This window comes from Babylonia areolata, chromosome 3 (assembly GCF_041734735.1).
Source record: "Babylonia areolata isolate BAREFJ2019XMU chromosome 3, ASM4173473v1, whole genome shotgun sequence".
Taxonomy (NCBI): Eukaryota; Metazoa; Mollusca; class Gastropoda; order Neogastropoda; family Buccinidae; genus Babylonia; species Babylonia areolata.
The window spans coordinates 18284544-18356632 of NC_134878.1; the positions used below are offsets into that span (position 1 = coordinate 18284544).

Below are 72089 nucleotides of genomic sequence, written 5' to 3' on the forward strand. Positions count from 1 at the left end.
TAATTTATGTAGATATTTATCACAAAGTAATACAATTTTCCTCCTTTTTTTATCGATGTAACAATATTTACAAATTACAGCTTTGAACTTTGCGATGTTTAAAGAAAGAAGAGGGATACACTCAGGTTTGATCCGTGACTGCTGACAATTCGACATTGGGTAATCAGGCTGATCTGTTGTTGACTAATTACCGAAAGAAACAATAGCTGTTGTCTAGAAGTGATTCTGTAATAGACATCACCGAAAGATTTGCCTTCAATTGTTCAAACTTAATCCGGCCGGCCATTTTAACGTCAGAACAGAAAATCCACTGGGCGATCAAATTCCTGTCGCTTGAGTCGAAGTGGAAACTACCAGAATATGTATTGAAAAGAAATAATCAATGTCATTGGTTTTTCATTGCGAACATTACATTTACAAAACATTACCTTTGGTTGTTTCTGTTGAATCCACCACAGAATGCTAACGCTTGTGACACTTGGTTTCAGTTCCATTCTGTGAAGCGCTTACTCGTCAGCCATGTTAGTTTGATCACGTGACCCAAGCACCTGACAACATCATTCCACAAGACGCCTTCGACCTAGCAACGCCAAACACTCTTCCTTTTCTGTGTCAGTGACGCAAACTGAAGATTAGGTTACAAGAGGTGGACTTATGTTGTAAGCTTTCAGGCCACTTGGAAGAGAAAATGAAATGCGTTTAAATAACAAAAATTGGGACTGACTGCTGCACAGAGACTGAAAGAAAGGCCTGAGGAACAATATATGTTCATCTTGGGACAAGAATATGATTGGCTCAGTTTACAGAGAGAGAGAGAGAGAGAGAGAGAGAGACCTATCTGTCAGGAAATTTATTACTCCGTTTGAATCGCTCCGTCGTGCAGTACACGGAGTCGAACGCAGACGATATCATATACTGGTCTGTAATTTCCTGGTTCAGCTTCATATTTTTTACGCCGGTTTGAAATTACCATTATTTCAGCATGCTTGCAGGCATATAGTACTGGTTTCCAATAACTTACCAAATAAAAATGCGCATAACGGAAGTGCTGATCGAGTTTCTTACTGTATGATTTTTTTTTTTCCCCGTGGAGAAGAAAAGGCCGGGGGACTGAGATTTAGGCTTTAGACGCGGTTCTAGTTAGTCCTGTTCGGCCCAATGTTCAGTTTATATCACAGATTGACATAGGCTAATACATGTGGGCCAAAAGCAATGGTTTCTCCGTCCATTGCTGTGGGAAGTAATTTACAGCTTAGTCTTTTGTGAAGGTCTATGACTCTCAAACCGGGAGGCAAGTTTGCACTTGCAGGCTCTTCAGTCGTGCTGCAGCTTTTGGGGGCAAAAGTTGGCCTTTGGGAACCATCCCAACTTGAACGCCGACTGTCCTAAAACCCTCTTGGCTGAGAGCAGGGATGTAACTTGGGCAAAACACTCTCCATTATAATCAAATTCTTGCCCAGATTGTTGGGACAGCAGTCACCTCCTCTGCTGTTCTGATGGTCATAGTCGGACACGATCGACTGACTCATAAATCATACAGTTAGTCCTGCGCAATACATACGATTCTTTTTTGTTCTTTTTATTCCAAATATTTGTTCAGTTTCCTTTTCAAGAGAAAACAGTCATTTCCATGATCAGGGATGACTGGACTACTTATATGCTATCTATATGTACTGTGTCCATCCTTAATTTATTGTATCTGTAGTGTTTCATGTGTTTGGCTGTGTATGGAAATTTGTTCTTTTCTTGATCATATGCTGATTGTTTGCCTTGCATATTTGTGTATTTTGTTCTGTAGCTTTTCTCCTCGTGTTTTCTGAAATCGTCTTTCGGCACACATGCATTTCTTCGCCTTATTTGGTGTTTGTATATATATATATATATATATATATATATATATATATATATATATATAATCATACATACCTCTTTCTCTCTCTCTCTCTCTCTCTCTCTCTCTCTCTCTATATATATATATATATATATATATATATATATATATATATATATATATATATATACATATATATATATATTGGTACATTTTTAGCAAAGCCTAGTCCGATTATGTTAATGATCATTTGTAACTGCACTCCTGAAATAGACTGATAACCCTCAGGTATGAACCAAGTCATTGACCAAAAAAAATATAACGCAGCTGACTAATTATAATCCATCTTGTCTAACGAGAAGTTTTGTTTCTATTAGATTTCGGTAACACATCAGGTCAGTTTGGGCCTGGGAAGATGAAAAAGAACAGACAACGCCTGCTGGCGCTTTGCTGCCATCGTGGCCTCTGTGTCAGCAACACATTCTTCAACAGCCCCAACAAAGAGTCTCCTGGAGACACCCACGATCCAACCACTGGCTCCAGCTTGGCCTGATCCGTGTCAAGCGCTCTAATTATCCAGTGTCAAGCTTACACGCAGCTTTCAGAGTGTGGATTGTGACACTGACTACTCCTTGGTCTGCAGCAAGGTAAAACTGCGAGCTAACATGTTGCACCGCTCGAAAAAGAAGGGCAGATCTCGCATCGACACCTGCAGGACATCCCTACCGGAGTAATGAAATGCTGAAAGGGCACCTTCATCACTGAGCTACATGAAATCCTGTGCCTCTGCTGGAGAGGTTAAGTTCCACAAAACATGAGAGACGCCAATATAGTCACCTTGTACGAAAACAAACGCGACAGGAGTGGTTGCAACAACAATCGCGGGATTTCCCTCCTCAGCATATTCGGAAAGTTATTTACTTGAGCCGCAGTGAAGAGGCTTCAAGTTCTTGAAGAAATAGTCTTCCCAGAATCATAGTGCGGATTCTGTGCCAACATGGTCTTCTCCCTCAGCCTGGACAGCTGCAGGAGAATTGCAGGGAACAAAGACAGCCCTTCTGCATTGCCTTCAGGGATCTTACAAAGGCCTTTGACCTCGTCATAAGGAACGGCTTATTCAGATTCCTCTCCAAGATTGGAAGCTCACCCTGGCAAGTACGGCAGCGACACTTGGACTCTGCTTGTCAGACAGGAACGACAGCTCAACACCTTCCACACGCGCTGCCTCCGACCCAGCCTGAACATCTCTTGGCAGGACAAAGTCTCCACTGAATAACACTGTCCTTGAGAGCTGGAGCTGGGATCGCCAGCATGCACACCCTCCTGAAGCAAGGACGCATGCGCTGGCTCGGACACATCTTACGAATGGACGACGGCTGAAGACCCAGGAACCCCCTGTACGGAGCGCCGGCTCAGAGAAAGCGCTCCGCAGGCAAACCCCCCAAACACTACAAACTGATATGTCTGCAAAAGAATTCTGAAGACCCAAGGTATCAACCCAGACATGTGGGCAGCTGTAGCCTCCGAGGGATCATCCTGGAGGCAGGCAGTGCAGAAAGGCCTCCCCAGGTTCGAAGAGACACTTGTCTCAAGTTACAGACAGAGGCGAAAAGGCAAAGAAGGAATGCACACAATCTGACAGACCAGCTTCAAACATCATCTGCGAAAAGTGTGCGAGAGACTGCTATTCTCGAATAGACCTTTCAAGCCACAACCGATGCTGTGCCAGAAACGTATGTCACCCAGAGCACGGGTTCATAGTCTCTCGATACTGATGGATGCCTGCTACCACGATTATTTCACACCACTCATTAAGATACATGGCAGAATCGGTCAGGCATTGAGCTTCTGATTCAGTGTTCACCCGTACAGGAATGAGAGTTCGAGGCCTCGTCTCAGCATGTAACCTTTAATCATTTTATTCACTGAAAACAGCTGGGTTGTTTTGTCAGTGGTGATGTGGACACAATGGTTTACTTCAGTGTTCCTAGGTGTCACTACGCACAAAAAACAAAAAAACAAAAAAAAAAACAAAAAAAAAACAAAACCACCAACGTTTGCGGTAATCTGATATGGGGACTAGATCGTTTTCATGGAAACGAAGAGTGACCCCAAAGTAAGGAATTAACTTTGCAGGAAATGCAACAATTGTTGAAGGAATCACAGCCATCTGGAAAAGGTTGCTATTTTTCCGCCTTCAGATTCGTAAACCTGTTTGCTTGTGGTCAACCCTCTTCATGTAGAAGACCAAACTGTGCGAGTTGAATAACCCGAGTGTGAAGTCTGGGTTTGTTAACCTTAATTGACTACCGGCCTGACGAGAAAAAAGTAAACGTAAACCCTGGCTTCAAACCCTCGAGAGCTGACGGATGTGCTGGGCATCGGCCGTGGACGTCCGAGCATCCAACAACCATGCCCCGCCTTGCGTGATTGATCACACTGTCTTGATTGTAATAACAGATCAGATCAATAAAAAAACACTTTGTGCATTGAATCTTTTCGCCAAGCCCATTTTCAAGCAACAATGATCGTTATGCTCGACGACCCCTGCCGTGCTGCGAGCCAGTCGCACATGATCTCTTTACCACACATCGTGAGTAAACCCAGTCGGCCATCGTATGCAACGTGATAAAGGAACGCGGGAGGCTGCGACAGCCGGGTTACGAACCTATATACATGAACTAGAATCAGTGTATAATGAACTGTTGAATTCGTGAATCAATATCTTCAGATACAGGCAACAACAGCTGAGGTGACATGAGTTATGAAATTGCAGGTTTGAAAGCGGACGTGACTGACTGCGCTGTTTTAGTGCACGGAATGTGTGCGTTGTTGTTGCTGACTCTATGACTGTTTTTATGAATTGTTGACTGGACGTCCAGTGGCGCGATTTTGTCTTGCAAGCGCCCCCGAGGAACTGATCGAGCCTCTCAAGATTTGTTGGCAGAGGTATATTGGGGAATGCGAGTTGATGTCAAGTACACTCTTTCGCAAAAAAAGAACACACACACACAAAAAAAACAAAACAAAAAAAAACAAACAAAAAAACACAATAACAATAACAACAACAACAACAAAAAGAGCTTGATGGTTCAGTTTCTGAGAACATGATTGACTTTTTATCTTGACGGAACCCATGTTTGTCATTGTTGGGACAGTTATTCACTAACATATTTACAAGCACTGTGATTGTAATCATAAACATAATTATAACCTGTTTTCTTTTCTAAAGTACAGGTACAGTCTGATTATAATTATTGTTTCCAGTTGTATTTTGTTTGTTTTATTTCCGGATGTCAGTCGGTGGAGGTGGGATTCAGTGGACTTTCTGGTGCACAAATGTTATCAGCATCACTTTGAAACGCCTGAATAGTTCTGAATTATTTTGTAAAGGCCGGATACATGTTAGACTTTTTCATCAGCTTCGACATTCTCATGCAATCCCCATTTCTGTCAGCCAGGTGGATTATATTAATAGCTGTCTACGTTCTCTCTTGTGCTCAAATTCGATTTTTAAAAAAATCATTAAATCCATCCATCCATCCATACATCAATCAATATGTCTGTCTGTGTGTCTATCTGTATATGTATGTATGTATAGATAGATAGATAGATAGATAGAGAGACAGATGTATGTATATATATATATATATATATATATATATATATATATATCCTTCACAGGTTGATGGCCGACAGTCGATATTTTCGTTTACATGTCGGGAAATAGTGAAAAGAGTGCTTTGGGAAGGGAAAAAAAAAGAACAAGAGAGAGAGAGACTGACAGACAGACAGGGAGACCAGAAATAAAGAGAAGATTGGATGGACATAAAGATAAATACATAAAAAAAGGGGAGAAGGGGAGAAAGAGAAACAGAGACAGATGGGGTAAAGAGGCGGGGGGGGGGGGGGGGGGGGGGGGCGTCTAAATTTTGAATCACGAGGAAAACATGGAGAGAGGGGAGAGGGTTGGGAAGTATTGGAAGTTTGTCATTGTCAACTAAACACAGTTGTCTGCATGTAATAATATGCATACATTAGAGACATAATTATACATATAATCCATATTATGTTTATATACACACATATATCTATATATGATATTTATGTGTGTGTGTGTGTGTGTGTGTGTGTGTGTGTGTGTGTGTATGGCTGACTGCGCAGTACACATCTCCATAACGTGTCAGATGACAAATTAAGTATTCAGGTGGGGTGGCGTTGGAGGGGGGGGGATGACTGGAGGAGGAGGGGGTGAGGAGTCATGTTACTTGATAAAGGCGTCAACTGGTCATTTGTGTTTGAGTGAGAGAGAGAGAGAGAGAGTGTGTGTGTGTGTGCCGTGTGTGTGTGTGTGTGTGTGTGTGTGTGTGTGTGTGTGTGTGTGTGTGTGTGAGCGTGAGAGCCGGAGAGATATGGAGATATGGTGGAGAGAGAGAGTGGATTGAGGACTGATGAGAATGAATGAATGAACGAATCTTTGATTTCCAACGGTGGAGATATTAGCACGTTGGCTGACTTACGTAGCTGCCGTTCTTCTAAGAGACACACAAACATATACACATGTAAATGCTGTTACACTCAATACATGTATACATGTACAAGAATAACGCAGCGTCGAACTGAGAGACACAACATTGCTCATATCTTTACGAAACGGCGAAACGAGTAACACACTACACTACACTACACTACACACACACACGCGCGCGCGCGCGCGCGAAAAGAAAGGAGGAAAAGAGAGAGAAAGTGAGAAGGTGGAAGAGAGAACGGAGAACGGAGAAGTGGTACAGAGAGAGAGAGAGGAGCGGAGAGCTGGAGGGAGGGGAGGGGGCAGAGAGAAAGAGGAAAAATGAAATAAACTGAAGGATATATATATATATATATATATATACACACACACACATCCATATATACATACATCTCTCTCTATATATATATATATACGTGTGTGTGTGTGTGTGTGTGTGTGTGTGTGTGTAAGAGAGAGAGAGAGAGAGAGAGAGAGAGAGAGAGAGAGAGAGGAGTGGTAGAGAGGAGAGAAAGAAAGAGACAGACAGACGGACAGAATCAAAATCTGTAATATCTGTTCCTTTTGTGCACGGATACAAATTGTTTTATTCGGCACTATGTAATAAATGAAGAGACCAGATGTTTCCGTTTCCGACCAAGTTCTAAGCGCTTCAGTTACAAAATCGGGGTCATTTGCACAATGGTCTGCCTTCCTGGGTAGAGCCGACTGACGGCTGCCATTGGGCCGGCGCTCATCACTCGTTTCCTGTGTCATTCGATCAGATTTCAGGCACGCACGCATACACTCTCAAATATACAAGTAACTTTTTACGCGTATGACTGTTTTGTTTATTTACCCTGCCATGTAAGCAGCCATACTCCGTTTTCGGGGGTGTGCATGCTGGGTATGTTCTTGTTTCCATAACCCACCGAACGCTGACATGGATTACAGGATCTTTAACATGCGTATTTGATTTTCCGCGTACGAATACACACTAATGGGGTTCAGGCACTAGCAGGTCTGCACACATGTTGACCTGGGATATCGTTAAAATATCCACCCTTTACCCACCAGGCGCCGTTACCGAGATTCGAACCTGGGACCCTAAGATTGAAAGTCAGTCCAACGCTTTAACCACTCGGCTATTGCGCCACTAAACACTACTAGCTGCTGACCACTGATGATCACTGACCACCGCTGACCACTTAACACATCTCAGTGGCCACTACTCAGTGCTGACCACTGACATCCGCTGACCACTGATCACTTCTGGCCACTGACCAAGGACCACAGCTGACCAATATTGACCACTGACCATCACTGACCACTGCTGAACATTATGGCTACTGACCACAGTGACGAATATTACTGATGGCCACTGACCACTGCCCACCACTGCTGACCACTGACACTATTGACCGCCGCTTACCACTAGTGATTGCCGACCACCGCTGACTGCTGCTGACCACTACTGACCACTAGTCACCTCTGACCACCGATGACTACCGCCGTGACCACTGACCATTACTGACCACCGCTGACCGCCACGGTCTTCTACTGACCGCCATTGACACTGACCACTGATGACCACTGTTTACCACTACTGACCACTGCCGCGGCTGACCACTACTACTGACTGTCTGCTGACCACCGCATCTGACCACTACTGACCACTACTGACTCGGGCCACCACTGACCGCTGGTCACCGCCGGCTGCCGGTCTACTGACTAGTACACGGCTGAGACCGCTAACCACTTCTGACCACTGACTATACTACTCCATTAGTGACCACTACTGACCACTGGTCACCACTAAAAATTATGGCTACTGACCACTACTGATCACTGACCACTACTGACCATTGACCATGGCTGACCCTAGAGAAAAAACACTTTGGAGAACATATACCTGGGGGAATGTAGACCTGGGGAACATGCTCCCGAGCTTTTCGGCACGCCAATAAAATTATACAGAATTCCCTCTGACGGTTCCCCGACCCGCGCTGATTTTTCGTCGGCAACACAAATTGTCGCCAGCAACAATTCAGCGGAGGCGTCAGACAATTCAGCGGTTAACACAGCTAGCACGGATTGAGTGAAGAGAGTGACACTGACGACGGTTGCCTTCTGACAACACGGAGACAATTCACCGAGTTCTGGCAATAAAGTTTCTTGACAGAATGTGAGAATATTAGGCTACTATTTATTCAGTATCGTTATATCCACGAACTGGCAGAAGTATAACCTCCCGCATTCTTTGCTCAGTTTCCTGACTGATCAGGCACCGGATGCATTATTATGAGAGAGAGAGAGAGCCTGAGAGAGAGAGAGAGAGAGAGAGAGAGAGAGAGATTATTAGGAGAGAGAGAGAGAGAGAGAGAGAGAGAGAGAGAGAATACACAATCCGACAGTTCTAATGACAATTAAGGGGGTGCACGTTTTTCTGTCCGGCCAAAGTATCAGAGATAACAACACAAAAGTAAATAAATGCATGAAAAGAGATGCGGCATGAGAGAGAGAGAGAGAGAGAGAGCATATAATTAAATTGTTTCATGAAAACAATACCGATCGAAGAGGCACAGAGAGCGAAATGAAAAAGGGGGCATGACAATCCGTGAAAGTACCGGCCAGTTCGAATCATTAGCACGTTTGTGACACAACATTGTAGTCGGCCTTGTGATCGTTTGTTTTGTCCAAAGGTTTGCCGTGAGATATGCTGGTCAGTTCGTGCCGTGATCGGAAAAATGAGGACTAAGATCACGTGGTTTGCTTTGACCCCTACCACAAGGCCAGTTCAGGTTCAGTTCAGGTCGCGCCATTGCATTCGCGGCATTTGATTGGTTGATTGCTTGCCTCCACCTCATAATAATGAGCTGAGTGTCTGCGCATGAGATTTGATTCATTCACCGGCAGGCACAGAGACTGTTGCCAAGCCCGTTCTGTGCTGGACTAATTGTTTATCCTTTTTTGTTTAGGTAAGATGATTTTTGTTTTGAATCATGCATGCAGTGTTGTGAACCAGTCTTACCTTAACGCAATTAAGTCTACAAAAGAGGAAGCATCGAAGGAAACCAAGGTAACAGTCGAGATGGTCAGTCCTCAGTATCGGTTCAGTCAAATCGATTCTGAGTTGCATGAGTTGACTGAAAGGACTTGACACTATGAGTATGAACCCTTGTTGCCTGTTTTGGACAAGCTGGGATGTGATTTTTATTCAATAATTTGTTGGCACTTTACATATTTTTTTTTGTTTTTGTTTTTTTTGAACGCTTTTGCAGACGACCATGCGGCGTCCGTTGGGAAAGAAGGTACTTGTATCTAGATCCCATCTCCCCATTACCCCCCCCCCCCCAACCCCCCTTCCCTCGCCCTCATCAATTTCAGCGCAGACAAAATATTGAAATTTCAAGAATTTTATGTCTATTGTTTGAACGCTTACCGTTACATACGTAGTTTTAACATCATCATATATCATGGTATTAACCTTTCAACAATTTAACTAAGTGCTGTGTATTATTTTAATTTCTGGTAGATGTTTAACACGCTGGTTAGCAGTCAATGAACCATGAATGTGAGATACCAGCAGCTGAAATATCTATAAAAAAAAAAAATAAAAAAAGGAAAACTAACAAGAAAACGTCTGTGTTAAAAAGAAAATGTCTAGCTTACAAGTTACATGCACACAGCACAGTCATGGATTATTACTCAAAATTCTGGTAGTCTACTCATTTTCAGCCTATCATTCACTCAGTTTCTTGGCAACAGTTGTAGAAATGTGACCAACAAACTGTTGCGTTTGGTTTAGTTTTTTTTTTTTCAAGAGAAATATAAATCTCACACATTGAGACACATAGTGACATACGCATGCACACGCATGGTTTAAATGTGCTATGCCTGCTTGGTTACACTCACTCACCTCATGTTCACTTTCATACATCAAACAGGTTAACAGTGACCCAGTTGGCACACAGTGCAGGGTGAAGGGGGTAAGTACTCACAGGGGGATGGCAGTAGTAATAGAGGGTGACTCATCGGAAGAAACCATTGTGGACTCCGGAGTACCCCAGGGAACATGTCTGGGCCCTCTCCTCTTCCTGTGTCACATTAACGATCTGCCAAACAGCATCAAGTCACTGGTCCGTCTGTTCGCTGCCGACTGCCTCTTATACTGCGAAATAAACACCTTTCAAGACCACCTACAACTTCAAAACGACCTCTGTCTGTTTGAAACCTGGGCCTCTGACTGGGGCATGAAATTCAACCCAAAGAAATGCTATATCCTCAGCATCCAACAGTTCCTCCAACTACAACTACTCCCTCTGTAATACCCCGCTCCAACATGTTTCCTCCAACCCATACCTCAGCATCATCTTTTCCAATGACCTGAAGTGGGGCACCCACATAGCCAACATCTCGAAGAAAGCAAACAACACCCTAGGCTTTCTCCGCAGAAACTTGTGCTTCTTTCCTCAACACTGCAAGAAAAATGCATATCTAGCCCTCATCCGCCCACTCCTAGAGTATGGATGCATCATCTGGTCCCCATACCTACAGCAAGATATAAACCAACTAGAAAAAATCCAACGCCTCTCAGCTAGGTTTATTACACCACAAGAACCCCTGGTGCCATCACCAATATATTATCAACCCTGCAGCTGCCAATGCTACAGCAACGTAGAAGTGATCTACGCCTAACTTTTCTGTACAAGGTGGTTGAGGGGTTGGTACTGGCCATACCGCCTACTGGTTTCCTGACTCCACACAAAGGACGTCACATCAAACCTCGCGACTTTAGAGAATACGATGCAACAAGTGCCATCTCCAATCACATCAGGAACAATTCAAGATCCTTTGTAGTAGGCAGATCTCAGACTGAGCAATTCAGAAACTTTCTTTATTAGCACTGTTCTGTGACTGGAACCATCTGGACGAGGCAATGGTGACAGCAACATCTGTCGAGAGCTTCAAAGCATGGCTCTCAGGACACCACAAGTGCTAGGCTGCGCACTCCCCCCACCGTTACGTTTATGTCATAAGTGGCTATAGCAACGTACCCTACAGATACAGAGATACTGTTCAGATGTTTGCCAGCAGGCTCCTTTTGATAAATGCCAGTGATTTCAAAATTTGCATAGGGGTCCAATGATCCTTGCAATGCATGAAATTGTTCCATCCCCTTTATTATTCTCTATGTACTGTAACGATAACATGTCATACGATAGTCAAACGTAATTCTTTTGTTTTTGAAGGCTTTCTCCAACTGGTTGCACCAGGAAAAGTTTGTCTGCTCATTCTTTTCAACGTTTTGTCGACGTTTGAAATAGCAGGGGTGCCTGTGGGTAAATGTGAACAGGCAAGTCTAATTGGGAACAATGGCTTTGGGTACAAGTAGACAAAACAGAACCAGATCTTTAACTCATTACAACATTCGACAACATTTCATTGGAACATCGCACCTGACTGTTGTACTGTTGGTTTTGATCACACTGCACACAAACACAGACATTTAAACACACACACCCCACACCGTATACAACACACCCTTTTGCGAGTGCTCAGTAACTGTGAAGCATCGTTCGCAAATAGACTTGCATCAAAATATATGGTCTGATAGCAAACGACAGTACTTTGCAGTTTTCTGTCAAAACTGATGTTCTGATCTGCCATCAGTATGCGTAAATTCTCCCAGCACTGGCAATGTGCATTCAACATATGTGATCAAATCAACCATTCTAAACTGTGTCAAAGTTCAAGACCTTAACCCCTAGGCTGCCTGCATGACGAGATAACTCGTCATGGCAAGCATGTATGCTTCGCTGCCTGCATGACGAGATAACTCGTCATCGAAATATTCTGACTTTTCCCTGGTTTGCATTTACTTCCTTGGCAAAAATAGTGGTAGCTTTAGCCTGGGGAATCTCTCTAGATTCTATTCATAGCTAGAAACCCCATCTACGTCATGAAGCAGTCCTTTATTTGAACGTTTTGGTTGGGTCACTGTCCAAGTGTTTGCCTGACTTCTCTCCTCGCTCGCTCAACAAAATGTCGGACTGACGCCGTGCTCAAGACATGCGATCGTGACGAACAAAATCAACCAAGATTTCTTTCTTTAGCTGATGCTCAGAAAGAATTGAAGCGTAAATTCGAAGGAGAAGATAGTGATGAACATTTATAGGACGATCTGACAGAAAATAAAGGGAGCAATCAAGAGAGTGGCCAAGATGTGACTGTCAGTGAGTGACGCCGGCTGTACAGATGTCAGCAGTCGACAGATGACCGAATTAGCAGCAGAGCGATATTCTTGGCATGCAGCCAACGCGGTCTGATGAGAACTGAATCAAGTGACTGTGTGAGAGGGGTGATGAGGACGGGGGGTGGAGACTGAGGGGGCGTGGCCTCACATCCATCTTATCACTTGGAGAAGTCACAATGTATTGTGTATCTATCTCTTAAAAATATATATATATATATATTGTGGTTGTTCTAGTATGATTTTGGGTTTGCAGATATCCATTTGTCCAGAAAATATGATGTTTTTGTGCAAATTACCTGACTAATGTTTGTAATGAACAAGTTGAAAATGTGACAAAAAACAAAACACTGATTTCAAAACAACAGCATGTCACAAAAAATATATAAAATGGGAAAACAGCATGTGTTTTGTATTCTTTATTCATTTACCTTTCAGAAAATATATACTTTTATGGGTCTTTCTCCAATAACAAAGAGCACAGAATTTTTGGAAAATTTATACCCGTTTTTTGTGAAAAAACCCTGGCAAATAGATTTCACTTAAATCTTATTTTCCTGGCAGCGAAAGGGTTAACTTGCTTCCCTTGATTTTTGGGATTTTTGGAGCAAGTTTGTAATCTTGGTGGGTAGTGGTGCATGAAGAGAAGAAAGAGCGCGGAAATAGTCAGAAATAGCTGATGTTTGACTGGTTCTTGGAAATGGATATATATTCATTAAGTTATTAGAAAAAGGTCGAAGCAGACGTTGAATTGTGAAATGCAACTGTTAAAAACGTTTCGAAGTGGGGTGGTATATGAATCGTTCGCATTTACACGCTGTTCGCAGTTACCCATAGCTACCCTACTTGCTTTTGAAAAAAAATCTGTCCTTTTTACTGTTGCAGTGTAACAAATTGTTTGCCATTGGCGAAGAGGAAAACCACCATCCCTTTCTATGTTAACTTCAGGTTTAATATCTTGCCAGCTTCAGGTGATATGGCCAGAAAGGATAACCATCCTGGAAGAGGGGAGGGTATTGGGACTGGGAGCAACCTGTCTGATATATGGCATAGACACAAACGGAATAGCAACATTAAGAATAAGATGGGCAGCTATAATGTCAAATTTTATGTTTGGTGCATGTGATTCAAACTGTCAAGATTTTGACTGTAGGCTTGGCACTCTCTTATTGAACTAACCAGGCACAAGTTGCTGCAGTTCTTGTATGTCTTGATATTACCCAGATATATTTTATGAAACTGAGCTTCTTAGTTTGTTGTATGTTCGGTCAGGAACATCCTGTGGACAATGAAAAAACAAAAACAAAACAAAACTGGCTGTGTGCTTCAAAATGGTGAAAATAATGATATTGGAGATGGTGGCTTGGAAGGGGTGATGGGGTGGGGAATGTCATATTCATCTCAGTTTTTCTATTGGAGTAAACACTGTGAAGATACTTTTTGTCATCTTTATTTCATATCATTCCCAGTCTTAATTTCATCTGTCACAAAGCTTGATATTTCTTCTTCTTTGTGATTGATCAGCAGTTGAACATTTTAAAGGTCACTATGTATGCACATGCACACACACGCACCCCCCTAACCCCAACCCTTGCCCCCACACACTAATTAAAAAGACAAAAACCCTGCTCTGGAGATCTGAAGGTAGGTTATTTAAAATTTTTGTAAGATTCAGCAGAACTTGTGAAATGTCAATAATTTTAAAGAAAATGCATCATAGATGACGTGTTTCCTTTTCAGTCACACCTGTCACTGTTGCAGGAATCAGACGCTAATCACTGAAAAAGCACAGATGGCCAGCATTCTGAAAGACCTTGTACGTCAGTACGACGAAGCCAAACCTCATGCTGGTAAGTTCAGAGATAAATATTTTATTTCCCCACAATATCAGGCTGGTAATTTTTTTTAATGTGTCCATGGGTGGATGACTGAAAGCAGGACTGCAAACAAGTTTCCCGGACGTAAGTCTTGCTACCAACTGACACACTACTGGGGTGCAGGGTAAGAGCATCTGTCCAACAAACCAGAGTTAGGCACACATGATTCTAGAGAACTTTTATGTTTCATGGTGGTCAGGAACTTTCAGGTAAGTTGATATATACTGAAGTCGTACATGCATTGTGAACTTTGTGCTCACTTGTATTGTTTTTGTAGGCAGATAGCTGCATGCATCATAACTTGCTATTTTAAACCAGAACAGTATTGTACTCTGTAGACCATAAAATGTATGCTGGTATTTGTCAATTTTGTGCTGCTTGTGTGTGAACATGCATGCATCCAGATATGAAAGTTGAATAGAGCTGAGCATTTTGATGTTATATGATCCTTGACAGCTGACAACTGTTTTAAGGCATTCACTGGTATGCACATCTGTATTCCTGGAGCACAACAAATGGTCATGAAAAATCACATGCATTGTCAAATGTCAGACAGGCTTATTGGTCCTCACTGATGAGGATAGCCTCATCAAGGATTACATGTCTTCCCTTTTGTTTATTGGCTGCGTCAGTGAAGAGCCTCCAGTGCCCATGACAAAATAAATCAGTAGCCATGGGCTGAGCATGGCTGCTTATTGATGAAGTTTTCAATCTGCATTTTCTTTCCCATCCCTGATAACAGTATGCTGAGTAGTTATGTAAAACTAAAAGCCCTCAAACTAGAAATATGCACAAATGTTTGGTCTATCAGTTCTTGTTAAGTTTTTTTCCCCCACAGTGTTAGCTTCTTTATGCTTACAGGAAAAAAAGAAAATGGTTTGTGCTTTCCCTTTGACTTGGACTTGAGTTTTGTCCAGTTTCAGCAAACTGAAAATTTGTATACTATAAAAAACAACAACAAAAAAACAACAACAACAAACAACAACAACAACAACAAAACACACACTTATTTGCTAAACTATTTTTTGTGTGTGTTTATAACTATAAGGAATACAACTGTATATATGCTGTCTTCGGAAAAATGAAACAATTGCAAAACTCAGCTGTGAGAAAAAGAAATGTTTGTAATGACACTAGAAAAATGTTTACTTGAATGGTAGAAATAGACTGACAAGCAGTCAATTGGTCTATAATCAATAGTATACTATTGGAATACCTAGAGCTCTTTTTGTTGTAGTTTCCACGCTTCCTAGAAATTCTGTGCTAGGAATTTTTCTGTTGCAGTCTTTGTTTCTGGCTTCTTTCGATCTCAGTCGGCCTTTTTCTGCTGTGCTGGTCCATTCACCTGTAGAAAAAATGTTGTTAAGAGATATTTTTATCTTTTTTATAGAAAATCTGGAATATTTTCTGTCTTTTAATGGACTTGATAACTGGGCACTCACATTTTGTTGTATTCTTTTTTGCACCTAAGACATTAAACCACTGAAATTTTTACCTTACACTTTCTCTATTATGAGTAACCAAACTCCTGGTTTTTCCCACCAAACTGAAACTGAATAGTGTACAAACTACAATAAAGATACATAGAGAAAGGTGATTTCTAACTGGTGCAGACTGTTTCTCCAACACATTGGTTTTCTTAGCCTCAGCTCTCAAGTCATGCATTTACTGCAAATTCAATTTAAACCTGTTCAGTGCCAGAGAATTGTTAAAAGAAAAGAAAGACAAAAAGCTCTCTTGCCAGGGAGTCTTGAAGATTCTGTGGTAGTAATTAAAAGAAAAAATCTAACATGAAGAAATTGGGGATACAGAAAGAAAATGCTTTTGTGATGGATAATGATTGTGGATTCTGAATTTTGGCTTTTTTCTCCAATGATTTTGATTGTAGATCTATGACTATTCAGGGAATTAAAAATTAAGTTAATTTTTGTGAATCAAAGTCTTATTTCTCCTCCAAGAATGACACCCAAAAAGAAAACAAATAATGCTGGAAGTATTGTTCTTATTGTCAGATTATGCTTGTTGAAGAAAATAAAATGGGTTTTAGGTTTATAACAATCAGTTTGTAGACAGAGAAGTGATTAAGTGTCCCAACAATGACAGACGTTGGTTCAGTCAAGACAATGTCAATTATGTTCTTAGAAACTAAGCAGTAAAGCTTTCCTTGAGCTGATAAAGTGTTCTGCATCCAGTGTGCTTCCTCTACAAAGAAGTCAGCCAACTGATCAGTGACAAAAAGAATGAAAAAATATATACATATCTCCATTCCATTGTCTTTCAGCCCTGGGTTTCATGAAAAATGTGGATTATTGGCTGTTGTCATTACCGGCAGTTAACAAGTATCACTCAGAAAAATCCAAAATTTGGGGGGTGACTTAAATTTTAAAAATTTATTTATGAGTCAGTCATGACTAGCAGCAGTATATAAATATTCTGACTGACAATCAGAGATGCCAACTGTTGCAATTTCACCATATTTTGATACACTCGATCACAGTTTGTTCTGATGTTACGCCAATGTCAAAGTTGTTCCGACAGGTTCATTTTTGACTGCATAGCATTGCCACATGCTTTCCTATCATAACATTACCCAGAGGCTCTAGACTTATTGACCACGAGGCCAGGCCAGTCACTTCTAATCTTGGACTCAACGTGATGCTGCTGAGCTAATTGCGTGCATATTTACATTGAAACAGCACTGAGTGGACCAGTCAGCTTAATTGTTTGCCCAATCAAGAGAGGACGTGGCTGAATCAAGTTGCGTCTTGGTCAAACAGCATATGTGCTTTTTTGCCGATGTGGCTTGGAGTTCAAGTGTTACTACCAAATTCAAAATGTCCTACCAAATTTCCTGATTGTTCCCACAAACACTTGACCGGGGTTGACATCTCTGGACAGTTGAATGTTGTATATTTCTGACTAATCAGGATACAGCAAAGTGGAGCAATTCTTCCTAAGGGGCAGGTAATCTATGAATTATCTGCGGAGAACATACAACAGTTGATACAAAAATGAAAACAAAACTTTACTAATTTCAGGAGTGTGTGTTTTGTGAATGTGGAATGCATGCACATTGTTTCTGAGGTCAAGCAGAATGAAAAATAATGACTTTAGAATATATGCAAGAAATAAGATTTTTTGCATGAGTTATCTGTCCTCAAAACAGAAAATTGCAAAATGTAAGGTTATTCATTAAGAAAAAAAATCATATGAATAATTACGAGTGATGACAAATCAGGAATATAATAGTGTATATATTCTGACAGATAAGTGAATGGTGTGTATTTCTGACCAATCAGTTGAAGCAAAGAGGAGCATTTCTGCCAAAGGGTATATAAAGATAATAAATTATCCATGGAAACCTAGAAATTGATACAGAATTAAAACCAACAAAGGAGGAAGGCACTCAAGACTTACTTGTCATATACTTTATCCAGTAAAAAAAAGAAAGAAAAAAAAAGTAAAGGAAAAGGTAAAATCTGTTCTGCATTTAATAGTATAAAGATTTGGGTGGTGGAAGTATTGTTACTGTTAGCAGATTTGGTTTGAATACATAAATGTGTGCACATGTACAATACTGGAAACGCCCATTAAGTTAATCGGGTCCTCAGCTACATCTTTTGTTATCACTTCCTTTGCATGTGTTTGTGGAATTTTTCATTTCAGTGAGTCTGGCGACATATTTGTTCATGAATCATCAAAATAATGTACTGTTCATCACCAGTTATGTTTGCCTGATTTTTTAGATAATTTATTTTGTCTGTGGTTGTGGCAAAAAATGGTGCCAAAAAGTGGGATATGGCTTGGGTTGTAGCTTTTGCAACAACTTTACTAAATCAGAACAAGCAATACAGTGATTAAGTGTATTCTGCTGGTAAATAAAACAGTAATCCCACTGACAGCAAGCTACAGCAAAACACTATGCAGCAGGATGGCTTTGACACATCCAAAAATACAGTAGTGGGTTTCGTTAGCTTCCACTGATTTCACCCGCATTGCATTCTGCCCTTACAACACAGAATTGCTTCAACTGAATTGAAATTACTCCTGAATGTATCTCTGGGGATCAGTCTGCCTGCATATGATTTGTGTTTTGGAAACTTGGAGCCAAGTGCAAGTTCTGCTGAAGTTGTTTCAAGAAAGGTACGTTCCGCTTCCATGTGTATTGTACACAACACATCTGCCTAGTTCTGCGATCAGACAAGATAGCTCCATCTCATCGTTAAACCCATCCGTAATCATCTGCACAGCCTGCAAAGTTGTGTAAATCCATTTTCTGCTGGACAAAGTTTCTGACTCCTTTTTTATGTTTGAGGCATACCCTCTTCACACGCACTCCATGTTGTCCACTTAGCAAATCGTTAAGAAGAATGTCTTCCACCTAAGGTTTGCTCATTTAAATAGTATACTTAGAATCCAGACTATGTTCTGAGTCTGTGTTTATTGAACCAAACTCTGATAAAGGAAAAAACAGAATGGATGCAGAATGTCAGTGGATGACTTGTAGGCACTATGGCAACACTTTGTGTAGGATGTCAGCTGACGTCATACAAGCACCGACCGTGTTAATGAGGTGCTAGGAGAAAAGGAGGGCAGCCATGGTCTCAAACATGGTTTGGTGTGATTATCTTAGCTTCATGTGTTAAGTCCTGAAGAGAGGTCCTTGCATGCAAGCATCCCCTCCAGGAATAATTGCAGCAAGGTATCATATGATATGTTTGGATATTACGATGGTTGCAGACCCTCGCACCAAGAACTGGCTGTTGGTGGAGAACTCCCCATATCCAGTATGGATCCTGACCGTTCTCTACACCCTCTTTGTCATTGTGGGCCCCCGCTTCATGAAGAACCGCTCTCCCCTTGACCTTAAATGGTTCTTGGTGGTCTATAATCTGGGACTGGTTGCGCTCTCTCTCTACATGTTTGTGGAGGTTGGTCTCTTTTAAGATGCATGTGGATATGTGTGTTTGTGTACTTTTCCAAACAAGTGGATATGTAATGCAAACCAGGACATAACCTGTTTTTGTTTTTTTATGAAAAAAGCAAAACAAAACAAAAACTAACCAGAACATGGTTTGCTTATCCAGCATTTCCTACCAACTCATGGTCCTGTATATAGATAAAGGCAAATGTAACCGTCCATTTGGTTATGTCATTTATTTTTCAGCGGTCTGAGTGGTATATTGTGGGTCTATATGGACTTGTATAGTTTTACATGAATAAACTGAAGAATGACATTCCTGTATATTTGCCAGTTGTCCACATGTTCAGTATTTAACACTGGTTATTTTTTGTTGTTTCAAGTTGTTTGATCCTCATTATGATCCTTTATCTGATTCTGAACATATCCCATTGTCATCCCAAATATTTGACTAAGGATATTCTTTTTCTTTACAAATAGAAACCTTTGGAAAGGCTCCATGAAGTTTTTGAGAATTGGTTTCAACCAGTTCAGTATCTTATAAGGTATTTCTTGTGCACTTTATGTGTGACAACACTGGTTTAGGGATGTGTGTGCATGCATATGTATATATTTAGATAGATAGAAATATAGATAGATATTTTGACATGTAGATGTGTGTGTGTACGTATTTTTGTGCATTTGAAAGTTAAGTTCATAATGCTTAAACTTTCAAACACACTTATGCACTCGCATGCGCACACATGTACATGCACACACACTCATACACACACACAGTGACTTTATGTGTATGTTTATAATGAGCCTGTGATTGCGCAAATGAATTTCCATGTGGATTGCTAAAGTGTTATGTATTTGATTTGAAAGCAAACTAGATCAAACTAGTATGTCAGTTGCTAGGTGAAAAAAGGTTTTTGTGTCCAATTAAAGAGTTAACAGTTAATAGAACTCCTGCTTACTGGAAATTGTACTCTAGAAAATTCCCTTTATTGCTTTGTTTTGTTTAACGTTGCAGCAGGTGAAGCCTGTTATTTTGTTTATGTAAAAATGGATTTGGTTGTACTCTTGAACATTGAAATTTTTGCCCCTTCACCAAGTTGGTGGTGCTTACTGTCGCTGTTCCAACTCAAGATAGATTGGATAATGAAGACGTCCACAGCTCAGAAGCGAAATGGATGACCTTGGCTTTGTGGACTATCTGGCCTTCCTCTCCCACACCCAACAGCAGATGCAGGAAAAGATGAGCACTTTTGTAGAAACCTCAGTTTGCCTGTCTCTCAACATCCACAAAGGGAAGAGCAAGATCCCAAAGAAGAGCAAGATCTTTAAAGGCTTGCAAAGTGCTGGCGAAAAATCTTGGGATCTCATTTAAAATGCAGGCATGTGGTTGGACATTTTTTTTGCCCAATCACTTCTATGCTGGCTTCACTGATATGGTTGTTTCTGGCTGTAAAACATGGAGAAGGAATCGGGTCTGTTTGCACTGAGCAGAAGTGTCCCTGTACCTCTGTTTACTCTAACCCAGGCACAAATTCCAGTTAAAACAAGGGTCATAACCTGAGGTCCTGTGCTCCCCTGCCCTTCTCTCTCTGCTGATTAACCCCCCCCCCCACCCCCTCCCAAACAACCCTGTAACAAATCAGTTCATCCTACTAGGCCTCTAGGCATATTATAACTGAAACTTTAGGGGAATTTACTTTTGATTTTTTCTTTCCTTATCGTTTTTTTTTTTTTTTTTTCACCGTATGATTATATACCATCAGTGGATTACTTTAAATGAAAAGCTGAATACTGCAAGATTTGTGTGTGTGTGTCCTGTTGTTTACTCACTTGAACTTAAGATACTATTCTAATAATAATACCCATCTTGAATTGTTTTAACGTACTTCATCATTTTCTTTTTCTTTTTTTTGCACTGATAGATTGTGAGCGTATTTCTCCATTTCAAATGATGAATACTGCATTTTATTATTGAATAACTTATTAAATACTATTAATGTGGAGTGATAGCCTAGACGTAAGCGTCCGCCTAGGAAGCGAGAGAATCTGAGCGCGCTGGCTCGAATCACAGCTCAGCCGCTGATATTTTCTCCCCCACCACAAGACCTAGAGTGGTGATCTGGACACTAGTCATTCAGATGAGACGATAAACCGAGGTCCCGTGTGCAGCATGCACTTAGCACACGTAAAAGAACCCACGGCAACAAAAGGGATGTTCCTGGCAAAATTCTGTAGAAAAATCCACTTTGATAGGAAAAACAAATAAAACTGCACGCACGAAAAAGTACAAAAAATCGGTGGCACTGTAGTGTAGCAACGCGCTCTCCTTGGGGAGAGCAGCCTGAATTTTATGTAGAGAAATCTGTTGTCATATAAAAAAAGAAAAAAATGAAATGCATGTTCTCTGTTGATATGTCTATCTCTTTCTGAGTTTCTCTCTTACACACACACACACACACACACACACACACACACACACATTCAGACACAGACACACCCAGTAACACACATACACACTTGCTCGCTCCCTCTCAATCTTCTTCGAACAGGCAAAACTGAAATTCCAGATATCAGCTGCCAGATGCTCCATGACCTGGCTGACAGGGTTACTTTTGTTAGAACCAGCATGAAACAGTTGATATGGACTGGATTGGTCCACCTCCATCCCTTTGACTGACAGGGCAAATTTTGAATTCAAAGAAGGCCAATGCAGAACTATATTCTGAAATTCGCTGAGAGATTTTGTTGCCTTTTTTTTCATTGAAGTGTAAGGGCCATATAAACAAAATGTACCTGTGCAAACTTACAGCTGTGTTTGTGGCCTACTGATATGTTAATTTTGAAAAAATTAATGTGGAGCTGTCATCCCAACAGATCTCACAGGGGCCATGGACACAAATGAAGTATTTTTCTGGTCTGTTGACATGTTTTTGCATTGAATACCTTATGTGATGGTTGTGTGTTATGTAAATTTAGCTGTTCTTGTTTAAATTTCCAGATAATACTAAGTGTGCTGAACGCGGGCTATGATTTGACTTGTGCCTCTTACAACCAAGAGAGTTGGAAGAAGCCAGAAGAATTGAGGGTGAGTGTTTCTGTGTAAATAAAAGAGGAAAAAAAAAGTCATCTTCAGAACTGTATATCAATAGTGCCCATTTTGTGTATTATAATTGATAAAAGTTATGCATAGATGGTGTTTTTCCCCCCTGGTAATTATTGGTTAATGAAATTTCACAATATTGCTCAGGGTTGCGATCATGCGATCATTGTGATTTGATGTGTAATCTTTGTTATCCATAGAATGTAGTTCAAGTGCATACCAGAGCTGCACGGTTTAAGGTTAAAAGTTTTCTGAGATTTAAAACTTCATTGTCTTAAAAAAGTTTTAGTCAGGAGTTGTATATATATATATATATATAAACATACCATGTGGTTGTGTATAAGTAAATTGTAATTGTCTAACTTCACATTGTGATCATCTGTTGAAATAGCCACTTTTATCTGACAGAGTGCTGACATGCGAAGATTTGATTGGCTAGAATCTGATGCATAGACGAACATCTTTTTCTTCAAATGGTTTGGATCAAAATAAATAGTATGAAATACATTAGACAGACAAAATTAACTTCACATGATTTCTCCTGGTAAAATAGTCACAAGTGCTGACATACTGAGATTTGATTGGTAGGTATCTGATGGATGGACTGTCATCTGTTTCCTCAAAACTATGGGATCAAAATGGGTTTTATGGAATAAGTAACACATTATACAAAACTTTCCTGGGGACAAAAATGTCAAAATCTTGATTTTGTCAGGAACAAAAGTTGTCTCAGACTCCTGAGTGTAACGAACAAGTACAATCTTTGTCAGATAATGCTTTCCTGTCCAGCCCTTTAATTCTGGATTTTTTGTACTACTGGTACTTGCCATTGTATAATACTTACCAGCCATATTAAAAAAAATATCCACATATTATCAAGTACACACTGTTATATTTTCCTTGCATAATCTAGTATTTATAAAAACACAAAGCTGACACTTATTTTCAATTGAGGACACATTACTAATCTCAATCCGTTTATGAAAAAAACAAACAAACCGAGTATGTTTGAAAACTGAAATTTGTTTCAGATAAACAAAATGAAATATGGAGAATGTCACTGCATATTGTAGTCACTTAGCATTCATTTTCTGGAATCATACACTTGTTTAGATCTCTGGAATTGCTATTCAGACGGAGTGCTGTAGAAAAATAAACTGATTATTATATTTAATGTAGTGGTTCAAATTGATCAAATAAAACTTGAACTGAAGTCAGCAAAGAAATACTGAAATTGAAATAAACCATTCTTCATTCTCCACTATCCATTCTGTCATGGAAGTGGAGTTAACAGGTGGTCAGAATTTTTTGAACACTGTTTTGGGGACAGTTTATTTTCAGTTGTATCATGTCTGTTATGCATGATTTGGAAACACTCCTTTTTTGCTGGGGAAATACTGTCAGAACTTTGTGCAGAACAATAAAGCAGACAATATGAAATATTGCATTTTGTGTGCAGGTGGCCAATGTGTTGTGGTGGTACTTCTTCTCCAAGGCTATCGAGCTGATGGACACTGTTCTAATGATCCTTAGAAAGAAGAATGAGCAGGTCACGTTTCTGCACGTCTTCCATCATGCTTCCATGCTCAACATCTGGTGGTGGACAATGATGTTTATCCCTGGGGGAATGTGTACGTATACAGTCTGGTGTATTGCATGAACAGACTGAATTTGGATATTAATTCTTGATTTGGTGTGTTTAATGATTTTGTTTTTCATGTTGTGAATAACAATTTAAACAAATTTCTTACTGATTCATACTATTGCATTTATGTCGAAGTATGCATGCAAATGTATGTTTACAGGTGCATGTGATTTAAAACCAGTGCATGCATATGTGTGCGTGCATACAGGTTAATATATTGGTTAGAACACAGCACATATATTGCACAGGTACATTGATTGGTTTTATGATGAATTTTTTAATGATTTTTTTTAGTGGAAGTAGTGGTGCTACAAGTAAAGATGTTTGTTTTCTTTGTTTTGCAGCTTATGACAGCTGTATATGTTACTGGTAATTAAGCAGTCATAATATGTGTAAGTTATGCAAAATTACCAACAGTTTAAAATGTTCAAATAATGGCTGAACATATAATAGGATCAGGATGAAAGCATAATCAAGAACATGAGTATAACAAATACTACTGAGGTAAGTGGATTATAAAAGAATATTACTGAGGTAGTAAGTAGATTGATTAAAAAAAGAAGCCACACCAGTTAATGATGCCCATGTATGACTGCTGACAGCCTGGTTTGGTGCCTGCATGAACTGTCTGGTGCATGTGGTGATGTACGCGTACTACGGCCTGTCAGCCATCCCCTCCCTCAAGGACCAGCTCTGGTGGAAGCGATACATTACCAGATTCCAGCTGGTATGTGGATGCTGTCATGTTTCAGTGAGAGAGTTTGAGAGGTCCATGTTGCTTGTATGTATGAGTGAAGTGCTCACTTGTATGTGGGGTTAAAAAAAGAATGCATTTGAAGGCACTAATTTTTTGATTGAGAGAACTGATGGACTCCTAACTGTTGGCAGTGCTAACCACTTCACCATGGCATTCGGTGCATTTTTTTTTTTAATCATAAAAAAAGAAACTGGTTCACTGGTTTTTTTGTGATTGAGAGAACTGGTGTACTCCCAACTGTTGGCACTGCTAACTACTTCACTATGGCATTTGGTGCATCATTTTCCTTTTTAGCCGTTAAGAAAAGAGACTGGCTCCTGAATGTGGCCTTTCATGTCCTGTTCTCATGGTAACCTCTATTTCAAGTTCACCTCAACTTCCATGTTTTGTGATGAGCTTGTGTCCATGTCTTCATTGTAGGCAGATTGATCTATCGGGCACTGATGTTGTGGGGACATTGAGGCTGTCTCTATGCCGTAGGGCCGTAACAAGAGTTTGGGACTAAGAAAATGGTGTCCTGTGTGCAGATTCATAGGCACTTTCAAAGTGACTCGGCAGATTTCTTTCATATGTGGCCTTCTGGTGATCTGGTATTGAAGGTTGCCTATGGACTTAAGGTGTTGGGACAGGGATGGAATGAGCTTGACTGTGGCGATGTGGGGGAATTTAGATGAGTGGGTAAGAGTAATGCCACTGAAACTGTATGTAAAATTTGGTGGGGTGGGGTTGGAATTTGATTGGTTAATTGATATGGATACTTACATAGTGCCTATCCTCGGTCACAGACCAAGCTCTGAGCACTTTACAAACACAGGATCAACTTAGATTTGGAGTTGGGAGGGGGTGACAGGGTGGGGGAAATTTTGTTTGTTGATAGCTAACGTCTCACAGAGTCTTTGTTATTTTGCCAAAATATTTCCATGTTTAACATGCAAGGAGAAAGAGGTGAAGGAATTTTAACTTGACAAGATGGTTCAAAATATGTTCCTCATGGACCACACGTGAGCTGTGTGTATGGTGTTTTGTGTGCAGCTGCAGTTCTGTGTCACATTCACTCACACAGTGAACTCGATACGTGAGGGCTGTGACTTCCCCCGCTGGGGACAGAACCTGCTGTCTGGCTACATGGTCATCATGCTGATCCTCTTTGGCAACTTCTACATCCATGCCTACATCAAGCGCCGCTCCAACAAGCTGAAGAACAGCAAGAGCAAAGGCATCGCTAATGGCTCACCCGCCACAAAAGATGCCCCAGTCGCTAACGGACTCTGTCACCCTCCTGAAGGTGCAGATATACGTACAAAAGCAGAGTAGGAATGGGGTATTTTGTAGGCAGTTATGTTGTAAAGTAATGAGTTTATGAACAAAGCATAATTTTATGTTTTGTGAAACTTTGGTTGAGCTGTTGAAGGTGATATGAGTTTTTCAAGAAAATATTTTTATATCCCATGTTGTCCTTATTTTCAGCGTATGCATATGCATCAAGCAGCATACAGTAAGACTTTGAAAGATTTTTGGTTCTCCGGGTTTGGGAAGATCAGCAGAAAATTTGCCAGTCAGATGGAGCAGCTGCATAAATAATGGGTACCCAATATCTTGACTCGAAGGGAAAACCCAGAACTTAAGGCTGTAGAGTATTTCATCTTCTTAGAGAAAGTGTGGACACTCTTTGTAACATTAGTTAGAATTTTCATGACCATGATTCTGGTGAAATTACACTTAGTCCAGTGGGACAGCATCTTTGCAACAAGTTCAGCAGATGTAGGTGACATGCAGCCCTTAGTCAAATAGATTTAAATCTAAAGTGAAACTTTTTAAATATGCCATTTACATCAATCACAACACTGAAGATTTATAATAGACCTCTGCACACACACACATCCAGTACCATGCAGGCTAACCAAACCAGAACTCGGATCTGAGCAAGATGGAAGAGGGTGACACTGTGTACAGTGTTTGCGCAGATGGAAACCCTTTGATGGATCCCGAAGAATAGGGTGGTGTTGGCAGTGGATGCAGGAGTCCCAACAGAGAGCACAAGAAAGAAGGGGCTTCCCTGGCTGAGGTTCAGAAGATTCATTAATGAGTGAGTACACCAAAGCAAAGACCAACTGGGAAAATTAGATATTCACTGAGAAGGAATGTAGATGTAAGCTGCAGAAAGCCAAGTGGACCTGTACCAACACCACCATCAGTGAGCGCCTGCAGTTGAACAACACAAACATGTTCTGGCCTTGCATGAAGTGCAGAAGACCGGACATCACTGTTGCTCCTTTGGGGGAAGAACTAGAAGACAACACCAACATGAAAGCAAAGATCCTGCTTCAGCAGTTCCATTGTCTTCATTGAATAAGTGGTCATGGCCCCACACCCACGCTTGGGCCTCACCACTCCTTATGCACTGCCAAAGACTTGCTCATATCGACCTAGCCTGGTCCATCATGGAGTATAGGGCAACAGAGTGAGACCTTCACCATCATAGCAACATCCAGAAGTTAAGAACGTGTCCTGCATTGTGCTCCCCTCCATCACCACAGATTACCACTCGAGGGGGAAGGGATACATGGTGAGGGACCAGAATCTTTTGTTTGCAAGACAGGTGACAAAATCTGTGACTGTCCTTTTCCTATTGAGTGGTTGGTGCTGGCAATACCAAATCACTTTCCACATTTTCACAGAGAAAATGAAAGGTGTAAACAACCCAAACATTACAAAGACAGTAACTCTTAAATGTCGGAATTGGATTCGCTGAAAGTATAGTTCATAGTTGCTTCAAAGATCCACCAGCAAGAACGGACAGTTAAGAAACTATTTTTACCAGAACAGTGGTTCAGAGGAACAACTGAAACAATAATCATCTCAGACCAGGAGACGGGCTTCAGATCAGCATCACAAGAAACCATGGTTCACCCAGTTGCAAATATGGTAGGTAGTGGCTTGACAACATATGGAACCAGAACTAGAAATTTTGCTTGCATTGAAACAAAGGTTGCCTGCTTGACATTTGGAATCGAACAAAGTTAATTGTAGAAGAAAACACTCCAGATCAGCCTGTGCTCTGTTTGAGACTTTATGCTGATTTGCACAGAAGCAAATGGACATTGTATATCCAGGTTAGGGGGAAGATTCATTGTGTACTTAGTATGTAATGTAGATGGTGTAAGTAATGTTTCCAGGCATGGAAAAACTTACACAAGTCACAAAAAAGTTTAGGGCTTTTGGGGAAAAAATTGAACTCTGAAGTCATTGCTGTGTTTATGTTAAAAAAAAAGGATTTTTTGAGGATGGATATTGAAAGGAGCAATTATTTTATTTGTTGGGTCCATCTTCAGAACTTCCCTTTTCACAACTGCATAGATACAAGTTATGACATTGACATACAGAGACTTACAAATTGGAATGGGTCTTCAGTAGGTTGAAACTGAAGTGTCATACGTTACTCACAGTATTAGATCTTTTGTTGAAAGATTTGTATTTTGTGATCATTTACCATATTTTAATCATTTATATTTAAGTGTTACAGTATTTCTATTGTACAGTTTTTTTTATTTTAGTCTCTGTGAGATTTTATTCAGGTAGTGTGTATTTTAACTGTGTTGTATGTGTGCACCTGTGTGCTCTTTTTGCATGTGCTCACTATTGGTATTAAGGATTGTTTTATTTCTTATTTTCATGTTGGTTATTTTAATGAGATCAGTCAGAATGGTATGATGTGGGTCTGCATAGCCATGAAACGAATGTGTAAAATGTCAAGACTACATTATCACTGTGTGAATCTGTTCTTAATTGTGGGCACATGACTGGTAAATGTAGAAATACCAGACCTTAAATTTGCTATGTGAATCAATCAAACCAAAGTAAAAAGGAATGGTTTATTGCAGGATCTACTTAATACACTGTATAGCAAACATTCAGTTCATAGAGCCACTGGAGCAAATATTTGATCGATTCATTTTCATAGAGGCATCATTTTGTCTTTGAACTTGATTATCAAAACAGCATTTATTTCTAAAAACCCTTGTCATGCTACTGGGCTAGTCTTATTAGTGAGGATGCCTTTTGGCTATTTTGCATTTAACAGATTATTGATTATCTACTCATGCTAAGTGTTTTATTAGGAGTCGTGCCTTTTGCATGCATTCTGGCCATTTGATATTCAACAGTACAATAAGTTGAAGGGTCAACAGGCATACATTTCCTATGCTTAGCGCTTCTCATCTTCTTGCAGAAAGCAAATAAGGGGTACATGTATACAAATCCAGATATTAAGAACATTTCTGAGGTTTTTTTTCACACCCCTTGTTTGCATCTGTAGGACGTTTCTGGGCAGTTCTCTGCATCTTGCTGTAAGCTGATAGAAAATGAGAAGAGCCTGTCTTGAGTGCAACAGTTGTTACATGCATTCAGTCCTTTTTTTTCCCCTCCAAGCATATTAGAAGAGGTGACTTTGGACAGTAAGATAATGTTCTTGTAGGGCAGTGTATAGTGAGAAAAGGAATGGAAGAAGGAAATCATGCCTGTGAGGGCAAGTGAAGTTGGTAAAATTGTTGTGTAACAAGAAAACAGCTGATCAAAAGATGTGATTTGTGTGTGAATACTCGGTGTACAAAACTGACTATAAAATTTTTTTTTTTTTTGGTGGGGAAAGTGAATCCTGTCGGAGGGGGATAACAAAGGATTAGTTTTATAATTTTTTTTTCCATTTTCATTACTTATGTGCAATGATCTTTACCTGAAGATGTGCATGTATAATTGTTCCAAAAGTGAAGTTGCCAATGTTTATAATGGACTGTCCATTATGTTCTATAGATTGTGCTTTAAAATTAGATGCAAGTGAATAAATTTGCATGGAAAGGAAACCACGCCAGAAGTCAACTGTTTTCTCAATTGTACCTTTTAGAATGCCTTCAGAGTCATTCTTGGTAATGGAAATCTTTTTGTATTGTGTTATAATTAAGTGCTTAGTGTATCTCCTGCTCAGTGTTCAGGGAACTGCCTTTTGGTTTGTGATGACACTGAATATATGTGCAATGGGAGTGTATAGTTTTTCACATTTGTTCAGTTTTTGTGTGCCCTGCCACTGATCTCACTTGCCTGTCCCACTTAGTGAGTTGGCCATTTTTTGTTTGTGGTTTTGTTTGTAATGGTAGGGTGTATCGAGACATTGATCCTTTTCAGGCTGTAATTGCTATCATTTAAAAAAAAAAAAAAAAATCTTCCTGAGGGTAACATTTCAGATCTCATTTCCTCCGAGAAGCTTACTTAAGGCAACAGACTGGGTCAATCCATGATAGACCATGGACATTCTTCCATTCTCAGTTGAAGATTTTATGTAGGGTGCAAGAGCAGCAAAGAGGAAACGGGTATCCACAGAAAATGTGTAAACACCACCAGTCACCCTTGTTTTTTTTATTAAAAATATTGCATAACTTGTAGACTCCACACAAGAATAAACATTTCATGTCAGTGAAATGTATGAGTGCAAATGTTAAGCGAGTTCACTGGCAGGAGTAGATATTGTTTTTCAAACGCTACTTTCTTCAGTGCATTCAACTGTCCTTTATTCTTAATTATGGGAACCCTTTACTGCCAATTTATTTCCACCAGGACTCACTGATTTGTTGTGATATTGCAGTGTGCAGGTATTGAATATCCATCTAAATTACATTTCAGTGTGGGGAAGTTTACCTAGAACCACACAACAAACAAACTTAAACCATTTCTCACATAGTGTTTATTCCTTGCTGTAAGAAGTCTGCATCAAATGTTCTGTGAATGATAATGTCCATGACTGTCTTGAAAGCCTACACCATGTGTAATTGTTTTTCAAAACAATCCTCACTATCCTCAGTATGCACTGAATATTTACAAATATATACAGCATAAACAGTGTCACTGGATAGAGGGGGAAAAAAATTGCATGTCAAAGTTTATGCACATCACAGAACCATCGGTACTTTCAATGTAGTAGAATCTCCAATTCATCTTCACATGTTCACTTGAATGGGCATCAGGGCCTCTGTGCCAAACAGCGCTTCAAACTTCCTCACATACTCTTCGCAGTGTTCACCTGCAAAAGGAAAACATTATCTGGTAACATAAAATGTGGGTGGGTTGGGGCAATGGGTGTGTGTTTATCTACATTTGTTAATTTTGCATCTTTTCAAAGACAGGTTTGTCCTTTGTGGACACACAAAAAAATTGCAATGTCTTTGGTCAGTCTGTCAATGGATCAGTGTCTATATATCTGTAAAATCAAATAAAAGACCAGGAATTTTTTCTACCCAATCCTCTTGACCTTTTTCCCCATTTATTTATTTCAAAGGAAATGGCACACATTATGTTCAACAAGTGAAAGACAGAAAAACACTCAATGCCCGATTCCACTAATCACACCATGCAGACATTGACAAATTTAGTGTACTATATTGTCTGAAGCTCTGGTTGTTTGGATGGGGGGAAAAAAATCAAACATTTTTTTTTTATTTGCTGGATGCAGCTTAAAATCCAAAGTAAATTCAACAGAACAAATATGGAAATACAAGACAGTACAGACACATACATATGCTCTCCCACACATGCATACAGAGATAGGACGTTTACACACAGCAGGTGAGGGTTACCTGGCTGGAAGCGTGGGTTTGCACGGAGCTTCTGGTTTCTCTGCTCAAAGAACTTGAAGACGGTGTAGAATAGAAGATTGTCTTCAGTGTTCTGTGCTGCCTCCAAGAACTTACGGGATGACACCATGTCCACAATGCCCACACTTCTAATGAATCTGCACAATACAGTAGGATTGAAACACTGACATACATAAAATGCACTACTTTTAATGAACCTTCACAATACAATATGACTGATACCCTCACATTCATAGAGCCTTGACATTCTGAAGACCGACTACTCCTAATGAAATATGCACAATACAATAGGACTGATACAGACATTCCAAGAATTCATAGAACTAATGAATCTGCACATTACAGTGGGTCTGATGATACACTGACATTCAGATACTTAGTTGACAAATCTATACAATTCAAGACTGATACAATGACATTCACTGACTATGTATTTACAAGATACAGCAGGACTGATATACTGACATTCAGAGACTTGACTACAAATGATACTATGCAGTGCAGCAGGACTGACAGACATTCCTAGACTTGACTACAAATGATATGGTACAATGTCGACAAGATTAAAGTATGTTTTTTCAGGAAACAGAAAATGGAATTTAATGGAGTTTGGACAGGTTCTGTAATGTCCAGTTAAACATGGAAAGCATGTGTCTCAAATATTAGAAATAAATAAATAAGTAAAAACAAAAAGAAGGGGTTTTTACCGTAAAGCAGGCAGCAGCTGGCACTTGGACAAAAGGACCTCAATGATCTCTTCATTGGCAGTCTGAAGTCTCTGCAACCCCAGGCAAGTATCAACCGTCAAAGAAAAATCACATCACTACAGAGAGAATGGACCCCAACAACATCAATACATTCCTCCCTGTCCCTGTCCCTAAAAAAAATACCTGCCTCAAACTCTACAGCTTTTTTTGCCATGCTCTATGTGACCTCAGTGTCTCCACACTTCTCTCCTGTGGCAAGTTCTTGCCAAACTCAACGATCCAGATAGCCATGGGGACTCGCATTCTACTCCACAGATCACTCGTTGCTGCCCTCTTCACTGGTTCTTTAAAAATAAACAAACTAAACGCAGAGTGGAGATTAATCAGAAAAATCAATGAAATATGGTGATGCATTTTTACTGTGAATGGTTTACCTTTCAAGTACTTTTTAGCTCATTTTGTTCAAGATCTTAGCTCGGGAGTGGTGTTTCACTACTTGGCAAGTACTAAACAAAGGAGACATGCCAACCTCAGTATCTATCAGTACTACAGCCTAAAAAAAAAATCTGGAACAAATCAAAATAATCAGTAAAAGCTTGCATTATATGTGGTCACAGTCATACAACAGCACACATACACATCAAACAAAAAAAACAACAAAACAAACACTGTGACACTGTTTTCACATGCATTCCTCTGTCAATTGATTTCTTGGTCTTTCTAAATTTCTGGTTCCAACAAATGCTGGCGCTTGCGCATCTAAGCTGCCACTGCAATTGTCTTATAAAATCAACCGCACACATTTTTTCCCCCGGCCCCAGAACCACCATGTAATTTTCTTATTTTCACAACCACCTGGTGACAATTTTGTTGATTTTTCTGAACAAACACAGCAAATAGAGATGGTGTGCATGTCTGCGCCAAAGTGCTACAAGATCAAGATGTATATAATGCTTTTGATCCTGACGATGATAGAATGATGATCATCTGACAGGTGAGACAATACATGAGTTATCTACTGTCTTTTTTTTTTTTATACATGAGGCAGTATGTGAGTGATTTATGTAAACTTTCGTTTTTCAGATTTTAAATTGCCTTTAACCCCTGAAAACGGAGTATGGCTGCCTACATGGTGGGGTAAAAAACGGTCATACACATAAAATTCCACTCATTTACATACGAGTGAGTGTGGGAGTTGCAGCCCACAAACGCAGAAGAAGAAGAAATTGTCTTTAAAATACAACAACAAAAAACCAACTTGATGCAGGGCTAAAATCTCCCATTCTGGGTAGGTTGCACAGGCCATAATTCTCATAGTGCTGAAAGGATTAAATCATCAACTGGTCTACTCACTTTGCATATATTTGCCTCCTTTGTTTCTGTATCTCACATTCCACTAATGATACCTTACTTTTTAGAGACTTCAGGTACATGCCAGACTCCCTCAGCTGGTTGAACAAAATGACTGGTGTTCACATTTATGATTCAGAATTCAGGGTACACTGGTCTTTACAGTCCACTGTAACAATGCTGCCATTGGGTGGAACTACTCTAGTGTCAAGAACATCTGTTTCCAACATTTTCCTAAAATGTTTACTGACATTTATCCCTACATTTCCTTGAACAGGTATCATTTACTCATGACTTCAGGCCAGAACATCAAGCAGTCTTTGACGGGCACAATAGCCAAGTGGTTAAAGCGTTGGACTGTTAATCTGAGGGTCCCGGGTTTGAATCACGGTGACAGCGCCTGGTGGGTAAAGGGTGGAGATTTTTACGATCTCCCAGGTCAACATGTGCAGACCTGCTAGTGCCTGAACCCCCTTCGTGTGTATATGTAAGCAGAAGATCAAATACGCACGTTAAAGATCCTGTAATCCATGTCAGTGTTCGGTGGGTTATGGAAACAAGAACATACCCAGCATGCACACCCCCGAAAACGGAGTATGGCTGCCTACATGGCGGGGTAAAAACGGTCATACACGTAAAAGCCCACTCGTGTGCATACGAGTGAACGCAGAAGAAGAAGATCAAGCAGTCTGTATTTTTATCTCAAGATAAGGTGGCTGCTATGTGGAAAATACCACTGACAACAAAAAAGGATAGAAATGTTGGTTATGCAAATTTACTGGGCGCCAGCATTTGTCTTGCTGTTTATCATTTTATTGTTTAAGAAACAGTTCTTCATTGTTTTATACAGGTTTTGTGTGCTTATGTTGTTTTTTCTTCTTTTTTTTTGTATTTATTTTTTATTTGATGAACAGTTTCTGACCTCAAACACTGAACTGAATGACAAGTCAGTCAAGAAAAAAGAAAGAAAGAAAAAAAAAAAAAAAAGGCACCATGACAGAATCCATACGGCACTGGACTTGTGATCTCGTGTTCTCTAGTAATTGGGTTTAAACACATCCTCCAACACTGCCCAACCCATGAAGCTCTATGGCGTCAAACCTGGCCAGGGGGCACAGAGCTACAGGCGCAGCTTTGGGGAGACCGCCACGACCTGGAGAAGACCGTGGGTTACGTCGTGGCGACAGGGGTGACCGTCTGACGCAGCCAAAACATGGAACGCGGAAGAAGAAGAAGAAGGGTTTAAAAGGAAATTTTCTACCTAAAATCATGTTAAGTAACATACTTACTGTGACCCACTAGTGCAGACTCTGGCAGGGGTCCGACATTCCTGTCCTGTGCAAACTACTATCTGCCTATGTGGAGAAAACGAAAGTAGCTACGGCCGATAACCTCCCGGAAGTAGGTAACCTCCCCTTTGCCCCCCTGACTAGCGCCCTCTTTTTATGGAAAGGCACTTCACTCCAATTTTTCTTCTTCAATCCCAGTGTGAATTGGGGAAGACTAAAACGGCAGAAGGAGAGGACTGGGCCCCTCTACCTTAAGCCCAGCTCCAGACACACTTGATATCAATTCACTGCCCAAATAGCCAAATAAGGCTATGGAACCTTTAACCTTAAACTTTAAAAAAAAAAAAAAAAAAAAAAAAAAAAGCCCCCACCTTGGCTTAGAACTTGGTTTCCGACCGAAGACAGGCGCTATATAAGTATCCATATCATTCATTCATTCATTCACTGTGTAGTGCAGCCTCACCTTGAGCATGTCGAGGGCCAGCTGATGTGCAGGGGGGTAGACAGACTCCAGGGACAGCATCAGACAGGCCAGGGGCTTGGAGTCGCCCAGCACGTGGTACTGCAGGAACTGGTGCAGCTGGTAGAAGCAGTTGTTGTGCACCAGAATGTTGATCACCAGTTCATACAGAAAGTGCTGAAACAGTGTGCACCACAATATTGATCACCAGTTCATACAGAAAGTGCTGAAACAGTGTGCACCAGAATGCTGATCACCAGTTCGTACAGAAAGTGCTGAAACAGTGTGCACCACAATGTTGATGACCAGTTCATACAGAAAGTGCTGAAACAGTGTACACCAGAATGTTGATGACCAGTTCATACAGAAAGTGCTGAAACAGTGTGCACCAGAATGTTGATCACCAGTTCATACAGAAAGTGCTGAAACAGTGTGCACCACAATGTTGATCACCAGTTAATACAGAAAGTGCTGAAACAGTGTGCACCACAATGTTGATCACCAGTTCATACAGAAAATGCTGAAACAGTGTGCACCACAATGTTGATCACCAGTTCATACAGAAAGTGCTGAAACAGTGTGCACCACAATGTTGATCACCAGCGTACAGAAAGTACTCATACAGAAAGTGCTGAAACAGTGTGTACCACAATGTTGATCACCAGTTCATACAGAAAGTGCTGAAACAGTGTGCACCACAATGTTGATCACCAGTTCATACAGAAAGTGCTGAAACAGTGCCAGGGCAATGGTCCAGGTGGTTAAGTGCTGGATTTTCAATCTGAGGGGCCTGGTTTTGATCACAGTGTTGACGTCTGGTGGTTTAAGGATAGAGATTTTTCTGATCTCCCATGTGCAGACGTCCTTAGTGCCATAACCACCTTCATGTGTATTTATATGCCAAAAAAATAAAATAAACGGTGCATGCTGAAGATCGCATTATCCATGTCAGTGTTCAGTGGCTTATTGCAACATGAACATTCCCAGCAAGCATTCCCCAAAATTAGAGCATGACTTTATCTGGCAGGGTATTTGTATATGTATTTATATTTGTATTTCTTTTTATCACAACAGATTTCTCTGTGTGAAATTCAGGCTGCTCTCCCCAGGGAGAGCGCGTCGCTACACTACAGCACTACCCCCTTTTTTTTTTTTTCCTGCATGCAGTTTTATTTGTTTTTCCTATCGATGTGCATTTTTCTACAGAATTTTGCCAGGAACAACCCTTTTGTTGCCATGGGTTCTTTTACGTGTGCTAAGTGCATGCTGCACACGGGACCTCGGTTTATCGTCTCATCTGAATGACTAGCGTCCAGACCACCACTCAAGTTCTAGTGGAGGGGGAGAAAATATCGGCGGCTGAACCGTGGTTTGAACCAGTGCGCTCAGATTCTCTTGCTTCCTAGGTGGACGCTTTACCTCTAGGCCATCACTCCACAAAACAGCCATACGAATAAAATCCCACTTGTACATAAGAATGGAAGCTGCCAACATGGAAGCTGCCAACCATGAATGCAGAGAGAGAAAAGAAAAAGTGCCAGTGCAAAGAGGCATGCTGTCATTGTCTTCAGGGACAGGATGAAATAAAAACTTCAATGCTGATGGGTGGAAGAAAAAAACAAACATGTGCATATACATCCCTGTATGAATGTGTATATATTGCTTCATGATGTTCTTTTTCTTTTGTTGCCCCCAGTCTAAAATTCTCTGGCAGGTGAAAACTGCAACATCCAAAGAACCTCCTCTTAAAAAAAAAAACAGCTTTGAAAACCTACCTGTTACAATCGCCCAGTTTATTTAGTCTTTCATTGCAATTTTGTGTCCTTAGGTGTTGACCTAACTGTTGTGTATGTGTTGGTGCATATGTGCTCTTATATGTGCACTTTAGCTGGTTGTGGTGGAGTGTGAGTGCATGTTTCCAAAGCGTGTGTATGCCCGTTGACATGTTTTTGTATGTTGTGAGTGATGGTTTTAAGTGTGTACATACATAAATTTCTATCAGCATTTGGCTGGATGTCTATGCAGGGTGTTCCGTTTAAAAGTTGCATGTTTTACTCCTCAATTTTTACAATGTACGGTGCAACGGAGTAGACCTTACATGGAAGATGTTATATAAATTATGTTATTATCATGATCACCTTTTTCATTCACAACAAATATTCATGTTTTTTGTTTTTGTTAATGATACTTTTATCATGTACAGCACAAAGCCCTCTAATTAATTTTGGATTTGCAATCTACAGACATTTATTATTATCATCATTATAATCATTATTGTTGTTATAACTCTTCTTCTTCTTATAATTCTTCTTATTATCATCATTATCATCACCATTATTATCATTACTATTACCTATTCTTTTTTTCCATGCAGTTGAATATTTACATCTCTACGTCAATGAAAGAACTATTAACCCCACCGCCCATACCCCTACCCAATAACTTTGACAACATAATTTTTGACGAAGAAAATATAAGTGCAGGCAAATTATACATTTAAGAAGGAAACAAATAAACAATCAGAAAAAAAGAAGACTTTTTGCCATTTTGCAACACTTTACCTGTACAGGAATGGCAAACTGGTTGAGGGAGCGGATGTATTCGATCAGCACGGACACCATGAACTTGTAGGGAATGTCCTGATCGCAAACAACATGACGTATCAGTTCACTAGAAAAGATCCCCCCATTCTGGATACAAACAGTATAAATTTTCTTTATACTGAATCAAAAGTTTCAACTTTCTTGTTCATTTCAGTGGTATCTCACCAACTCAACCAGCAAATCTGATACAAGAAAGTCAAACCACCTTATCAAGATGAGAAAGCTGAGCCTCAGCCTGGACTCTGGCCTGGAACTCCATTCAATGACAGGCTGCTGCAATACCATACTCAGACCTCTGTGACCAGGCAATTTATATGTAGCTGTGACCTTAGTTCACTCACAGCCTCCCCAAATTGAGACTTTCTTTTGTCAGTTTTGCTGATGACAGTGGTGAAAGATCGCCAAAATATACAAGCTGAATTTTCAATTGTGAGTAAAGAAAACTTTTTACTATATGCACATTATATACTTTCATCTTACCATGGAGTTCTTTTTCATTCTCTTGCACAACAAACAATAAAGCAGTTGACAGAGTAAGCAAATAATGAAAAGTAAAATGCTGATGTAATCGCTTACTCCTGAAGACAACTGACATTATTCTTTGTACAACTATAGCTGTTAATAGTTTAGTTTCAGCAAGTATAAAGCAGTGAGACAGACAGAGAAAGAGATAAAGAAAAATTGTGTATTTCTGTGCGCATGCAAGTACATTAAAAAATTTTTTCTGTGTGCATTTCCAGTGTGTGCTAAAAGCAACATGATTTGTGTGTGCACATATTTTCTCTCCACCTCCCCCCCCCACCCTCCTATTCCCTGCCCCATAATTTTGACTTAAAACCAATGATACTTTTGACCTTAATTTTCAATGGAATAAAATGATACTACAAAAAAAAGAGGTACAGTAAAGGGAAGAAAACCATATTCTTCAAACATGGAAAAAAATGTGTTCCTGTTCAGCACTGAAACAATGGGCTGGGGGTGAACAGCCAGGGAACACACACACACACACTGTGCTTCACCTGCTCATCACCTTTAGAGGTGTGCCATAAAACTGGTAAGTACCCCTAAAATCTGAGTTACATGTGTGGCAGCCTGGAAAAAAGGTCCGAGTTGCTGCAAATGGTTTTCAACAATACATACACAGAGAGTCTTTCATTCTCTTGGACTGTATCTATTCTTATGTGAGTGCATGTGTGTGCGTGCATGTGTGTGTGTGTGTGTGTGTGTGTGGAGTGAGGGGGAGCCAGTGCAGCATGCGAACAAATGAATGTGTGTAGGGATTGGTCCAAAAGTTGTAGCATGTAATGGTGTAAAAATGCTGGTTTTAAAAATCTGACACTGACACACACAAAAAAAAAAAAGAAAAAAAAAAAAAAGAAAAGAAAAAAAGGTTAAAAACTGGCATCTACCTCTACTGATCTGCATTATATATGTTTTATTGGCCAAATCTTACAACACATCTGAACATGTGAAAGGCAAAAGACATTCTGTGCAGGGTTCTCACGCGCATCACACTCCCCACTCTCTCACCTCCACACATGCAACATGTGAAACTACTAAAAAGGAAATTTTCTTCCTAAAATTACGTTTAAGTAACATACTAACCGTGACCCACTAGTGCAGACTCTGGCAGGGGTCTGATTCCTGTCCTGTGCAAACTACTACTTTGTGCTGTCATGAATCGACTACTGTAATTCTCTTCTTATACGCTGTCCACATAATATTCTTTAGTGAATTAAAAAACAATGCTGCCCGTCTGACTCTCAGAGTCCCACGTACTGATCACATTTCTCCTCACCTCTGCACTCAACATTGGCTCCCCACTGAAGCGAGAATCAAATACAAAGCTGCGTGTCTCTGCTATCCTGCTTTCCATTCTTCAGGACCTACATATCTTTCTGACCTTATCAGTGTTTTATACTCCCACAAGAAATCTCCGCTCTTCCTCTGACTGTTATCTTTTGAAACTTCCTTGTGTTAATACAAGGACCTATGGTGAACGTTCTTTCTTCTTTGCTGCTCCTCACATCTGGAACAACCTTCCTCATCATATCTGTACATCTGATTCTATTTCTGCTTTTCGCTCATCACTAAAAGCTCATCTTTTCAAAACCTATCTATAAGCACTCTCAATCTCCTTGTTCTCCAATACCACCCATGTCAGCTCATTTTGGATGTATGTGGAGTGTGTGGAGTGGGAAAGGGAGAGTGTGTGTGTGGGAAGGGGTGGGGGTGGGGGGCGGGGGTGGGGTTGAGAAAGAGTGGTCATGAATGATTTATGTAACTCATAAAATTTTTCTTTCATGTAAAGTGCCCTGAACTTTTAGAAAGAAAGGGTGCTATATAAATGTATATTATTATTATTATTATTCTTGTTATTATTAACATGCACACACACCACCTTCACAAGTTCAACAGTTCTGTGTAAATATCACGTCCACCTCCCCTTTCCAGGACCAGACAGCTCACCTTGTGTTCTTCAAAGACAGAAAAGACATGTGTGAACATGTCAGACTGGTCGATGATCACCTTGGGGCGTAAGCCACCAGATGCAGACATGGTTGAATCCATGGACTGAAACACGTTTTTTATGGTGTTGAGCATTTCAAAATCAAGACACATAATGCATATATGTTGGGGGGGAAAGGAGGCGACTTACAGCATTATGCCCTAAAAAACTGACAAATGGGTCAACAAATACAGAATCATGCATGAAACTGAACATATCTGTGCGTTATATTATACTGATTTAAATTATCAGCCCTGCACAACACAAGGTGCTGCCATATTGGATCAGGATCTCTAAAAAGGACACAGAATGAGGTCAACTGTGACATCACATGGGCTGTTCAAAGCCAACTTCCATGATTGCTTGTTTTGAACAACTGAGAAGAGACGGATGCCATTATGACTGACTGACTGACTGATTGGTCACTTGATTCTTTCTTTCTTCTTTTTTCCCCACCCCCAGTATTGGGACATTTGTTTTCTTTATTTCAAAGACAATGACTGATGATAGGGGTGATGAAGGTGCTGCTGTGAAGGTCCATTTAGGTCTATGACTACTTGACAAGGCTGCACTTTCATAATGAATCCTAGCGTCAACATGGCTGACAGATACAGACACTTTGAGCAACGCTCCTAAAGACACATCCATGAAAAGGATGACCCTCAACTGTGTGGTCCCAGTCTTCCCATTTGAGAATACAGCACAGTTAACTCTGAGTACAAGTCAGCCATGGCTTTAGAAAAAAACACCAAAACCACCATCTGATATGGATCGAACAAGCGTCCTCCCAGTCACCGGTCTTCGAGACTAACCACTTGGCCATGATGGCTGGCAACTGACTTTGTCCTGTGTGACTCACCATCATGGACGCCTCAGTCTCCAGGTAGGCCTTGTACACCTGGTTGAGCATGTCATACACCTGTGAGATGACGCCCAGGTTGGTCTGGTGGCCTGGGGTCAGCATGTCGCGGCACACTGCCTGCAGCACTGTCTTGCTCTCCCCCCGGTTCAACAGGAACTGGATCAGCTTCACCTGCACACATACTCTATGTCAACGTCAGGCTTCAACCCCCTGCTCCATGATATGGCCTGCCGGAAGTGCCCTGTTCAATCCCTGAACCGCCTGGTATGGCTTGCTTAACATTGTTCATTTATCTCTACTTTCGCTTTTAGCAATCCCATAATGCACTTAGAGCAGAAGTACATTTGTTCCTTCCACTGCTGCCATTGTGAAGTTTGAAGCAAGTGAGAAGTTTCTGAGCTATTAATTTTTAAACTGATTTTTTTTGGACAAAAATGGCTGAGAATGATTGATTAAATATGCCTTCAATCATGGGCAACTGTTATTATGAGGTGTCTCTATTTACAGCTGAGTATTTAGAGAATGAAAAAACGAGTACTGACACACAACAGATCACTCAGTGAGGGTCAGTTTTCATAATCTTTGATGCACACACAGCCTGAGACTTTTTCCAGAACATGTTGGAGTTTTTGGTTTAAATCAGTCTTCCCAATTAAAATGTTACCAATTTACTTGTATGTAAAATTATGATGTATTCTGCACAATATGAGCTGTCTTTTGCAGCAAAAGAAATAAAGCCTTATTTCATATGACTTTTTTTGTTTTGTTTGGTATATGTGAGTTCAGTGAGGAGTTACTTCCCTTCACATAGGATTTAGAAGCTCCCTTGGGATTTTTCTGTCAGGGGGCAGAGGGTTAATGCCTTGACTGCTAAACCTTGGTGAAATGAGATCTGTGTGTCATTAGTTTGAAAGGCAATTACTACTTTTCTCTGCTTTTCAATGGTTATTCAATTTTGCCGAACAAAAGCAATGCCATCCCAAGGAGGAAAGTCCAAATACGGAATGGTGACCAACGTACTAACCTGCAAGCTCCACTCTACTTCAGTGAAGTGACAACCCTGCACTGATGAACATGCTTACCAGCAGCAGTCAAGCAGTGCTGGCCTAGTGGTAACAAGAAGCTTGCCTAAGATCAAATCCCTCGCTCGCCAGAATTTTTGCCCTCTTTACTGGACCTTGGGTTGTGATGCACACTAGTCATTCGGATAAGATGACAAGCCAAGGTCCTTTGTGTAGCATGTATTTAACACATTAAAGAATCTATAGCAACAAGAGAATTGTCCCTAACAAAACTGTGTACAAGCAACCACTCTAATAGTAAAAAGTAAACAGAAACACAGAAAAAAGGGGGGGGGGGAGGGTGCTGCACTGTATCGCAACACTCTCCACAAGGAGAACATCCCAAATTTCCCACAGACAAATCTGTTGTGACAAAAGAGTAATACAAAATTAACCTTCTGGAAAGATTGAACATTTTATTGATTATTTCTTGTTGTTAAATTTCTGACAGTTTCCTTCACAGTTTAGTCAGACATTTCCGTTATTTATTTATTTTTTAGTTTGCATTTATATATGTTTCCCTGTCCTTTGTATACTGATGTTTTGTGTATATCTACTATCACACTTTGAGACAGATGTAAAACTGAAGAACTCACACTGAATACAACCAGCAGTGCACTATATGTGAGTATTTTTCACTCTTCCAACCAGTACACCATTTTGCCTTTCCTTGTAGTTTTGGTTTTCTGTGTGTGGAAGACAGACTGTAAAATGATTACTGATCTACACAGTTTTGATGAATTTCAAGCTGAATGTGATTTCATTTGAAGTTTATCTTTGATTATAATGTAAACTTTAAACATCATCAATCATAAAATCAAACCCCACCATACAGGAATATGCAATTATCAACACTCAGTAACTGGAAATCAGATTTCCCACAAATATCACACACAATTTTGTTAACACACTGACATAAGAAAAAAAAAGAGGTTAGTCACCCCTTCCCCTCTCCTCTTCCCCAAAAAACACCATCCTTCAGAGTCCAATCACGAGCATAACACATGCCACCAGAAAAGAAAAACAACTGCAAACTGAAAAAAAAAGAAAAAAAAAGAGAAGAAAATGAAACCAAGTAAAAAAACAACAACAACAACAACAAAAAAAAGCCCAAAGAAAAAGTAGAGAAAGCAGAGGACAAGCCTCCAGGTAGATCTGTTTCTCACCTTGTCAGGCAGCATGGCAACGATGGGTGCCAGATTCAGGTGCAGCGTCCACAGGCATCCTGCAATACAATTTACCAACATGAGCTGGAAAAAAACAACAACAAAAAACACCACCACCACCACATTCACAAACATCAGTTCATGACCCATTCATTCTGGCCAGTGTCTGGTTCTCAGGCTTCAGATGGCTGAAAAGACGGAGACTGGATTGACAGCTCTTTGGGTATCTTTTGATGCTCATAGTCTGGCAGACCACACAGGGCCATATCAGGACTGAAAAACTTAATACTGATTCTATATAACCTGGAAAAAAAAGACTAAAAAAAACCAACAACAAAAAGAATCCGGAAAAGAAAATCAGGCACAAGTTCAGTAATATTCATGTACATAAACCTAGAATATGCCTCTGATGAAGGCATTTGCCAGATTTTCCAGAGGATTAAAAAAAGAAAAACTTACCTGAAGATGAACAATTATATATAACAAAAACTGCTGACATGCACCTCACATGTCCTAGGCACAAAATAAAGCCAAAAACCCCCAAAACAATGTATTTTGTATTTCTTTTTATCACAACAGATTTCTCTGTGTGAAATTCGGGCTGCTCTCCCCAGGGAGAGCGCGTCGCCATACTACAGCGCCAACCATTTTTTTTCTATTTTTCCTGCGTCCAGATTTATTTGTTTTTCCTACTGACGTGGATTTTTCTACAGAATTTTGCCAGGAACAACCCTTTTGTTGCCGTGGGTTATTTTACGTGCGCTAAGTGCATGCTGCGCACAGACCTCGGTTTATCATCTCATCCGAATGACTAGCGTCCAGACCACCACTCAAGGTCTAGTGGAGGGGGAGAAAATATCGGCGGCTGAGCCGTGATTCGAACCAGCGCGCTCAGATTCTCTCGCTTCCTAGGCGGACGCGTTACCTCTAGGTCATCACTCCATCTCAATAGTTAGAGCGACCAATTATCAAGTCCACAAAAAGGCAAAAAATATTTCAAACTTTCCAGAAAAAAAACAGGTGAATGGACCAGCAAGGCAGAAAATGAGGAAGGGAGAGATGACGAAAAGAAACGGGAAAAGCCAGAAACAAAGCGATTGCCATGAAAGAAGAAGTTTGCAGCATAGAATTTCCAGGTAGGGTTACTACTTACACTGAAAGACCCCAGCACCCCCACAGGGGTGGATTGACAGCTGAGGAGAATGACTTCAACACACTATGCAATGGATAGCAAAAAACCAAAAAAATAGTAACGAATGACAGTGATGGAAAGGAGGACATTTCAAACACAGATCCTTCCAGGTGGGGATACTGATCACACTGAACCAGCCCCAGACACACCCTAGGAGAACAAACAGGGATCAGATGCAGCACACATGGACACCTACAATTTATGGCACCTCCATTTCCTCCTTGTGTTCAACATAAATCTAAGGGAAAACATTCAAGAATGCAGGTTCCATCATATCATCAAGAGATGGGAACACACACACAAAATTAAATTTGTGCCTCAGTTTTTTTTTCACTCTGCCCAGTATTTCATCTGAGTCTGTGTGTGAGTGTGCATATCTGTGAGTGCGCGTATCCCTGTATGAGTGAGCATATCTGTGTGTGAGTGCGTATACCTATTTAAGCATGTGTGCATGTGAAAGTGTGTGTGCATGCCATTCATAAGCATGTGTATGTATGTGTGGGTGATTATGTGCATGCAAGTGCTTTACTCAGTACAAGTGCTTTACTCAGTACATCATTGTTTATCAATGGCTGAAGAACTCACCCAGTTTGGCGTCAATCACAATGGCAGGCTGGAATACAACCCAGTTTGCAGAATCTGATCTTGATAAGGAATACATTGTTTCTGATCAAGGGAAAGTTTGTCCATAGTTAGTAACAAAATTCATCAGACTTTGTACACTATGACGTTATATGGCTAGAGGGTGGGTAGACGTGTGGTATCCTGATGTGCAACTCTTTGGGAGTGTGTACTTCCATGACAGTATCAGCATCAGTAGCTCAAACAGTGTGCATGTATGTAAGGATGTGTGAATGTGTTTTGTGTCTTTGCATTGGAGATGGGAAAGCAGCAGGCTCACTTTCAATAACAATTTTAGAAAGATGACACGCACCATTTACATCTGCAATAATAAAATTCTTCATTTTTTTACGTATTATTTATGTATTATAGATTTAGTGAATCCCAACGGGAAGTGTTCATCATTGCTATTCTTCATCTCATTCCTTTCTACTATTACAACAATACTGCAAACAAAATGCGTATCACAGATGCTGACACATGTACACACACAGGCATGCATGCACTGATGTTGGCACACCTGTGCAAAAAGGACAACACACACACACACAAAGGACACACACACATACACACACATAGAGGGAAATACACACACAGACACACACATAGACACACACACACAGGGGACACACACCCCTGAAGGTTCAGAAAGGGGATCAGAAGTGTGGTGGGTGGAAAAAAAAAAACGAAAAAGAAAAGAGGATCTGGATATATCTAAACCAATACTTGCATATTTCACAAGCATGACAACACTTCTGAAAGTCTCAGTATGCCAAGGATACATAGTTCACAGAAAAATTCTGTTTTGTCTGTGCCAGCTTGCATGTTTACAGCTGAAAAATAGAACAGCCACAATGAAGTAATTTCATGACCAGTCTCTCTCTCTCTCTCTCACACACACACAACTCAACACACCACAAACCACTACACCACACCACCTCCATCACACACACACACAGACCTCAAGTCAACCGTTGATCAAAATCAATATATGGAAAGTACCATTCTTACTGGGAAAGCATACTGCTGAATTGTCCCTTACCACAAACAACAACCCCTATTTTTTGTGAATTTTTTGGCACTTCTCTTTCATCTAGAACTTTGAATACATTTGCACTGAAAATACACTTCCAGACATGAGTGCTCAATCAGAATATGGAACGTCTGCAGCCTTCTTGAATGGAATGGAACATGCAAGGCAGATTTGTGTTGTGCCGGATTAACAACATATCAGAATATGGAATGTCTGCAGCCTTCTTGAATGGAATGGAACATGCAAGGCAGATTTGTGTTGTGCTTGTCAACTGGATTAACAACATATCAGAATATGGAATGTCTGCAGCCTTCTTGAAAGAAATGGAACATGCAAGGCAAATTTGTGTTGTGCCGGATTAACAACATATCAGAATATGGAATGTCTGCAGCCTTCTTGAAAGAAATGGAACATGCAAGGCAAATTTGTGTTGTGCCGGATTAACAACATATCAGAATATGGAATGTCTGCAGCCTTCTTGAAGGGAATGGAACATGCAAGGCAGATTTGTGTTGTGCCGGATTAACAACATATCAGAATATGGAATGTCTGCAGCCTTCTTGAAGGGAATGGAACATGCAAGGCAGATTTGTGTTGTGCCGGATTAACAACATATCAGAATATGGAATGTCTGCAGCCTTCTTGAAGGGAATGGAACATGCAAGGCAGATTTGTGTTGTGCTTGTCAACTGGATTAACAACATATCAAGTCAGCCTAAGGGCAGTAGTGCACTATGAGTAATGTTAAAATGTGTGTAAACTGCAATATACCAGAGTTAATCAATACATATATGTATGTATACCAAGTTAGAAACAACCACAAAGTATACCCACCAAACACACAAGATATATAACAATACCGCTTCTCACCCGATGAACAAGAACACACACACATATATACAAAACAGACATGGCAGAACACACTGATACACAGAAAAAACACATCAGAAGGATACACAGCACATACACAGCAGAGCACACACAGAACATACACGGCAGAAGACTGTACAGATGCACAGAACACATGCAACAAAGCACACACAGACATGCAGAACGCACATGGCAGGAATAGCTTAAAAGGCTTGATGGGCAATGGAGACAGCACAGGGTAGTGGTATTTGACAAAGCCGTCGGACTTCCCATCCAGTTTGATGTCAAACACCACAGACGTCTGAAACACACCAACACCTTTCTCTCTTTGAAGTGCACAACATTTCATGCACATTTACACAGCTTCTGTTCCCTTCATTCACTTCTGTTCCCTTCATTCCACTTCTGTTCCCTTCATTCCACTTCTGTTCCCTTCATTCCACTTCTGTTCCCTTCTTTCCACTTCTGTTCACTTCATTCCACTTCTGTTCACTTCATTCCACTTCTGTTCCCTTCTTTCCATTTCTGTTCACTTCTGTTCCCTTCATTCCACTTCTGTTCCCTTCTTTCCACTTCTGTTCCCTTCTTCCATTTCTGTTCCCTTCTTTCCACTTCTGTTCACTTCTTTCCACTTCTGTTCCCTTCTTCCACTTCTGTTCCCTTCATTCCACTTCTGTTCCCTTCTTTCCACTTCTGTTCCCTTCTTCCACTTCTGTTCCCTTCTTTCCACTTCTGTTCACTTCTGTTCCCTTCTTTCCACTTCTGTTCCCTTCATTCCACTTCTGTTCCCTTCATTCCACTTCTGTTCCCTTCTTTCCACTTCTGTTCCCTTCTTCCATTTCTGTTCCCTTCATTCCACTTCTGTTCACTTCTGTTCCCTTCATTCCACGTCTGTTCCCTTCATTCCACTTCTGTTCCCTTCATTCCACTTCTGTTCACTTCTGTTCCCTTCATTCCACGTCTGTTCCCTTCTTTCCACTTCTGTTCCCTTCATTCCACTTCTGTTCACTTCTTTCCACTTCTGTTCCCTTCATTCCACTTCTGTTCACTTCTTTCCACTTCTGTTCCCTTCTTCCCACTTCTGTTCACTTCTTCCCACTTCTGTTCCCTTCTTTCCACTTCTGTTCACTTCATTCTTTGAAAACAAGTACTGCACATTTTAAATCTGTATGAAATGTTAAGCAAATGACCTGTGAATAAGACAAAAGAAGTAGTGACCCCCCCCCACCCCCCTCCCCTCCATGAATATCAACTAAAAGGAAAAATTAACATGCTAAATCAACCAATCAATAAGATATTAATCAATCAAAAACTAAAAACATTCACCAATCAATTTATGACTTAATCAATCAACAAGCTCCCAATTCATCATTGTTGCTGAAGCCAAGCTGACTCTACAGGGCTGAAAACTTTGTCCATAACAACCTGTGGTACCTAAAAAAACCAAATAAATCTTTAAAAAAAAAAAGAAAAAAAAGGAAAAGAACATTAGGCACAAGTACAGTCAAATTCATGCACATCAACCAAAAACATGCCTCTGATGCTGACTATTCTATCAATTTTTCACTGGAGAAAAAAAAAGAAAAAGAAACGTGAACATGAACATAATTATACACAATACACAAAAACATACATAATAACAGACACACAAAACCAAAAAATGCCAGAATGCAAGTTCATACTAGGCACACACACACAAAAAAAAAAAGGAAAGAAGAGAGAATACCCAATTATCAAGTCCAGAAGAACTAAAAGACAAAAAAATATTCAAAGTTTTCCAGAACAACCCCCCCCCCCCCCCAGGTAAACAGACCAGCAAGGTAGGAAATAAGAAACAAAGAGACAACAGAAAGAAAAAAAAAAAAAAAGCCAGAAACAAAGCGAGTGACAGGAAAGAGGACAATCCTCGTAGAGAATTCCCAGATGTGGGGGGACGCTGTAACTGTAAGTACCACCAACCTCCCCAAGACCTGAACAACCAGACCCCAGGGCACCAGCCAGTAGGCTGTTAAACTCAACTCTACAGCCTCCCCATGGGGGGGAGCTTCCCACTGTGCTATCACCTACTGTGCATGCAATGTGGATGAAGAGAGAGAGAAAAAAAGAAGACATTAAAAAAAACCACCACCACAAACACATGCTTCTGATGACCCTCTTCATATCAATAGGCACAACAGTCTAGTGGTTAAAGCATTGGACTTTCAATCTCAAGGTCCCAGGTTCGAATCTTGGTAACTGGGTCTGGTGGGTAAAGGGTGGAGATTTTTCTGATGGAGATTTTTCTGATCTTCCAGGTCGACATGTGCAGACCTGCTTGTGCCCGAACCCCCTTCATGTGTATATGCATGCAGGTGATAAAATACGCACATTAAAGATCCTGAAATCCATGTCAGCATTCGGTGGGTTATGGAAACAAACATACCCAGCATGCACACCCCCAAAAACAGAGTATGGCTGCCAACATGGCGGGGTAAATAAACAAAACAGTCATACATGTAAAATGTTACCTGTTTGAGTGTGTATGCGTGTGTGACTTAAACCTGACAGGATGACACAGGAAACAAATGATGAGCGTCCAATGACAGCTGTCAGCTCTACCCAGGTAGGCAGCCTCTTGTGCAAATGACCCCTTGTTTGTAAAGCACTAAGAACTTGGTCTCTGACCGTAGATAGGTGCTATGTAAGTATCTATATCATCAACCCCCCACTCCCCCACTTACTTTTGAGGCCTGGTGGTGCACCATGACCAGACTGTCCACAACGTTGATGGCAAAACGCCCACTCATGTCCAGCTTCAAGATGTCCGTCTTTCGGGCTGGCCCTTCCCTGCAAAACACACTGCCCCTTTAAAACCTACCCAGGACAGTAACAATTAATAATAAACATCACTGTGTGGGCTAATCTGGACGCCACCACCCCTTTAAAACCTACCCGGGACAATAACAAGTTAATTATAAATATTGTGTGGGCCCCTTTAAAACCAGCCCAGGACAATAGCAATTAATAACAATTATCATTGTGTGGCATCACCTGGATGCCACCAGCCCTTTAAAACCTGCCCGGGACTTTAATAATTAATAAACATCATTGTGTGGACTCAAATGGATGCCACTGCCCCTTTAAAACCAATCCAGGACAATAACTATTAATAACAAATATCTTTGTGTGGGCTCATCTGGATGCCACCGCCCCTTTAAAACCTGCCCAGGACAATAACAAATAATAATAAACATAATTGTGTGGGCTCATCTGGATGCACTCCAGAACATGACCCATTTCATTTTGAGGGCTAGCCTCCCAGTGGAAAGAGCTAAGAAGCACAAGCTGATGTTGCATACATCTCAGGATAAACAGTCACTCCTCATTTATTACTGATCATGGTACTATAATTTTTCTTCTTACTTTATTATTTGTTCATTCTGTATTTTGTTTCCAGTATAAAAATCTAGGCATGTAATACAAAAACTAAGTCTGATTATATAAAAACAACAACAAAGAGAGAGACGGAGAGAAGGACGGCAGGAGAGAGAGAGAACACAGATACACAGAAAAGCAACCTAATGCAACCAGGAACACATCACAGTTAATTAAAAAAAACAACAACAAGTCTGCCACTTACTTCAGTACATGATACATGACAATTTCAGCTCCAGCTGCAGCATTGGGAGGATGTCTCAGCACAATCACATACAGGTTCTCATAACTGAAACCAGACCATGTTATTCAGACCTCTGATACACACTTCAACATGTATCAATCAACAACACAATCACTAATTATCTCCCTTGCATCAGTTTCCCGTTCCACTCAATGCTATATATTTTGTGTCATTTACTGCTGTTTTCGATAAAAACACTGTCAAATCTGGAAGACACAAAGTGAGATGTGTACAGGCAATCCTCAGAAATAATGTGCGTTGCATCAGTACCTTTACTGCTTTTAATTACCCATCTGATCCCTTTTGGACAAAATAACATGGAATCAGGCAAACGTATCCAAGTATCAAGAAAAAAAAGTCATTTCGGTACCATCACTGTTTCTAAAGCTGCAGATCAGTGCAGATCATATGTCAACAGTGACCAGTCAAAATAATATTAAGAAAAGAAATTTAGAAACAAAAAGAAAAAAAGGATAAATACAAATGACTGAGAGGTTCCAAAGATACAGCAGTTTAAACTGTCCAGTCAGTCTCATGCACTGGCAGTTTCCAGCTGTGCTCTGGCTGGAGAGAATGACCATGTTTCACATCTGGCACGATGGGTGCAATAGCTGAATGCTTAAAGAGTTGGACTTTCAATCTGAGGGTCCCAGGTTCGAATCTCAGTAATGGTGCCGGGCGGATGGAGATTTTTCTAATCTTCCAGGTCAAAATATGTGCAGACATGCTAGTGCCTGAACCCCCTTTCATGTGTATACACAAGCAGAAGATCAAATATGCACATTAAAGATCCTGTAATCCGTGTCAGTGTTTGGTGGGTTAAGGAAACAAGAACATACCCAGCATGCACACCCCCGAAAATGGAGTATGGCTGCCTACATGGTGGGGTAAAAACGGTCATACACATAAAAGCCCACTCATGTACATACGAGTGAATGTGAGAGTTGCAGCCCATGAACGCAGAAGAAGACATCGGTCACACTGACTTAAAACAGAAGTGGCATAAGGGTTAACAAAAGAAGTAAAGCAATATTCACACCACTTAAAGGACACACCCCCTAGCAAGCACAAAAATGAAAACATCAAACACAAACACCAGAACGCCTCAATTCAAAGCACAGGACAATCTCTAATGTCTAATATCATAGCCGTCAGTACATCAATGTAAGAGGACAACATGTAACAGAATGATACTCACATGACTGCCATGGTCACATCACGATCGTGCAACATAGGCTTGTGAGGTTTGGGAAAGGACGGCAGGTCCACCTCAAACTTGGGCAGTCGTGTCATCACACCCATCTGTTCAACACCATCATAGGCAAATAACTGGGTAAAGACTTCTTTTGTCCTTTTTGTGATCTAAACCAAAAAGCTGATATGTGATGTAAAGCCTTTTATATATATATATATTTGTTTTATTCAATATTTTTTCTTCTTCTCTCCTAAATGTGATCTTGGCCGTAAGACTGGAAAGTTTATTTTTTGTGCATTAAAAAAAAAAAGAGGCAATTATCATAATTTAATGAACAACAATACGCTATAACCATAAAACAAAATTCTGTATCTGCTTTGTTCCTCATACATATATCTTGGCAACATAATCTAATAATCTTATGTTAAGTCAACATAAAGAGACAAAAAAAGCTTCAATGAAGTAACAATAACTAAATGTAGCGGCAAAATGAATGGGCAACCCTATCCAACACATCTTTTTCTAGTTCCACCAAGTCAGCTGTTCAATGGCAAATGATATAACAAAATGGTGAATATTCCTTCACATGACATGCTGGACTTTTTTCCTCTTTTTGTGGGAGGGAGGGTTTGGGGGGAGGGCGAAGCTGGAGGGGAGGTTTGGGGCGTGGGGGGCTGCCTCATCATGTACACCCTTTCAGCGGCATTACCCACATGCCACTCAACTCGAGTCTCCTGTACACAGCAATACCCAAACTTGTTCTGCTGCACTGCAGAACAGGCAGACCATAAGTAGCTACTGGTGTTTGGTGGTCATGAGGCCACACATCACAGAAGACCCTGCACTGTTACCAAGTCAGCACATGCAGGACACCAGCCTACTGATGACAATATTCGCTTAGTCACGCAGCAGGACTAAGTGAACATCCTGCACGCAGTGACATGTGCTTGGGTTCTATAGCCCCCCCTCTAGCCCCTCCCCCCGCCCCCGACCACCACACCCCTGTCCACCACCTTCCTCACAACCCCACCCACAAAAAAGCTGAACAAAATCAAGTTCATACGAAAGCATTTTTCCTATCCAAAACTTTTTTGTCTCTTCTGAACTATGCTGTTCTCAGATGTACTGTAATATTTTGTAAAAAAAAAAAACCAACCAAACAACTACCGTGCAATGTATTGTATGATGTGCAGAACTACAGGCAAAACCGTGCAACACTTTCAGAAGAGAATGACTGCCTTAAAGTGGAATAAAAACTGTCACACAAGTAAAACCACATTCATAGAAACATGTGAACTTGAGAGTTCCAGCCCAAGCATGGGAAAAGAAGAAAGCTGGTGGAGGGTTTTCTATTTAGTTTTCTGTTTACATTGATTTCTTATTTTCTATTTCTATTTTTTGTATTTTTATCTTTTCAACCATAACATTCAAATGTAAAATATCATATCTTAACTAAATGTCTAAAATCACTAGTATGAGTGTATCTGTGATGTAACACCAAATCATTCTTTTTAAAATCCTCCTGGGAATAGAAGATCTAGATCTCGGAATATGAAACAGATTTGTATGTTTTGGTATGTCAGTCATCATCATCTGTGCCAGCTATCACCTAGAAAGCCACAGTATGTTTATGTAATTCACATCAAACTTCAGGCAAAATGGTCCTCGAACATTTGTCAACAAAGCACACACATGTACATTTCCATCACAAAGCCAGAAGAGGGATGGGGGGTGGGGGGGGGTGGGGGGGGGACACAGCAGACTGACCTTAAACTGGACAGGGTGAAGCGTATTGCCCAGGTTTCCAGTGGACAGCAGCAAGAAACCAGAACTAGCCTGAAATCATGTCATTCCAACTCCAGTCATTCCTTCCGCAATATATGATTCTTCTTACATGATAGACAAATAGCCCAGTCTCAACCCCCGACCCCACCACATACACATAAAAGCCAGACAGACAGAATAGTGAGGCAGAGGGAGAAAGACAGAGAGGAGTGAGAAAGAGAGAGACCAAGGAGTTAGGAAAGAGAGACAGAGAGAGCGGGGGAGGTTGGGAGAAAGAATTAGTCAAGATCAGTAGGACAGAAAGGGGAGGAACAGGCAAGTAAACAGAAAAGAGAAAGAGAAATACAGTGAGTGTGAAAGAGAGCAAACAGTTCAATGTAAAAAGGAAAGAACAAAACAGAGGATAATGCCTGACACTTTACTCAATATACTGAACTATGTTAGGCTCCTTCCCCAGTCACAAACACTCAAAACATGAAACTGGGAATAAATATATTAGATGAATACAAACAGATTATAAAGCTAGAAAGAAAAATCAACCATTGAGCAATACCCTTCCAACACCAGTAACTGCTCCAAAATCAAAGAAAGAGAAAAGAACTGATGATCTATTTTCTTTCTCAAGTCCCTCCACCTCTCGCAGCATCCCTCCCCTTTATCTCCCCTAACACAGCAATGAAATGAAGCAAACTTACTGACCAGCCAAAAGTACCACTTGATGTCCAGACTGACTGACTTGATCGCCTTGAAAGATTTCTTCTCTGGCAGCACCTAATCAGGAATTGTAAACAGGATTCTGTCACTTTAAATCAAACAACTGCAAACATATATGTATATATGCATTAGATCAATGCATGTGCACATGCAAATGTGTGCGCATTAACACCCACACATACATGCACACACCCACACACAATTGCTGCTCTCCAAAAATGACAATAATACTCATGTCAAACAATAAAAAAAACAAACCCATTCACATAAAAACAAAAGCTGACAAGTAGGCCACTATAATTTCAGAGCAAAGACAACAGCAAAGAAAAGCTTGCGCTATATCATCTTGTATCTGTAACAGGAAATTTTCTATCTAAAATTACGTTTAAATAACATACTTACCGTGACCCAACTAGTGCAGACTCCGGCAGGGGTCTGACATTCCTGTCCTGTGCAAACTACTATCCGCCTATGCGGAGCAGACGAAACTACGGCCGATAACCTCCCGGAAGTAGGTAACCTCCCCTTTGTCCCGCTGGTTATCGCCCTCTTTTGATCACTAAACCGCATTCATTTTCAGCATTTACAGCATTATTTATTGTAGGCTACGTCCCTTCCTGTAGATAGACTGATGGTGAACAGAGAGATAACTGACAGGACAGACAGTGAGAGAGAAGTCAAAGTCAAAAAATGTTTTAACTGTCAGGCCTCTGGCCCATAACAACAGGAACAGTGAGAGAGAGAGAGAGAGAGAGAGAGAGAGAGAGAGAGAGAGAGAGAGAGAGAGAGAGAGAGACAGACAGACAGACAGACAGACAGGCAACTAGCAGAAGAACCATACGATGTTGCCACACCCCACCTGGTACTGCTCGATGCCCTTGGCTGTGACATAGACCACTTCATTGATCCCCGTCCAAACAAAGCCCAGCAAGTCAGCTTTTGCCTGCAAATCACAGGAGCCCTTGCTCTACACTGTTCTCTTCTAACATCTGTAACAAAACTTCAACATACTTACACACTAATACAGCAAAGCCAACACACACACACACACACACATGTTCGCACACATATCTTTGACAAAACAAGATAGCTGAAAAATTTAAGAATGCCTTAAAAAATTGCACAAGACCATGTTCTTCATATGCATACGCAAGTATATATATTTACTCATGCACACTCACACACATATCCAAACATGTAAATTATGTGTGTGTTCAAGTGTGTCTTTGCAAATGCCAGTCAATTTATGTCAAAGTCGGTCTGTGTCATGTCATATATATATATATATATATATATATATACACACAGACACATACATAAATACATTCATATAGATATATAGATATGTTCACTATACAGATATAAAGATTGATATAAGATATAGCTATGCTATACAGATATGACATGCACTGATGTGCACATGACACATACACACAGCAAGTCACACACAAGCACACCCACACGTAAAAAAAGGTGAAAACACCACACACATTTATGCATCTTCCCAAACTGCTTTAAAATCTTATTCTAAGAAAAACATTGAATTATACATTATGAACATGAGTGGGGAACAAAATTTTTTTTCAAATGCATCTGAGTACCTGTATCAAATGCTGCTACATTTATACATACACATACATCAATGCACGCATGAATACATGTGCAAAGAAATGAACACACCCACAGAAACCCCCAAACACCAGACAGGAACCAACAGGACATACTTTGCACTGGTGAGCATATTCCTGCTGCTCTGAAGTCATATCATCTCTGAAGTTCACGTAATCCTGTGGAAGCAAATAAAAAGACACAAAATCACTGAGGGCTCTACACTATGGGCAAAAACATTTATGTATCTCATACATGCTTTTCAGGAAAAAATTCAGCCACCCACCCATCCTAAAAAAGCAACAACAAAACCCCCACCAACCCTTCTGTTATCAGGCAATCTCCAAATTAACTCAGATAGCTCTACAGACCAGAAAAACAAAGTGACAGTGACCCAGAGAAGCAAGGAGAAAGAGAGTAAGCAGTTCCTAGAAGAGAAAGGATGGGATACCGTACCACAGCTCTCTGCATTCTTTGAATAGCCAGGATCCGTCTGTCTGGAGAAAACTTGATGGATACCACATCTCCTTTGTCATCCGTCCTGAAAACAGGTTTTGGGCATGGCAGAAAAGGATGGCATAAGCTGAAGATATGTGTACATTTCATTGTCAGCAGTCCAAATAATTTACAATCAGTGAAAAACTAATGCCTGCAGGATTTTTCACTACATCTCCCTTCTCTCTCTATCTCTGTCTCTATATTATAATCTACCTAAATGAACACAGAGAAGTGCTTTTGTGGCCTCCTGCTCCTCATGAAGTTATTAAAGTCAAGTCACATAAACATATCCTTTTTTTCCACACAAACACACACATCTGCAAAGGCATAAATCAGAATCTGATGGCAGAGACCTTTGAACATACCGCATATACATACACACAAACAAAAAAGAAGATGATCTGTAAATATATATATGTATGTATGTACTCACAAGTCACACTCACAAACTACTGCTAAGTACCCCTTCACATACCTGAAATTGGCAACTGATTTTTCACTGGGTCCTTTTACAACCACACCCATAGCTCCCTTTCCTCTAACACCAAATACCTGAAAAATTCACACCAAGCATGTACATTCATAAGCTATAAGATAATTTCAATTATTCTTGGGATATGTGTGTGTGTGTGTGTGTGTGTGTGTGTGTGTGTGCACGTGCACCTGTTCAAAGACAGCCAGTGAGTCAGATTTAGAGGGAGATGCACTGAATTATTTCGTTGGATTTTTTTCTCTCTTCTTCTCCCCTCCTTATCTTCGATCGCCTTATACAGAAAATTCCACTTTTGTATTACACAAAAAATATTTATAGAATAGTGGCAAGGATTATAAGGATGTCATTACCTATGATGATGATGATATACATATACTTTCTTCTGTGACAGCAACACAGTTTTACTTATCATTTTTGCAGAAAGTACACACACACAAACACACATGCATGAAAAAAACAAGCAAACACTCAAACATAAAAATCTTACAAGAAAATAGGTAATATGCAAGCAATCACATGATATTTGTAAAAGCATACCACAATATACGCACACATTCACTGACAAATTAACCATCACACATGCTGATGCTATCACTAAGACTGCAACCTACCTGTCTGTTGGCATCGTCAAAAAAGACATTGTTGGCTTTGCTGACTGGTTCAAAGCGAATGGGGTTTTCACGCAGCTCTACGTAATGTTGACTGTCCTCTCCAGCAGCCATCCTGCCATCTACAAGGTGACACACCGCCCTCACTCACTCTGCACTGCCTCTCTCCTCACCCGTCAATTGAAGTCTGAACTGAAATTACAATGGTGATACAGTTCTAACTTTTAAGCCCTACATGTTATCTGTCTTATACTTGCACATTTGTCATTGTTCACAAATTTCAACCTTGCTTTTACTTGAAGATGCAAAATGTCTTAAGAAAATGATGCAATCTAAAATAGGACTTGACTGCATCTATGCATGCTTGTGTGTGTGTGTGTGTGTGTCTGCTGAGCAGATGCCTGACAGCAACATAATCCAATGTGTTAATCTGGCCTTGTGTGCGTGTATCTGTACCTTTCAGTTTCACAGTACCAGAGTGGATTTCTGCTGTGCAACTGTGCCAGAAGACATTATTGTTGCCATGGGTTCTTTTTCAATGTGCCAAATGCATGCTGCACACGGGTCCCATCTGAATGACCAGACGTTTAGTTTGATTTTCCAGTCAAACCTGAGAGAAAGGGTGAGAGCAGGAATTGAATCCAAACCCTCATGAACACTATTTTGGTGGATAAGTGTCTTAACCATTCTGCCAGCTTGTGATGGTATGAAGCAACACAACATATCTAAACCCAAAAGCAAGTTGAAAAAATAAACGTTTTCTATTTTTCATCTTTTATTATTATTATTATTATCACAAATTCTGTTGGATCAGCTCGAGTGCAGATTACAAAGTGATACACAGTCGTCTCCACAGGACTACTGTCACGCCTGAGGGGCCCAGCCTTTCAAATGATGCAGGCCAAAAGACTTATCTCTGACTCCCAGCTTTGCAGAGAAAGTCAGTGAAGAAAAAACAACAACAACGTAGCAGACTGTAAGTTCGACAAAGATGGGGCAGTGACTGAGTCGCTATTTTTTTCATTTATTTAAAAAAAAAAAAAAAAGCTGTCAGTCACCGTATTTATAAAGGATGCGTGTCAGCAGATGCTCAGTCTGTAAACTGGCAAAACATCACACATGCAGACCAGTGATAAAACACAAGTAATCAGTAAAGAATACCAAGATCTTCGATCGCTGCAGTCTCTCCTGTTCGCTACCCACCCCGTGAGCACTTAGGGGAAATGACTCTGATGACAAAAAGGGAGGCAAATGTTCCGTGTCACCATTGATCTTGCCTTGTTACTATCCTCTTCATATTCTTTGACAGATCTGAAAATTGTTGAAATCAAATTCACAAGAAGCTAAAATCTTTGCCTCTCTCTCTCTCTCTCTCTCTCTCTCTCTCTCTCTCTCTGTCTGCGTTCGTTCGGTCGTTGTTTTGTTGTTGTTTAAAAAAAAAAAAAATATATATATATACTGATGCGTGATTTTAGACGAAAATCCACCACCTTCCCAACCCCACTCATGTCTTAAATCATTACAACTTTCCCCGTTCATCTCCTAAACTAGCATTTAAAAATCAGGAAAAAAAAAAGAGAGAGAAAAAAAAAAGAAACAAACTATTTAGTCAACCAGTAAAATTACAACAAAGAGCCAATGGGGCTCCAAATTAAACTCGTTACTATTTCAAACACAAGCTGATTGTCATGTAAAGCGTTTCTAATGGAAGCAGATGGAAAGAGGTAATGAGTAAATGAAAGAGGTAAATACATATTTAACTGTTCACATTCATAGATGATATGCACGGGGTTAATTTCATTACAATAAATGCAAGTCACTATAGAAGTCGTGTACAGACCTATATTGTTTTTATGGCATCCAATCGTAGTCTGCATATTAGGCTGGTGATTGAGCCTTCTGCTGCTGTAATGTCCTTTTGTTTAGAAAAAACAACAACATACGATAAATTTTGCGCGAGCTGTATATATATATATATATATATATATATGTGTGTGTGTGTGTGTGTGTGTGTGTGTGTGTGTGTGTGTGTGTGTGTGTGTGTGTGTGTGTGTCCTAGTTAGCATTTTCTCTGACAGGGTCAGACTCCTTTTTCACAGTTCATATCATATCATTTTTTGTCTTGGTGGCGGTTGACCCTTCAACTGTGATTTCATGTTCTTAAATGGTATAATTATCTTACTGAATATTTTCTTATTATATCATTGAAATGTTTCACTTTATCTTAAAATGTAATTTTTGTTTTCTTACCTAAATGTTTTCTTTTAACATGATAGTTAATATGTATGCTGTGATCAAGGAAGGGTGTGCCAGTTGCTCATTTGTTTTTTCGGTTTTATCTGTTGATGAGCATTTGTCTTTTTAAATGTTATTATTATCTTACTGAATATTCTCCTTTTTATAATGATTGAAACGTACACACAAAACGATGCATGCGCGCAAGCGGGCACACACGCAACACACACACACACACAGTTGTTACACTCTGTAATAGTATCTTACCCACCTTTTTTTTTTTTTTTTTTTTTTACATAATAATTGATGTGTGCATGGTGATAAGTGAAGGGTGTGTCAGTTTGTTTTTTTGCTGACGGGCATTTTATTTTAAGTGAGCCTAAAGAAAATTTTCTGTTTTTGGTTGAAGCAGATAATAAAGTATTTTGAATTGAATCGAATAGTTTCAAAAAGTTTTCTCTTTCTCGAGGATAAAACAGCCTTCTTGTAATATAGAATGCTCAGTAAATTTTATGGCATTGTGAATATTCATTGCACCTTTTTTCGCACTGACAACGATTCACCTGCTCATTTCCGAAGATCCATTCAATCATTAAGGTAATCTGGGTAATTTTCTTGCATGTGAGATCATTAGAAATAAAAAATAAAAATAAATTTAAAAAAAGCAGAAAGAGAGAGAGAGAGAGAGAGAGAGAGAGAGAGAGAGAGAGAGAGAGAGCGAGAGAGAGCAGGGCCTTCAGCTTTCTTTGAATCGAGGTAATTAATGTCAAATATTGCGTTGTTCATCTCCCATTTTGGTATTGTCGTGTATGATAACCGAGGGGCAGTTTGACTTGGGTTTACTCCTGATGTTTTACATATGCCAGAGGTAATCGTATCTGTAGTTGTGAGGAAGTGAATAGACTGTGCTCTCTTCGGGAAATGAAGGTTTGATTTTAAACTGCTCTCGGCAGTATTTGAAATTGGAACTGTTGTACACCTACTTCTCAATACTTTGCTGATGCAAGTTTCATCCGTTCTTCAAAGGGTAATATCTTAATTTCTATGTTTTTATTTTATTTTATTTTATTTTAAAGCTGAAGCATTAACTGGAACACCAAATAGCCAGCTCATATGCTTTATTATCCACATTCTGTAATTTTTTAAACATGTATTATGGTGCAGAAAGGAATATCTCTTGTGCATAGGTTAGCTTTGAACGTACTACCGATGTTGCTAGATGGATAAGTACAGAGGTATGCCTGCTAAGAAACTTTGATAAGTTGAGGCTTTTTCTAACCTTTGTCAAGAGGTATTCCAAGTGTAAATCCCTTGTCAGTTTTGATGTGATTGAGATATACACCAAGGAACTTTATTACTTGTTTATATGCAACAGACGGGCGCAATAGCCGAGTGGTTAAAGCGTTGGACTGTCAATCTGAGGGTCCCGGGTTCGAATCACGGTGACGGCGCCTGGTGGGTAAAGGGTGGAGATTTTTACGATCTCCCAGGTCAACATATGTGCAGACCTGCTAGTGCCTGAACCCCCTTCGTGTGTATATGCAAGCAGAAGATCAAATACGCACGTTAAAGATCCTGTAATCCATGTCAGCGTTCGGTGGGTTATGGAAACAAGAACATACCCAGCATGCACACCCCCGGAAACGGAGTATGGCTGCCTACATGGCGGGGTAAAAACGGTCATACACGTAAAAGCCCACTCGTGTGCATACGAGTGAACGCAGAAGAAGAAGTTTATATGCAACCACTGCCCACCTATTTTAAAAAGTAAGTAATGTGTTTGGGTTATAGCCAGGATTACGTGAACAGAACTATGCAAGATTTTTTCTGGCTGCAGAGTTAGCCCATTTTCTGGCATATATATAGTTACACAACTTATTCAGTTCTTCTTGATAAAGCCTCTATGCAAAAGTATTATTGATTGATACAAGAAGAGCATGTTTTTTCAGTATTTGTTTCATCCATATGCATATATCGTCTGCATATTGTACATTTTCAACATCATTTGACAAAGATTGTGAAAGATCACGAGTCAAGATGTTGAAAAGTATTGGCACGATTCAAGTAACTGATCCTTGTGGGATTCCCATGTTACTACTGAAGTGATCTGGAGTTAGAGTATTTCCTACCATTGTTTGGATAACTCTATTGTTAAAAAAAAAAAAAAAAAAAAAAAGTGATGCGCGCGCGCGCGCGCGTGTGTGTGTGACGGCCGGTTAGTCCATATAAAAGGAAGTCCAATATTTCACTGATGGAATGGTGTACGGCTGTGACCGCCATAACTGCTATCGGCCATCGTTGTCAATCGAAAAAAACAGGCCTACGTTTCGAGGCCTCCGTACATGACAGTACGTGAACACAGCAGTGATGTCTCAGCTGACCACCCGGCTGCAGACAAATAATTATAGGCATTCAGGATGTCCAAACCAACCAGCCAGCCACACTTGAGCAAAACCACAACACTGAAAAACACAGCCTGCTCACTCGCCAATCACCACTCTGCAGTCTTTATTGAATCCTTTTCGCAGTTTCTTTTCATACCATGAATCAAAATCAGTACGAATAAACTCCGTAAACATTACGGCAATGTATCGCTGAGTGCTGTACTGTATCATAACGTATTCAGTATATGTTGTACTGCCGGGTTATTGTATTGTATGTACCTACTGCATTGTACTGCCTTGTGTTGTACTGCATTGTGTTGTACTGTAATGCACTGTACTGTACTGCACTGTGTTGTACTGTAATGCACTGTACTGTACTGCATTGTGTTGCACTGTAATGCACTGTACTGTACTGCATTGTGTTGTACTGTAATGATGCACTGTACTGTACTGCACTGTGTTGTACTGTAATGATGCACTGTACTGTACTGCATTGTGTTGTACTGTAATGATGCACTGTACTGTACTGCATTGTGTTGTACTGTAATGATGCACTGTACTGTACTGCACTGTGTTGTACTGTAATGATGCACTGTACTGTACTGCATTGTGTTGTACTGTAATGATGCACTGTACTGTACTGCACTGTGTTGTACTGTAATGATGCACTGTACTGTACTGTACTGCACTGTGTTGTACTGTAATGATGCACTGTACTGTACTGCACTGTGTTGTACTGTAATGATGCACTGTACTGTACTGTATTGTGTTGTACTGTAATGATGCACTGTACTGTACTGTACTGCATTGTGTTGTACTGTAATGATGCACTGTACTGTACTGTACTGCACTGTGTTGTACTGTAATGATGCACTGTACTGTACTGCATTGTGTTGTACTGTAATGATGCACTGTACTGTACTGCATTGTGTTGTACTGTAATGATGCACTGTACTATACTGCATTGTGTTGTACTGTAATGATGCACTGTACTGTACTGCACTGTGTTGTACTGTAATGATGCACTGTACTATACTGCATTGTGTTGTACTGTAATGGTGCACTGTACTCTACTGCACTGTGTTGTACTGTAATGATGCACTGTACTATACTGCATTGTGTTGTACTGTAATGATGCACTGTACTGTACTGCACTGTGTTGTACTGTAATGATGCACTGTACTGTACTGCATTGTGTTGTACTGTAATGATGCAATGTACTGTACTGCATTGTGTTGTACTGTAATGCACTGTACTGTACTGCACTGTGTTGTACTGTAATAATGTACTGTACTGTACTGCATTGTGTTGTACTGTAATGATGCACTGTACTGTACTGCATTGTGTTGTACTGTAATGATGCACTGTACTGTACTGCATTGTGTTGTACTGTAATGATGCACTGTACTGTACTGTACTGCACTGTGTTGTACTGTAATGATGCACTGTACTGTACTGCATTGTGTTGTACTGTAATGATGCACTGTACTGTACTGTACTGCACTGTGTTGTACTGTAATGATGCACTGTACTGTACTGCATTGTGTTGTACTGTAATGATGTACTGTACTGTACTGCATTGTGTTGTACTGTAATGATGCACTGTACTGTACTGCATTGTGTTGTACTGTAATGATGCACTGTACTGTACTGCATTGTGTTGTACTGTAATGATGCACTGTACTGTACTGCACTGTGTTGTACTGTAATGATGCACTGTACTGTACTGTACTGCACTGTGTTGTACTGTAATGATGCACTGTACTGTACTGTACTGTACTGTACTGCATTGTGTTGTACTGTAATGATGCACTGTACTGTACTGCATTGTGTTGTACTGTAATGATGCACTGTACTGTACTGCATTGTGTTGTACTGTAATGATGCACTGTACTGTACTGCACTGTGTTGTACTGTAATGATGCACTGTACTGTACTGCATTGTGTTGTACTGTAATGATGCACTGTACTGTACTGCACTGTGTTGTACTGTAATGATGCACTGTACTGTACTGTACTGTACTGTACTGCACTGTGTTGTACTGTAATGATGCACTGTACTGTACTGTACTGTACTGCATTGTGTTGTACTGTAATGATGCACTGTACTGTACTGCATTGTGTTGTACTGTAATGATGCACTGTACTGTACTGTACTGCACTGTACTGTACTGTACTGCATTGTGTTGTACTGTAATGATGCACTGTACTGTACTGTACTGCATTGTGTTGTACTGTAATGCACTGTACTGTACTGCATTGCTTTTGTGCTGCATTGTGTTGTACTGTACTCAGTGCGTTGTGTTATACTGCATTGCTTTGTACTGTATTGTGCTGTGCTGTACTGTACTGAACTGTACTGTACTGTACTGTGCACCCGAGCTATATCTCTGTGTGAAATTCTGGCCGCTCTCCCTTTGGACAGCGCACCGTGGCAGCCATCATAGGCAGAGCCACCTTCTCTTTCTTCATAATACTCTTCTTCTTCTTCATCCATATATTTCTTTATCTGCCTCAGTATATATTCTTCTGCATGCTTTTCAGTACCAAGAACAACTTTCATGTTGACGTACCAGGTTCTTTTATGTGTGCTAAGTGCATGATACACATTGGACCAAGATCTATTAGACTACAGCACCCAGATAATCACTCAGGAGCCAGCAGATGGGGTGAAGGTGGGGGAAATTAAAAGTCCCGATTTGTTGTTAACTCACTTAACATGGAACCCTCACTGACCTGACATGGCGAGGCAGGGGTACGTGTGTGTGTGTGTGTGTGTGTGTGTGTGTGTGCACACGCGCGGTCAGTATATGTGCACATCCCCTCGCACGTCAGCACATGCACGCACTGGCATGCTCGAGTCCAAATCATCAAGCTTCCAGTCCTCTGGCGAAGTCGTCGAAGAGAGGCGAAGGGTTGAAGACGTGGTCCACATAGTGTTTCCTCCGGCCCAGGCGGCAGGCGATGCGTTCCATGAGGCGTGTGGGGCGGCAGCCCAGGCGGTGAAGGGTGTCGATGAACCACTGGCAGTCCTCCACTGTGCCCGAGCAGGCCCAGGCCACGCACCTCTCAAACACCCCCATCACCAGCTCCTGTTGAGGGCAGGAAAAGACTGAGGACTGACATGCAAGCTCTCAAACACCCCCACCACCAGCTCCTGTTGAGGACAGGAAAGGACTGAGGGACTGACATGCAAGCTCTTAAGCACCCCCACCACCAGCTCCTGCTGAGGGCAGGAAAGGACTGAGGGACTGACATGCAAGCTCTCAAACACCCCCACCACCAGCTCCTGTTGAGGGCAGGAAAGGACTGAGGGACTGACATGCAAACTCTCAAACACCCCCACCACCAGCTCCTGCTGAGGGCAGGAAAGGACTGAGGGACTGACATGCAAACTCTCAAACACCCCCACCACCAGCTCCTGTTGAGGGCAGGAAAGGACTGAGGACTGACATGCAAACTCTCAAACACCCCCACCACCAGCTCCTGCTGAGGGCAGGAAAGGACTGAGGACTGACATGCAAACTCTCAAACACCCCCACCACCAGCTCCTGCTGAGGGCAGGAAAGGACTGAGGACTGACATGCAAACTCTCAAACACCCCCCCCCCCCCACCAGCTCCTGCTGAGGGCAGGAAAGGACTGAGGGACTGACATGCAAACTCTCAAACACCCCCACCACCAGCTCCTGCTGAGGGCAGGAAAGGACTGAGGACTGACATGCAAACTCTCAAACACCCCCACCACCAGCTCCTGCTGAGGGCAGGAAAGGACTGAGGACTGACATGCAAACTCTCAAACACCCCCACCACCAGCTCCTGCTGAGGGCAGGAAAGGACTGAGGGACTGACATGCAAGCTCTCAAACACCCCCACCACCAGCTCCTGTTGAGGGCAGGAAAGGACTGAGGGACTGACATGCAAGCACGACTGGGCGCCCGGCTACCCGCACGTTCTTGGACTGCAGACGCTCGTACACGTGCACGTGCGCTCATTCACACGTACACAGACAACATCGCCCAGGTACACAAACGCTTAACGCGCCACTGAGACTGAGAGAAGACATGCAAGGGCCCGCGCACACACAGTCTCACACATGTACACACATACACATACTAAATACATGCATGCACTCACACACATGCATGCATGCACCCACCCACCCACACGCACCCCCCCCCCCCCTCCCCCCCCCCCCCACTCTCTCTCTCATTTTGCACTGTACCGGATGTCAAAACACATTTTCATTAAATTAAACATAGATCGACACTTGAAGTATTCAATGGTAAGATTCAGACGGTATTCCTGAAATTGCAGTACACTATTAACGATGCAGAACACATAATGCAACTGAACTAATGTGTAAACTATGCAACGAAGGGGAAGAAAATGAAATACATTTCATCCTCAGTTGGCCTGTCCTGCATGACTTAAGAACATAGTATATACCACATAAATTCTATAAATTTCCCAGTCAGCCCAGATTAGCGTTACTCATGGCTTCAAGGCACGACCAGACCATTCGCAGTTTGTCAATCTATCTGTGCAAAGCATTCAGACTGCGATCAACTCTGATGTCTTGAAATTGTGAACTAAGTTTCAGTGTTTCTTGTTGACATTACCGGGTGTTACTTGTCCTTTTTGTTACACGACCATGTGTTTGCACCCCTTCATGAGTGGCCATGTTCTACACTTGAATAAATTATCCGTATCTATCTCCGTCTCTCTCTCTCTCTGATTCTCTCTTATGCATGTACACACAAGCGCGTGCACGCACGCACACACGCACACACACACACACACACATCTACCTCTTACCCTTCCCAGACAGGTGACAAACCGCCGACGCCTGTTGAGGAGAGGGCCACACAGTCCGACAGCCAGGTAGCGCCCCAGTATACAGTGAGGGTACTGCAGCTGGTTCCTCACGTTCCTACACTGCCTGTAGAAATCGGGGTTGCTGCACGGCACACACAGACACTGCTTCTTGTTGTTGTTGTTGTTGTTATTATTGTTGTTATTATGTATTGCCCTGGGCCATATTATCAGGGTTGGGCACGTTCTAGTTAAAAAAACAACCAACCAATCAAAACAACCCTCACCACCCTGTCAATGACGATCACCGCCGTGGATCTAAGCTGCCACCCTGGAGCTGTATTCAAGAGACCATCGTGCCTGCGGGTAAAGCTGTACCTGCGGGCAAATTACCTGAGGCAAGGCAAACTGCCTGAGGGAAAGCAATATCCAGTTCTCAGGAACACAAGTGCTTACCCGCGGGTCTACCAACCCGAAGGCAAATTTACCATTACTACCCGCCAAAGGTGACTGCCCACGAAGCAGAGGTAAATATCGCGGGTCCTTTTGTAGCGTTGTTTTTGTTGAGGGAAAACAGGCGTGTTTTGCGGATAGCACTTTTTTTTGCTCTCTCGACAGTTTATGCTCTGAACTGTAGTGGGGTGAGAAGAGCATGTGTAGAAGGGAATCACCACAGGATTTTACACACACACACACACACACACACACACACATATATATATATATATATATATATATATATATATAATAGATGATGGGATTAACTGCCTGGGTGCACCACGCCTGTCTTGAATACGTAGTTAACTTAACCTTCATGGTAAACTGTACCCCCGGGTCCCTACCATATCAAGAGTAATTTGCCTTTAAGGCAAAATGAAGTTTGTTTTAAATAGGGCCCAGTGGCATCAGTGCTGTGGTGGTCGTTAACCGGCCCACACCACCACGGACACCTCCCCACAGAGGTCCACATCCCCATCAGTGACATGAACGAAGCGTTCTGCTCCCCGGCGTCAGCACGTATCCTGTTGTCGTTGAAATGCAGGGCGGAGCCGTACTTGGTGGACAAGACGCGAGACCTCTGGCATCTGTTCCTGCGCTGATGCTGCCGACATCAGTCCTCTCCAGCCCCGCTGTACTGGGTAGGGGTGTTGGGTTGGGTGGGGGGAACCACGACTGCCTGTCTTCTTTGTAAAGAACCGAAATCATGAAGTCGATTTCGGATGGTTGAATCTCTGACGTTTACATGAACAATTGACGTCTCAGACTGTTTCTCCGTAACCGTGAGAATGTGCTGTGCTGAGACCTGGACGGCTCGGTCTTCCACTGGTGCTGGGAGGGAGTCTCAAGCTGGGGCGATGTTCTATGTTTACCGTAACATCCAGTGGTTGCTGCAGCCTACATGTGACAGGCTGACGGACTGAACTGTCTTGCAACATTTTCACAAGGCCACACCAATAGCCAGCCATGCCAGACAACCCTGCCATAGTCGGCCAAGAGCGCTGTGTCTGAATTTTGGAGGCATGCCTGATTTATACTTTTTGTGTGAATGGGATCCAGGCTAAGCTATGAGTGAACTGTGCTAAAACCAGACATTGCTCCCTTTCAGTTGTGATTCGTCCTGGCCAATCTAAGCAACTACTATCAAAGAGAAAGAGGTGACACATGACAGTGCAGTGTTCTTGGCAATATTATAGACTGTTTGATCATGACTTGCGAGTCTCATACCGATTTATTTCATTTTAATGGTGTTTTTTGGTCTTTATCTACATTTTAAAATTCCACTTCATGTGTTTGTGTTCATTCCTGTGACATTTTGCAGGCCCCCCAGGTCTGATCAGCCTTACCCTCTTCATCTCTTTCATTCCTGTGACATTTTGCAGGCCCCCCAGGTCTGATCAGCCTAAGCGCGTTGGGTTACGCTGCTGGTCAGGCATCTGCTTGGCAGATGTGGTGTAGCGTATATGGATTTGCCCGAACGCAGTGACGCCTTCTTGAGCTACTGAAACTGAAACTGATCAGCCTTACCCCCACCCCCGCTTCATCTCTTTCATTCCTGTGACATTTTGCAGCCCCTCCAGGTCTGATCAGCCCGGTGGGTTTATGCGTTGGTCAGGCATGTATGCCTTCCACACACCATCTTTTTATATATGAATAAAGCACATGTGATTTGGCGTATATGGATCTGTCTGCGCGCTTGCACACCTCCCTGAAACTGAAACAAAAACTGGGTGGAAGGCAACAAGCAGACTGAGGTGGTCCTCTTTTTGTTGCTGTCGTATTCACGAGCATTCAGTTATCAGTTATTGATTTATTGATAATGATAAACAAACACGCTTGCAGCCAACCGGGGTAAACGTATCTTGACCCCCTCAACTGGACCTTGAGTGGTGTTCTGGACGCTATTGATTCAGATGAGACGACAAACCGAAGTCCTGTGTGCAGCATGCACTTAGCGCACGTCAAAGAACCCACGACAAAAAAAGGTTTGTCATTGGTAAGATTCTGTAGAAATATCCACTCCAGTTTTCTTGTGTATGTGTGCGCGTGGTTGAAGCCTGACTGAATGGACAGGAAACGAATGATAAGCGCCTAACGGCAGCTTAAAGTCGGCTCTAACCAAGTAGGCAGCCTGTTGTGGAAATGCCTACATTTGTAAAGCGCCCAGAGGTTGGTTTCTGACCGAAGACAGTGACTATAAAAGTGATGATGATGACGACAACAGCAACAACAATAATAATAATAACAACAACAACAGGGGGACATGTGGAAGGGGTCGTGCTGATGAAGGGAACTTGAGAACTGACAGCACGTGACATCTGTTACGATGCAAGAAAAAGTGTCAAATTACCTTTTCAAACTAATCATTATATACAGTAGAGAAAGTGTTTAATTACTTTTTTTTTTAAACTGATCATTACATACAATATGATTGGGATTACGAGTCTCACATCGTTGTATAGTTTAAAATAAAAAGGTATCAAACCTAAATCTCCCTACTACAAGAAAAAGAAAAGGAAAGTAAACTGCAACAGCAACAAACACCCACTCAAAACAAAAGCAACACTCACAAGTAAGCACACACACACACACACACACACACACACACACACACACACGCACACACATGAAACTCACTTCACTGGAGTAGAAACCAATTTACTCTGAAGAAGGCTGTAAAAGAGCGCCACCTGGGCAGGGTTCTTTAGCTTCCACCGAGTAGCTTCCCTTGGGAAGGTGATGGAGACGTTGGGTCGTGTCATACAGAGGGAAGAGAAGTAGGGTCCTTTGAAGTGGGTGTCGTTCCTAATCGGCACTGTCACCACCAAGCCAGGCTTCAGCATCTGATCGAACCGAGGCAGCTATCAATTAATCAATCAACCTACTTACTTATCTACCTATCTATCTGTCCATTTATCTATAATCAGTCAAACAGTCATGCAATTGATCAATCTGTCATTCAAACCAACCAACCCCTCTTCTCTGCCTGTAGTGGAGAGTTCAACGACCTATTGGTATTTCGCCCCTTAAGATCAAGTTGTTCGTGGCTGTGGTCTTTTCCCTGAAGGGCGGTGTGGTCGAGGCGTTGGTCCTGCCTCTTCTCTCCCCCACCCCACCCCGGCCTTGACTACTGTAACTCTCTATTGTCTGGTCTGCCTGCTTCATCCATTCAGCCCCTTCAGCGCATACAAAACTCTGCTGCCCGACTCGTCCTCAGAAAGAAAAGATCTGAGCACATCACTCCTCTTTTGCAACATCTCCACTGGCTCCCTGTCTCACACCGAATAAAGTACAAGATCAGCACTCTATGTTACAGATGCATTCACAAAACTGCCCCTTCCTATCTCTGCGGCTGCCTTCACCTCTACACTCCATCTCGCTCACTACGATCGGCCTCGGATCCACTCTGTTTACGCATACCCAGATTCAAACACTCGACTATTGGCCGCCGTTCTTTCTCTGTTTCTGGACCTTGCGATTGGAATGAACTTCCTTTTTCGCTTCGTCAAGTCTCCACACTCAGCTCTTTCAAGTCTGGCCTTAAAACCCACCTCTTCCCAAAATAGCCTCCCTTGCCTGCCCTTCCTTGTCTTTAGTTTCTACAGTATTAGAGTTATGCATGCGTGTGAATGACTGGTGCGAAAGCGCTTTGATTTGTCTCTGCACAAGATCCAGCGCTATATAAATACCATTATTATTATTATTATTATATACCTACCTGGGGCTGCAGGGGGCCGAAGGGCCGGTACTTGATGCACACGCGGCACTGGGGGATTTTCAAGACTGCGATGCGGTCGACAGCATCCCAGTCGGTGAAGACCACCAGCACGCCCCCCAGGGCAGCACGCACGTCCTCCCTGTCCCAGAAGGCGACATCCCTCGCCTCCACTGTCCACGGGGACTTCCGCGTCCTGATGCTCTGCAATGGGTAAGGAGGTCTGAGTTGTTTTTCCTTCTTTTCACAAAAGAAATATAGTGCCACTCTTGGGTCAGAGACCAAGCTCTAAGCGCATTACGAACAATGAGTCATTTGCACAACAGGCTGCCTTACCTGGGTGAAGCCAATGAAGGCGTTCATCAGTGGTTTTTTTCATGTGTCATTCAGACAGGCTGAAGTTGCGTGCACACACACAGACACATACATACACACACACACATACACACGTGCGCACGAGCACACACACACATATACGCACACGTATCCACCCCTGTACCCTCCCCCCCCGCCACCCCCAACCTCCCCACACACAACGAACATCAAGCATTTGACTTGATGGAGGAGAGAGAGAGAGAGAGAGGAGTGTGCAGTGGGGTGGCTTCAGTAATTTGAATCAATAACACTAAC

The 72089-nt window shown here is 41.2% G+C and overlaps 3 protein-coding genes across 14 annotated transcripts in view; 1 reads left to right on the plus strand and 2 right to left on the minus strand.

Annotated features, from left to right (window-relative positions):
- The window catches only part of LOC143279802 (tubulin polyglutamylase TTLL7-like), a 54571-nt gene extending 54021 nt beyond the window's left edge, over positions 1-550 (minus strand). For all 8 annotated transcript variants that reach the window (XM_076583986.1, XM_076583981.1, XM_076583984.1 and 5 more), the window contains exon 1: positions 429-550. The gene's annotated coding sequence lies outside the window, so the exon portion shown is untranslated. The remainder of the gene's footprint in view (positions 1-428) is intronic.
- An 8656-nt stretch (positions 551-9206) lies between these two features.
- On the plus strand, positions 9207-29766 carry LOC143279806 (very long chain fatty acid elongase 2-like). Of its 2 annotated transcripts, none has more exons than XM_076583993.1 (7): positions 9207-9316; positions 14353-14441; positions 19209-19399; positions 22388-22474; positions 23949-24120; positions 24737-24861; positions 25924-29766. In XM_076583993.1, exons 2-7 carry the CDS (start codon positions 14384-14386, stop codon positions 26203-26205), a joined length of 915 nt encoding a protein of 304 aa, XP_076440108.1. In that variant the 5' UTR covers positions 9207-9316; positions 14353-14383; the 3' UTR covers positions 26206-29766. The 2 variants fall into 2 exon arrangements, with proteins under 2 accessions (XP_076440108.1, XP_076440109.1); XM_076583994.1 differs by having other exon boundaries at positions 9286-9417.
- Positions 28945-59039, minus strand: LOC143279805 (regulator of MON1-CCZ1 complex-like). 4 transcript variants are annotated; one of them, XM_076583989.1, is made up of 22 exons: positions 58976-59039; positions 57818-58006; positions 57189-57265; positions 56672-56756; positions 56332-56394; positions 55467-55550; positions 54593-54664; positions 53876-53944; positions 52112-52215; positions 50875-50958; positions 49976-50081; positions 47445-47556; positions 46135-46185; positions 45317-45370; positions 43540-43598; positions 41310-41483; positions 40411-40515; positions 37900-37977; positions 35342-35515; positions 32240-32310; positions 31515-31669; positions 28945-30961 (listed from the first exon to the last, which is right to left on the minus strand). In XM_076583989.1, the coding sequence occupies exons 2-22, from the start codon at positions 57926-57928 to the stop codon at positions 30879-30881; spliced, it is 1971 nt and encodes a 656-aa protein (XP_076440104.1). In that variant the 5' UTR covers positions 57929-58006; positions 58976-59039; the 3' UTR covers positions 28945-30878. The 4 variants fall into 4 exon arrangements, with proteins under 4 accessions (XP_076440104.1, XP_076440105.1, XP_076440103.1 ...); XM_076583990.1 differs by having other exon boundaries at positions 57818-57936; positions 58873-59019; XM_076583988.1 differs by having other exon boundaries at positions 58873-59019.
- Between the last annotated feature and the right edge of the window lie 13050 nt (positions 59040-72089).

Coding starts and splice junctions, on each gene's coding strand:
- LOC143279806 (XM_076583993.1), top strand. CDS start 14,384: ATGGCCAGCATTCTGAAAGACCTTGTACGTCAGTACGACGAAGCCAAA. Junction 19,400..22,387: donor CTCTCTACATGTTTGTGGAG/GTTGGTCTCTTT, acceptor TTAAATTTCCAG/ATAATACTAAGTGTGCTGAA. Junction 22,475..23,948: donor AGAAGCCAGAAGAATTGAGG/GTGAGTGTTTCT, acceptor TTTTGTGTGCAG/GTGGCCAATGTGTTGTGGTG.
- LOC143279805 (XM_076583989.1), bottom strand. CDS start 57,928: ATGGCTGCTGGAGAGGACAGTCAACATTACGTAGAGCTGCGTGAAAAC. Junction 40,516..41,309: donor AGACTGAGGCGTCCATGATG/GTGAGTCACACA, acceptor AACGTGTTTCAG/TCCATGGATTCAACCATGTC. Junction 37,978..40,410: donor CTGTCTTTGAAGAACACAAG/GTGAGCTGTCTG, acceptor GTTTGCGATCAG/GACATTCCCTACAAGTTCAT.